Below are 72,089 nucleotides of genomic sequence, written 5' to 3' on the forward strand. Positions count from 1 at the left end.
TCTTGCACATGGTGCAGATAAAGCAATATCTTGGAATTCTTGGTGGCCCACTCTCCTTGTACCCGGTGCACAAGCAAATCTGAATCCCCGATCACCAGCAGCTCCTGAATATTCATGTCGATTGCCATGTTAAGCCCTAGTGTACAGGCTTCATACTCCGTCATATTGTTAGTATAGGGAAATCTAAGTTTAGCAGATACTGGATAATTTTGACCCGTTTCTGATACCAAAACTGCTCCAATACCCACTTCTTTGAAATTTGTAGCTCCGTCAAAGAACATCCTCCAACCATAGTATGCCTCGGTAATGTCCTCTCCTACGAATGATACTTTTTCATCAGGAAAATACGTTTTCAAGGGTTCGTATTCTCCTCCCACCGGATTTTCAGCAAGATGATCTGCCAATGCTTGCCTTTGACTACCTTTTGAGTCACGTAGATGATATCGAACTCACTCAACAGTATCTGCCATTTAGCCAACTTCCCAGTAGGCATAGGTTTCTGAAATATGTACTTCAAAAGGTCCATCCTGGATATGAGGTATATAGTATAGGCATAGAAGTAATGCCTCAATTTCTGAGCTGTCCAGGTCAAAGCACATCAAGTGCGTTCAAGTAGAGAATACCGTGCTTCATAAGGTGTGAACTTCTTACTCAAGTAATATATGGCTTGCTCCTTTCTTCCTGTCTCATCATGTTGTCCCAAAATACATCCGAAGGCTCCATATAATACAGATAGATAGAGTAGCAAAGGTCGTCCTGGTTCTGGCGGGACCAGAACTGGTGGTGTGGACAGGTACTCCTTGATCTTGTCACAAGCTTTCTGACAATCCTCTGTCCAGCTTGTTTCAGCATCTTTCCTCAACATCTTGAAGATGGGTTCACATATGACTGTGGACTGTGCTATGAAGCGACTGATATAGTTGAGACGTCCTAGGAAGCGCATCATGTCCTTTTTGCTCTTAGGTGGTGGTAACTCCTGAATAGCCTTGACTTTAGATGGATATAGCTCGATCCCTCGACGACTGACGATGAATCCAATTAATTTTCCTGCAAGAACCCCGAATGCACACTTTGCGAGGTTCAGTTTCAAATTGTACCCCCTTAGCCTGTCAAAGAACTTTCTTAGGTTCTCAATGTGATCTGCGACCCTCTTGGATTTGATAATGACGTCGTCCACATACACCTCTATTTCCTTGTGTATCATATCATGGAAGATGGTTGTCATGGCTCTCACGTAAGTGGCCCCAGCATTCTTCAGACCGAATGGCATCATCTTGTAACAGTATACACCCCACGGTATGATGAAAGCTGTCTTCTCTGCATCTTCTTCATCTATCCAAATCTGGTGATAACCTGCGAAGCAATCTACAAAGGATTGGAGTTCATGCTTGGCGCAATTATCAATCAGGATGTGTATATTTGGCAGTGGGAAGTCATCCTTGGGCCTTGCTCTGTTTAAATCCCGATAGTCAACACATACTCTGACCTTCCCATCCTTCTTCAGAATGGGCATAATATTAGCTAACCAGGTTGGGTACTCAACCACCCTGAGAACTTTGGCTTTGATATGCTTGGTAACTTCCTCCTTCATTTTCAGGCTCATGTCTGGTTTGAACTTTCAAAGTTTCTGCTTGACTAGCGGACACATGGGATTAGTAGGCAACTTGTGAGCCACTATAGATGTGCTCAAGCTGGTCATGTCATCGTATGACCATGTGAAAATATCCTCATACTCTTTTAGGAACCGAATGTACTCTTCCTTCTCTGTCGGTGACAAGTAAATGCTGATGCGAGTCTCCTTGATGGTCTCGTCGTCTCCCAAATTTACTGTCTCGGTCTCGTCCAGATTGGACTTAAACTTATTCTCAAAATTTTCACCTCCCTGATAATTTCCTCGGGTACCTCATCTTCTTCATCTGAATCACTATTCTCATGTTGCGTTGCCTCATTAGATGTCACAGTCACTGGTTCATCAGGAAAAGTAATAATAATGATGTAGAAAGGAAAAGTGTAAAGATAGTAGTGAATAATAAAGAGCAAATGCATTTGATTAAAACTGAAAAATCATCCAGACAAAGTACGGCTCGATGAATTGAGCATTTATTTTGAAACAAGTAAAACTTAAAACAAAATTACGGGAAATCGTAAATGCCTAGAATGGCTATAGAAGTAAATTCTGCCAAGCTACCTAGGGACTCGGCGGGCTCGGGATGGTGTGGCGGTCTAGTTCTTAAGAATGACTCCCTTCTTTACGGTCTAAATGGTGAGGCCTTCTTCCTTCCCCTCCTCAATTATGGCACTGCAGTCCATATCCTCATCCTCCAAGAACAAATTCTTCAACCCAGCTAGTGCTTCCTCTTCTGTAGTCCCCTATATTGTGTCAGCTTGGTGAAAAGCTTGTTCCAAACGTGGCACTGATTGCTCGAGAGGGTAGTAAGGTCCACACCATGGAGGTGACCAATTTCTATACTTTTTCCATGTGTACTGGTATCCAAGCCCAAAGGTGGTACCATGATTTGTCAACTGTATCGGTTTAGTGATACCTTGGAGGTTCTTTCCTAATACTTTGTCGGGTGCATATCCAGACCAAGCTAGTATACTTTCTATTTTACTGCTCCACCATTTATCTTTCTCGATGGCATTGACCCGTTCAATGTGATAATAGGTTTCCCCTCCTAGCCTCTTCTATGTCCAATAGTCGGGATAATTTGGCTAGTGTAAATGGGGTTACTCCCATCTCTGTAAATGATCACCTCCTGACGATTCCATTCAAATTTCATAGCTTGATGTAGTGTGGAAGGTACGGCCCCAGCTGCATGGATCCATGGTTGGCCCAATAGAAGGTTATATAAGGCTGGTATGTCGAGAACCTGAAATTCAACGTCAAACCAAGTTGGCCCCATTTGTAAGAAAAGGTTGATTTCCCTGATTGTGGCCCTCTAGGACCCATTGAAAGCCTTCACATTCATGCTTCCTACCCGTATCTCGTGGAAACCCTTGTCCAACCTTTTCAGAGTGTTCAATGGACAAATATTTAGGCTTGAACCTGCGTCAACTAGGACCCTGGCAATGAACTTGTTTTCAAATTGCACCGTAATATGCAATGCTCGATTGTGATTCAATCTCTCAGGCGGCAACTCATCTTCGTGGAAGATGATCTTATGACTTTCTAGTACTTGCCCAACCATGTTGGCCATTTCTCTGCCAGTGATTCTATTGGGTACGTAGGCCTCTCTCAGCACTTTCATTAAAGTGTTCTTGTATGCCTCTGAATTCTGCAACAGTGACAGGATAGATATCTGAGTAGGGATTTTGTTCAGATGGTCAACAACAGAATACTCCTTTGCCTGTACTTTCCTCCACAGGTCATCTGGCCCGGTCTCAATGATAGGCTGCCTAGTAGTGGCATCCTTACTTGATCCTCCCAAATGTTCCAGTGTATAGACTCTTCCAGTTCTAGTCATTTCTTGTACGACGTCAGATTCCTCTACCTTGGCCTTCCCTTTTCGTCGAGCCTCGGCAACATAATCCAAGGTATTACTTTTGAGTTGAATAGGGGTGTGGTTGATACTGTCACAGTGAAAGGTGTGACCACTTCTACTTCAAATGGAGTGGGGGTGGCTGCGGGCGGAGCCACCTCTACCTCAAATAGAATTGATGCAGTTACCTCAACCTCGATAGGTGACTGAGTCTGTACCACGATAGGGGTAAGTGTGACTGCAACTTTAACGTCATCGCCTTCTCGAATAAGCCCAATCAAACCCTCAGGGTCCCATTCTTCATTCGTCCCTATCACGTGTACACCATCACCTCTATTATCAGGGAGGGGATTGTTGCGAATATTAGGTGAGGCTTCCTTCGCCTATATGACCTTGTTGTCAATTAGCATCTGGATCTTATCTTTTAATGTTCACCACTCAGCAGTGGTGTGCACCTTCATACCGGAATGATACACACAAGTGTTGTTCATATTGACCCATTGGGATGGATTTTCTAATGCCACAGCAGGAACAGGAGTGATGTAACCCGCAGCTTTCAACCTTTCATACAACTGGTCGATGGGCTCAGCAATGGCGATGTATTATCTAGGTGGCTTGCGGTCGAAGTTGGGTCTTGGTCTTGGATAATTTTAGCGAGCTGGTGGTGATTGGAAGTAGGATGATTGGGAGTTATAGGTGTGATGGACAGTGGCTAGTTGGGAATATCTGGAAAATGAAGGTTGATATGTAGGCGGTGATGCTTGGTATGTGGGTGGAGGTGTTTGATATGTGGGTCGAGGGGTTTGGTAGATAAGTGGAGATTTTGGGCTCTAAGCCACCATTACTATTCCAACATCTTTCTTCTTTGATATGCTGCCTGACTGTAATGCCTTATTTGTGGCTTGTAGTGCCTCGAAGTTCGTTACCATCCCTCTCTTGATTCCTTCTTTGATTCTTTCTCCAAGTTTGATGATGTCAGAGAATTTGTAATTTTTGATAACCCTCAACATTTCATAATATTGCGGATCTTGTGCTCTGATGAAGAATTTATTCATCTGTTCTTCGTCCAAAGATGGCCTGACCTTGGCCTTTTCCGACCTCCAACGAGTAGCATACTCACGGAAAGTCTCAGCAGGTTTCTTCTTAAGATTCTGAATGTAGAAAATATCTGGTGCATTCTCTATGTTGAACCTAAACCTGTCCATGAAATCCGACGCCATACTTACCCAATTGGACCATTTCTTGGGATCTTGGCTAATATACCAAGACAAAGCATCCCCAGTAAGACTCCTCATAAAGTGCGTCATCCGAATCTTTACATTTTTCTTGACCCCGACAAGCTTGTCACAATATGTCCTTAGATGAGCCCTGGGATCACCTGTGCCGTCGAACATCTCGAACTTGGGAGGTTTGTACCCCTCAGGCAGTTCCACATCTGGCTGTATGCACAGGTCTTCATAGTTTAAACCTTCTATTCCTTTGTCATCTTCAACACCTTGAACTCAGCTTGTTAACTTCTTGAGTTCTTCAGCCATGTTTTTAATGAGCAGGTCCTTCTCGGAGGATTCCGGTGTATAGGAGATTGGTTGGGTAGAGTGAGGTACAGTTTCCACATATATAGGGTTGCTTTGATAGGTTCCAGAGACTTGGGTGTAATGATGGTCATTGGTGAAGTTTTGGGGATCGAGAATGGATTGTGGTGTGTTTTGGGGAGTGTTGTAAGTGGTGGTTGGTGGGTACTGAATTAGTTGATGGTGATGTTGTGGCGGAGTTGGTATTGGCAGTGGATTGAGATTTTGGGATGGAGTTGTGTATTGATTTGGCGCGGGAGGATTTTGGTTTGTGTGTTCTGAGGAGGTGCTGGGTTCTTTGTGTTTTGTTGGTGGATGTCGGGGACATTGAGGGTGAGTGACAAGTTTGCCAAGTTACAAACCTGCTCAAGTTCTCCTTGCAATTCCAGTAACTTTTGTTCCAATCTCAGGATTAGATCATTTGGGGCCGGAGTACTACATCCATCTGAGGTTTCTGCATTCTCAACATTCTCCTTTCGGATACCACTTAAGTCGTCCATTTTTGCTTTTTCTCTGCCTTTTGTGTTACTTGGAGGAGAAGGAGGTGGAGGACCTCTAGATCTGATATGATATGTTGATAAGGCCAATATGAGTGAACCAACCTAAGGGGATGAGATAAATAAAAATAAGGAAAAACAAAAAAAAAGTAACAAGTTAGTGAGGATCCTGAAATATTTACAATATTTAAACACATATTGCGGAAATGTAAATTCGTGTCCTACTTTGGGAATCTCGTTGTGCCCGAGGTAGGCCTAGCGACAAATAAATTTGGAAAACTTTAAATGCCAATAAATGCTTCATTTCATAATATAAAAAATAGACGAATCCCAAAATGACACTAAGATAAGAAAATAAGTCACTACTGGCACTTGGCCTTATTACATTTTAGGAAAAAGCAAGTAAATCTAGCCTATTTGGTCCCTGAAGGACCTTCCCCAGATTCAATCTTCTGGACTCCATCATATAGATCCCCCAGCTCGCGCAGCCCCAGTAGTAAGTAGGCTCTTGCCAGATGTCCTCATTCAGCTCCTTCAGCGTTCTGGCAATTTTCAATCCTCTTTATGACTTTACCTTCCAGCTCCACTATTCCTCGCTCCAGATATTCCAGTTTCCTGTTGGAACTAACTGCCATTTCTTTCCATTCCTCGATCAACCTAAATTCCTCCCATGTATTTCACGGTGCTCATTCTCAGAGTCGTGGACCCTCTTGCGCAGCCTGTTGTATTTGACTTGAGCTTCAGCTTCTTCATCTATGATTCTACTCCCTCGACCGGCCCTTGGTGTCACCATTCCTTTCAGATTGTCCTCTAACCATGCCGGGTAGAGAGGCTCGTACCCTGCATGATACCTGTCTGGCTCAATGGTGTTCTTCTCTACAATGATTTTGCAGTGCCACATGTGCTGAGCTTGGCACTTGTAAGGGATGTCGCCGTCTTGAAAGTCTGCTCTGAAATGACTTATCTTGACAACCCTTGGTACAACCTATTTCCTGCCTGCTTGCCTCGTAACTTGGATAGGGACATAGGGGTATATCCCTCTCAACCCGATCAGCACCAAGTGTAGAGCATCCCTAGATCTAATGATTGGTAACCATTCAAACATACAAAGCACATGTTCCTCGGTCAGATTGTCGAAGAACCCTACCCATTATTTAGCAGTTTCCGGCTGAGCAAACCTGTCTGGAATGTAAGTTATCCGCTTGGGGTGATGGAAGGCAACATGGTCGTTCCAAGCCCTTCACGGAAATTCTTGGCGATAGTGACCCTTTTGTAAATACTCCAACAACCACAACTGCATCAACAAGTTACAACCATCGAAATGCTTGACTCCTCTTTGACAGCGCTCTAGAGCCCTGTAGATGTCAGCTAAGGTCATGGGAACTATGGTATATGTTTGTCCATTAATCCCTTCCATCAAAGTCTTGGCGACCATGGCCAACCTAGTGTGGATTCTTCCCTTTTTCATTGGGAACACTATCAAGCCTAAGAAGCATACAATGAATACGAACACTCTGCGGTGGATGTGACCTAGAGAAGTGAGAGAGATCTCATCATGGTAGGTACGGAAAGACTTGCTATGGCCATGCCTCTCATACAGGTATGTAAGATTCCTTCAAGCACACTAGGTCGACATTCTTCTTCAGCCCCATCATCTTTAAAAATCCCTTGCCAATACGGTTTTTTGGTACCAATAACCTGGGACTATCCCAAACTAACCCCGCAAGCCCTCCAATTTCTTCTAGAAGTGGTGTCATTTCTATGTTGTTGAAACAAAACACAGCCCTTTCACTATCCCAGAATAAAGTGGCAGCCTCGATCAACTTGTTGTTTGGCCCAATATCTAGCAAGGAAAGCAAGTTACCCAGGTACTTTCTCACATGTTTCTTGTCACTTGTGGAAAGGTTCTCCCACCAATCTAGCAGCAATAGTGGGATATTGCTAACCATACCGAATCTGGGGACCTCGTGCCTTATTTTCTGCAAAACAAAAGGGTTAGGTCTTACCCCCACCAGACTCGACTATTTATAGATTTACGATCAGCATATCAACATTTAGTTCTCCAAATTAATGCACAAAACGTGGTTGTATCTGTTTGGATTATGGAAAACCCAATGGACTTTTGGATAAGGCTTATCTTAAAGGATCATTATGTGGACAACATATTGATCCGACTAGGTTTGACCATGATGCATGCATAATTTTGACCAGAGTAAGGCTACTATGGGGTTTTAGACTGGTACCCTCAAGCGGACAACTTGAGGGGGAAGGCACGGAACCATCGACTGCACCGCTAATCGACTGGTTTTATCGCAAATAAGCCTTTCCGAATTTAAGGGTTTTAGACTGGTACCCATTGTTTTAATTTAAGCGTTGCTATAGGATTTGATACGCACGAGTGGAATATGATGTGGAACATAATTTATGCAACAACTAATAACATGTAGTCAAGTATTTGCACGTAGGAAAAATAAATACTGTATTTAAATAATTGAAAGACAGTTACAGGAAAAAGAAATAAAAAGACAAGTCAGTTTCAGGGATAAAGAATCATAAATACTCAAAAGAAAACAGACAGTTAAATTAAAACAAGGGGAAAGGGTAGGGGATAAAGCATGCTTGGACTAATTCATAAGAATAAGTTCGTTATGGTAAGAGCCTAAAGGTATCCCCAGCAGAGTCGACATGCTGTCGTGCCCCCTTTTTTCCCTCCCTTTTTTACGGGGAAGAAAGTCCAGGTTTCGACATTCATGGGGATAATAACTCATTTCCTTTTGGGAATTGGGTATTTTGAAGAGTCGCCACCTAACAGATTATGGTGCGTTAGGGAACCTAGAGCGATTAAATCTTGGATTGGTTTGCATTACCAGAGATTTAGGGTAAGGGCTCGAAATAACCTCGAGGGGAAAGTGTTAGGCACCCCTCTCGGTCCATAACGGTGGGTCCTGACCGAACTTATACTTATGAACTAGTCCATTAACAAATAAATAGTTTTAAATGCATAATTACAAATAAGAGCATGTTGGACATTGTGTGACTCAGACAATAAGACAAAAAATTTGAACAAGTTATATAGAAAAGTAAAGTTTTAGGCAAAGGGATTTAGGGAAGGAGGGGTCCTAGTTTGGTTAGACTATAGTATCACCCCACGCAATGCCCGGTAAACACTCTTCAATGAGGGGCTACACGTGACATTAACGTATAGTCATCATATCCATATCTACCCTTTCCCACCCCTTAGCGGTCATTAAAGCGAGTGTTATTTAACAATCTCTATGCATGCTATTACCCGTCCCTTCTTAATGGTTCTGGAGGAAATTAGGACCTCCACCTATAGGTAGTTCTAGACAGACCCCTAAGGTTTAAAGGAGAAAATATTAAGGCGATAAGCAAGAACACATAGAACTCTTAGCAAATAAAAGCAGGAAGAGGCAAATAAGAGGCTCAGTTTTACCTCCACATATATGGCATGTAAAAAGCACGACTCAAACACAAATAAAGGCAGTATTGTTAAATAAGATCCTAAGACATGATGTCTAGGTGAGTATCAGAACATAAGAGACATGCAGATTTTTTTTTAAAAAACTTAGAAGTAGGGGCCTAATCAGTTTGCCTACTAATTTTAAGCCTGTTAATCATTAAGCAGTAAATAAAAAGAGACAGTTTCCAGTTTTATAGAGGTTGATTACCTAAGGCTTACCTAGGTGTAGGATAATGCACAACAGTTACCAGAATTATTAAAACAGTGTAGGAGATATTTTACCTAAAACATGTTGTTCTAAGTTTTACAAAATACATAATTATTACCAGTTTGTTTAAAGCAGGATGAGACTGTTAATACTCATTTTCATGCATCAGTAGTTTAATTAGGCGTAGCTGAGTGAGTATGAACGAGATCCTAAACATGGTATCTAATACGCACATATAAGGTTTAGAATGGTTTATATGCAAAATTCCTAAAGCATGATTTCTAAATGCACAGTAGGTTACAACATGATTTCAAAATATACATAAGTAACAATTTATTTTAATGTTGTCGTTTATCCTAGAAACAGGATTTCTGAGTGATAATAAGGATGTCAAAATGAGATGCTGAAAACAGTATACATGAAACCTAGGAGCATGGTATCTAATGCATGATATGCTTTGCATGTATTGGTCCTAAATATGAATTCTAATGCACATACAAAAATGTAAACCTAAAGCATGGTTCCTACCCTTGATATTTATAGCATGTATAACTGCCCCCATCTTTTCACTAGCCAACTCCAATATTCGTTTACAATAATTATTACAAACCAGTATTGCATGAATTACATAAGTAGATAAGAAAAAAATAAGAAGTTACACTATAGGGAGCCTGAAAGTAGGCTCAAATTTCCAGAATTTCCCATGCCAGATTGCCTCACAGCCTTTCACATAATCCGGGTGTGTCAGAGTTCCCTAAGGACCTCAAGGGATCCCGGGCAGTGCTCATACCCCGATTTTATAATCATAGTTGAGTAAGTGCAGTGTGGAAGGGCCAGCTCCAATGCATTAGAGTTCAGAGGGATCTTATAGGGATCCCTAAGCAGTCACACATTGGAGGGGCAGAACTTAAGGACCTAAGAGTAGAGTGAGAGTGTTTGGCATAGTTTGAAAAGGTTTAAACGGGAAAACAGTTTGAAAAAAGTCTTGTTTGAAATAGTTTTGTAAAAACAACAGAGAGAGTTATTCAACAAGACAGTTTTGAAAAGAGAGTGGAGTAATAAGCTACTGTCCAAACACAGCACCCAAAACAGGTTCATACATAACCAAAGAACATAGAACCAAGGTAGGTTCCGTAAACAGGGGTAATGGGATTTGGGGACACATAGGTCACATAGGTAAACATATAGTTGCAGGAGCACTTAAGTACATAATCAACAATATGCTAAGGGGTTAAGGAACTTTAGAATTAACACAGAATCAGGTAACTTAACGATAACCAACTACTTTGCACAAAAAGGTAAACATAATTAAGGAAGAGTCACATTGGGGTATGTTGAAGGGGATAATATTTCATAAACATGTTGAGTCTAAGGGAGGGGCACATTCAGAAGCATGCTAATAAAGTGATGAAGCAAACATATTAGTTGCAGTTGAACAACAAAACCATAAATGAAAACAGACTAGAAATAGGATGAGTTGAAGTAATAAAGGAAACATGTTGTTTTTGAAACTTTGAACTAAAATCAGGACATACCAGTAAAGAGGACAGTAAGTACAAATTGAAGGAGAGCACAATAGTTAGCCTTGGCTTGCCGCCGGCTAACTCAGAATAATAGCAAGTAACCAAAGAAAGAGAGTAGAAAAGTTTTGAGTGTGAGGGAGTTTGAGCTAATGTATTCGTGTGTGTCTGTGTGTGTTAATGAGAGAGCATATATATATATATATATATATATATATATATATATATATATATATATATATATATATATATATAGTTCGAAACTAGGTAGAATAATAAGGTAAGAACTAAAGTCAAGCAGTAATTATGGAACTAGGTATCAATTAGTATAAAATCAGTATAAGTACTCCCTTAATTAAGGGAGTTAACTTCAAACGATAAAGACAAATAAGGAAAGAGATCACATAAGACTGGAACATAGCACATAAGGAAATATTTTCAGGCATAGTAAGTATAGAACAAGTAATTAGGCTATGTTCAGAAAATCTAATTAAGGAAAGTACTTAAGAATCGATTGATAGCATAGCCGACCAAAAAATAAGGCAAGAAAATATCTTAGAGGTTGAAAATCAGTAAGGAAATCATCACAAGAGATTAGTGAAAGGTATCAATTACACGGAAATTAGGGATTCAAATATGAGTAGTAATGATTAAGGGAATTAACAGAAATTGCTGTAAAATAAACAAAATAATCACAGCATAGGCAAGAAGGAATAAAACAGAAACCCTAATAAGCATAGTAAAGTAAAAATCACATAAAACATAGAACATATTCATTAATAACAGACATGCGAGCAAATTAAACGAACAAATAAGCAAGGACAGTTCTCAGAACCCAGGATTAAGACCAAAATAATTAGGGTTTTAAACATAATGAATCAGATAAAAGAAAAGCTTAAATAAACCGTTTAAACATAGTTAAAATTATAGAATAATACTGAAAATCAGAGGAAAAGTCATTTTGAAAAAGGGGCTAAGAAACCCTAGTTTTGAAGACTAAGAGGCGTTTTGAAAAATCGGAGACGTTATCATGGAAAATGGCAAAAATAACTCAAAATATACTCAGATCTATGGTAGATCTGAAGATTCAAGAGATGAGTTAGGGTTTCAGAGAGAGATAACCCAGAGATAAAGAGATTCCAGCTCAGAAGCCATGGATCTAGCCGGAAAATATAAAGATCTTACTCGGACAGCCAAGGGTGGCCTGAGAACGGCATGAAAAGGCCATAGGTGTGATTTGAACAGCCTCTGATTCCCTTGAGGACCTCAAGGTAGCAAGGATCTGGCATGTGAGCGAGCCATGGAGGCTAGGGGCGGTGGTGGAACCACCATTGATACCGGCGAGGCAACGGCCGGCGAGTAGGAGCTTAGGTTTAGCAGAGAAAGTCTTGAGAGAGATGAGAGATGTAACGGCAGAGAGTGATGAGAGAATGAGGGTTTGGGGGAGGGTTAGACTACTAGGTTAATAATGAAAAGAGGGGGACATGGATCGTCGATTAGAATTGATCAACGGTCTAGATTGGACCAGGGATTGGGTCAGGCAATTTTGATGGATTAGGCCTGGGGTTTGGGCTATTTTAATTCGGTTGGGGTCTAATTCAATTAGGCTAGAATTGAAATGGAATTGGCTATTTGTTAAATACACAATTAAATTAAATAAAAAATATATAAAAATAGTTGATAATTGTACAAAAAAAAATTTATGCATAGAAATAGTTAAAAATGATTACTTAGTATTTTAAAAATACAAATGATTAATTTCCAGTCAAAAATAGTATAAAATCATATGTTTGGGCTATAATTGCAAAGTTATTGCAATTGTAGCCAAACGATGCCAATTTGGCTAATTATGGAATAATTTGGTTTAAATAGGACAATAAATAATAAATTAAATCAAGAAATACTTTTGAAATCACTTGTGATGCAATTCTGTAATTATTTATTGGAAATAAAATGCTGGATAAATTAATAAAAATATAGAAAAATTGCGGAAAATATCAATTGCTATTAATGCATGATTTTGAAGGTATATATGCAATTTTAAAATATTTTGGGGAAAAATTGGGTATCAACAGGCTCCACCCCGGCGCGATCGCAGAAATCGTTCTATTCTATCCCAGGAGAGGCAAGATCTCAACTACTCATGGGACCTCTTCATCTTCCACCACTTCTACTCCTCCGGTGACCAGAGCAACATTTTTCGGCACCGGAATTGTGACAGGGAGATCAGTGCGAGAAGAATCACCAGCCATTTTGTCAAAATGGTGTGACAAAAAGACAATCGAAAGGAAGGATGAAAGTTCTCAGTCAAATGGGGGTGAATGAAAATTCAGAGTATCAGGAAGAAAGTATATCCACAAAATTCTTTCAAGAACAAGGCAGAGAAGTGTGTCAATCGAATGATGTGTTCCTTCTATTTATAAGAGGCATAAATCTCCCCAAGCACGAAATCCAAGAGTCACCAATCGAATCTGATAGGGCACGAAACGTTTTGGTTCCCCAATAACGTGTGTCATAATGGCGGCAACCACGAAACAACGCTTTAATACCAAACGACGTTTCGGTTCCGAAACAGCCGCAACGGTCTATCGAAAGAACGTCGTCATCTCACTTGAAACCTAAGAAGCATAACCAAGGAACGAGAAGTCAGATTTCTCTCGAACTCGTAGCACTCATGATCCGCCTGCCTGGCCCGACAGAGGACGACCCCGACAGGCGGAGGGACTAACTGTATTGGTTAAAATCTTACCGCTACGGTCAAGCTGACCAACATCCCATTCAGGCGGCAAGGAAGCAAAAGACGACATGTCCTACTCCACATCCGGCACTCTCGATACCCGTCGAGTCAGAAGGAACAACGTCTAGAGGACGACCAAGGCAGACTTGGTGTGAGAGAGCGTCGGACCAAGTAAATAGCAAAGGTCCCTTGACTATATATAGTAGGGGAAAACCTTCGGTTAGGGAGGTTCTCCTCTCCATCCTCTCTCCTTAGTTCTCTCTTTTGTAATCTTCATAATGAAAAAGAAGAACGAAGTAATCTCCAGAAAAACATGTAAAACTACCTCCCCCCATTGATTAATGGGAGCCACAATGAAGAGTTTCAATAAGATCGATTACCTTTATTTCATCTCATACACTATTCTTTCAATTAACTCATTGATCTGGAATTTATTATGTTTAACTAAGATTTACCCCTTCATTTTTGTTAATTAATTTGTTCAAAAAGGTTCCAATATCTTTTGAGTCAAACAATAGGTCGGTGCTAATAATGAATTTTTATTTCTGTTAGGTGCAAAAAGCACATTATTCGGGCACACGTCATTAAGTTTATGTGAATTTCATTTAGATTACATAAATCGTGATCTCAAATGGTCAAAAAATTTTTGTCAGTTATATATGGGGTATTGTCACTTTTAGTCGGTGTCACAGACTATTTATATTCGTTAGACGAAAAAGTGTTAAAATATATATAATTTTTATATATAATATATAAAATATATATATACAAAAAATATACATTTTCCAGCTATTATTTTGATAACAGCTATACAATATTATTTTCTCATTAATTAATGTTCCTTAAAATTACTGTTATCACAACTTTCACTTATTTCGTTTTCAAGACACAGTTGATTGATTTTCATTAAAATCATTTTTATCATAGACTAAAGACATGGTTAATGATTCAAACATGCAAGGCAAATGATCCATTTCAACACGACAATTCTCACAATGATAGATAAAGATTCCTGCCATAACATGTAGGAGTAGTAAATCTTTTAATGTTACTCTACTTTTAACTTTTGGGTATAACAAAAATCAGTAAAATTCTCCTCTTTCTATTTCATTAACTTGCAAGCTCACTAATTGAAACATCATCATTTACTTTATTGATCACTTTTGTAATAAGGCGTTTAAGAAAAATCGAATTACAAAAGAATTAAGAGAATGACCTGGTGGAAATAAAATGGAAGTAAAAAAAACTAGAAAATCCATTGCTATACCAGATAGAACTTACTAGCTGAATTTAACTTCAATTTTTTACAGAAAAATTAAATACTATCATAACTTATTCGATTTGCACAAGCTTCCGTTCAGGTAATGTAAATGAACAAATTATCCTCTTTCTCTTCAAAATAACAGAAGAATTAAGAGAAATTTAGATATAAGATTAATTCACTTTCTTAAATATTTAATATATATATTTTTCTATGTTTAAATTTTCTGCAACTATATAATGAACAAAAATACTCCTAAGTCTTCATTTCAATGTTTTTTCTTGAGTCCATTACTCAAATGGTCACTCAATTATCCCAAATTATCTCCTAAAGTCACTTTATTTTCGTTTATAACAACAAAGTCACTGACCTATGCCTATTGCATTCAGAAGGTCACTCAACCAGATTTTTCAAATTTTGGATTGCCAAATACCTATTTTACCTTCTAAATTATAAACATTTATCTTCTTTTTTTTAAAAAAAAAACTTTTTAATATTATGATTTTCTCTTTTAATTTATATTATGGACTTACCTATAAAATAAATAAATATTATTTATAAATTAAAAAAATAGAAAGTATTTAAGCATATATAATGCCGGAATAATAAAATAATGAGCATAGTAAAAAAATAATTAGAATAATATGTTAGTAATAATAATTTTAGTATTAACAACAAAAATTCAAAATTTATTTACACAATTCAGAATGAATAAAAATAAAGATTGTAAAATATATATTCCATGCACGTAATATAAAAATAATTATTTAAATAAATGTATTTTTATAATATACATTATATATTCTTAAAAATTATGCTCAATTATATTATTATATTTCTACCAACTTTCCGACAACACAAAGTTATATCACTGGAAAGCAGAGGAACTATCTGTATATGGTAAAATATGCTATGTTAAGTCGTGCATGGAATATATATAATATAATTGAGCATAATTTTCAAGAATATAAAATATATATTATAAAAATATTTTTATTTAAATAATTATTTTTATATTACGTGCATGGAATATATATTTTACAATATTTATTTTCTTTCATTCTGAATTGTGCAAATAAATTTTTGAATTTTTGTTTTTAATATTAAAATTATTATTACTAACACATTATTCTAATTATTTTTTTCTATGCTCATTATTTTGTTATTCCAGCATTATATATGCTTAAATACTTTCTATTTTTTTAATTTATAAATAATATTTATTTATTCTATAGGTAAGTCTATAATATAAATTAAAAGAGAAAATCATAATTTTAAATTTTTTTTTTAAAAAGAAGATAAATATTTATAATTTAGAGGGTAAAATAGGTATTGACAATCAAAAATTTGAAAAATCTAGTTGAGTGACCTTCTTAGTGCAATAGGCATAGTTCAGAACTTTGTTGTTACAAACGAAAGTAAAATGACTTTAGGAGATAATTTGAGATAGTTGAGTAACCATTTGAGTAATTGACTCATTTTTTTTTTGTAAAAAAAAAAAGAGAGGGTAAAAATAGGGGTGCTTGTCGGACGATTTTGTTGGGTATTTACTTTTAATGATTTAGCTTATATGTTTCGAATTTTTAAATATACTAAATCACTAATCGAATCGGTTGGTTTTATATCAACGATTCGGTATTAATTTAGCAAATATCGACGATGATCAGTTATCAATCAGTATATCAATTAAATTTAAGTAAATTAAGCTCAAACGAACACATTAAATCCCAGTAGTTAGAAATGCATCGTCCAACACTGCCTAATGAAATCCTCAGCAAAGAACAATCAAGAAACAAGAGAAATTTAGGGGGGGAAATTTCAGTTAATAGATTGAGTACAGTACTTTTAAGTAATAAGGAAAAAAAGATGGAGTCAGTACTTTGGACTAATAAGGAAAATAAATTAAAATCGACTGTTGACCAAAATCAGGAGTGGAAGATATGATGACACTTCTTTTTGACACAGTGGGAGGTGCAGGGTACAATTATTACAGTTTGACACTCTGCACCTGCCAATACGTGGGGGCTTTTGTGTCATTTCTTCGTATATCTTTCTCCGTCCCAAGAATCCTAATCTCGCTCCTCATCACCAGCTACACTATCATCCCGCACATTTACACACACACACACTCTGAATTGAACCAACGCTCCAAAAAGTTGTAAATCATTCGCAACAGTTACCTGGTATCTTCTAAAGGCATGTCCTAAATCTCTCTCTCTCTCTCTCTCTCTCTCTCTTTGCTTTATTTCCTTATTCTGGTTGTTTGTTGGAGTAATTTTTTCAAGTTGGATCTTGATTCCAATAGTTGTTAAGCGTGTTAAAGTAATTCTGTGTACAACTTGTGGAATTTTTGTTCTGAATTTGAGCTTGTCTGAATTATTTTATTTGTTTTCTGCATTTCAATTAGTGTGGTATGATCAAATGCGGATCTTTTATTCTTAAAAGTTTTATATCTTCTTACGTGTTTTTTTTAAAATTTTTTGTTAACGTAACGATTTAATTCTTAAAGATTATATCTTCTTGTTCCCATAAAGATTCAAAACCAGGCTGCCAATTGAACTTTAGAGGCAAACATAAGTACATTTGATTTTCACGGCTAAGTTTTTTTCTAATCAGTGGTTTTCTAAGGTTTTTTTTTTTTTAAGAATGAAATTTTGTACACAGATTTAGTTTTGTATACAGTTCTTATAGGAAAGATACATATATTTTTGGGCTATCTTTTGTTTTTTGATATTTCAAATAAAGCAAAATGGGTTTCCAGTTCATTGGATAGAACTCCGCTTGAAATGGTTTTATGGAATGCAAGTGAAAGCGATACCTTGTGGAATTAGTCGAGGAACACACAAGCTGGCCTGAACATCATGCTTATGAAAAAGAATGCAAGTGAAAAAAAAGAGACTTTTATGTGCAGAGTGTTAGGTTCATTTCCATGTTTGCTTTGAATTTACTAATCTGCTTCTAGGTTTCTAGTTCTTTGTTTACATCTATAGAGCCAAGGGTATTTTGGTAAGACTGTGTCTAACAGCAATTCTTCAGAGTTTGCTTAATAGGTCTTTAGGGATGTCATTTACCAGATGTTTGGATCTTCAAAAATTTTGGGAAAAAGAAGGTTAAGAGAAAAGCGTAACTAAATCTCAAATTTCCTCACTTTATCTGGAAGGCAATTGAAAAATCTGCGGAAATTGGGTTGTATGGATATGCTGTATAAGGTAGGGGAAATGGCTCAGCTTGATATGGTGAATAAGCATACTTGGTGATCTGTCAATTAATCCCATTGTTGAATGAATACCACATTCTATTATAGGTATCAATTTTGCATGAGCATGCCACAGATTTGAATGTTGCTTTTCTTGAACCTATCTCTTCCAACATGATGAAAGAAAGAAGCCAGTGTTAGATTAGATATAAAGCTTTGGCCACTTTACCAGGAACTGCTGGTCCGTATTTCTGATTACAACTGCCACTTCCATTTTAATTACCACCATCAAACCCTCTCCATCACATATCTCTTGCCTTATTTGACTAAACAACTCCATATCTTGGAGGTCACTGATCTGTCCTTTTCTGAGAAACCGTTGGGATCACTGACCAAGTTGAGTAAGAGATTGCTTTAGTTGATTTTGAGGGAGGGAGGGAGATGGTGAATAACGATGCTGGGTTTAAGAGGACGGTAAGGTGAGTTCCAATATTCTCTATCATGTTTTCCCACTTTTGCTTCGGATCGATTTGCTATAATGTAGTTGAAAACTTCACTCACACTATTCAACTTTTTTCTTTTATGATTTTCCAGAGCATTCAAACACACACACAAATAATGTTTCCTAGAAACTTTCCCCCTTAAATGCATGCTCTATGGTACGCTTCAGCTTTTGTGTTCTTTTTGGAGTATTAGTGTCTCAGAAATCAAGAACTTGGTAGTCGAGATGTAAGATTTTATTTAGAAAAAGTATTTGTTGAAGCTTTTCTTGTTTCATTGGTGCATTTTGCAACTCACTAACTGGATTTCCTAGACCTTTTCTTCCTCTTAATATCTGTCAACGGGCTGGCAGAGAACCTTCTGTTTACTTGTTTCCTTCTTGATTCTGCAATTTATTGCTGATCCTTTGGCTACTTCAAAGCCTTTGTAGTCCATGGGGATTTGTTCCATAATTCAGCTAGATACCAGCACAAAATGAGTCCCACGTTTGCTGCATCTTTGCTGCCTATTGTAGTCCTGAGATCTCCTCTCTTGTCCTACATGAAACGCCTATAACCAAAGACTCTTATTGGCGCATAAGCTTGTGATTGAAGCCATTTGAGAAAGGCATTCTTACTGTTCACATCTTTGTAGGCCGTGGAACAGCTTTCTATCTTCTTCTTTATGCTTGGAGTTAGCACCCATCCTTTCCCTTCAATCACAAGTACTGTTGTATTTGGACATACAAGTGTGATAAATTACCATCATTGATCAAAGGCTCAATACAAGCTTGCGGCTGACATCAATGTAAGCTTTAAAAGGCCAGGGAGTGTAGAGATTTTGGCTATGACTTGTCAACTGGTATTTTCTTAAGTAATATCATTGTTCCTTAATTGATTGTTTATACTTCAATTGATACTGTGTTATTCATTTGAGCAACTTGAACTATGGTGAGAACTGTAGCTTGTTATGAGAAGTCACGAACTACAGAGAAATTCCGCTTCATTCAAGCTCCTTTCTTCTCCATTCTTTAAGCTCCTTCTGGGATGAATATTCTTGATCCTGATATATTTATACTCCTAATTTTCCAATTTATATAACCTCTTTCTATTTTAGGACATTTCAAGATGTTTGAAACCATTCTATTAAGATAAAATTATCACAAGTATTAAGAATTTAAATGTGTTAAATTATTCTCTCTTTAACATAAAAATACTAGTGTTTTTTCCAGCCCTATAATCTATATTTGTTTTCTTGGAATAGGATTGAAGATCCATCATGTTTAGTTGCTAGTTTAGCTTTCAATTTAGAACTTATTTGTAAATGGACACGGTGCCTCCTAGCAAACATCATTGGTTCTTTTATCGAGGACTTTTTATCAATATTTCCTTTGTTGCAATTTATTTGACACTCTTTGTTTCGGGATGTCACAAAATATTTGATACCATTTCTCTGCCTGTTATTGTTATTGTAAGGATCCATCATAAATTAACTAGTTTTACATTGATCATTAGCTCCTTATTTATTAAGGTTTGATATCAGCAAATTAGTTCATGTCTAGGCTCAATTTCCAGGAGAATAGAGACGTAACACAGAAAATTAAAATTGTATAGTTGAGATGAAGAAGTGTCACATGAGTGTTATGCAATAAGGAGATACCTACCAGAGTGAAAGGCTAGGTTATAACTTATAGGATAGTTGTGAGACCAACAATGATATACTGGATTGGGTGTTGGGTTTCTGAGGTTTAACATATTCATATGATGTGTGTCGAAGAAATACAAATGTTATGATAGATGTGCCATGTGCGGTTATACAAAATTATATAAGATAAGAAATTGTTATGTCTGACAAAAAGTACAAATAGCACTCATAGAGGATAAAACGAAAAAAGGTCCCACATGATGGTTCAGTCATGTCTTATGTTAGACGTTCAAATGAAACGGTTTGTAAGTGTGACGCTAGGATGGTTGAAGGTGTTAAAAGGACGAGGTAAATCTAAAATTACATGGACGGAAGTTGTCCCAAAGAACTTACAATCTCTCGAAATCCATGCAAAATTAGCAAATTCCAAAATAATGGAAGCGAAAGATCCATATAGGTAATTCTGACCAGTTAGGATTAAGGCTTAGTTATGTCGTGACACTTGCATTAGGTATGTTGTTTGCCAGGAGTCCTTTTTATTCAATAGTGGTTTGTTTTTCAGCAGAAAATGTAGAAAACCTTTATTTATAGAGAATCCTTAGTTTGTCTTGAGTATTAGAATGAAGTTGCTTCAACGGGAGCATAATGGATAGTGGATATTCATATAACTGACCTCAACTATAGGATTGAAGCATAGTTGTTGTTAATTAATATTGGAAATTGGAGTCCCGAGTAGAGTTGAATGGTTGCAGAAGAACCATATTGCTATCTCCATTTTTTTTAGATTTAAGGCATATTTGCTGTTGTTTTCTTACTAGTATTATCTTATATAACTTTGTCAAGTTTTGGGAGTTGATTTAACTAATAATATTCAAACATTTATATGGTTTTTTCCTTTCAACTAACTTTTAAACTATTACTTTTATATATTTTTTAGTTACCCCTTGTTAAATTTCTCTTCGGTCTTCTTAATATCTTGTTGTTGTTATTGCTTGTTGCTACTGCTTTTTTTCATCTTTTCTTCAGCCGAGAGTCTAACAGAAACAACCTCTCTGCCTTCCCAGGGTAGGGGTAAGGCCTTCATACACCCTACCCTCCACGGACCCCATTTGTGGGAATCCACTAGGTTTATTGTTGTTTTTGTACCCTTTGTTAAATACACAAATCAAATAAACATCTTTATTTCTGCCCCCAATCACATAGAATACATGGATGGAGTAAACATGTTTTGTTATCCCCTTCTATTTGATTCCTGGAAACTAGTAAGCCCTAATTGTCCCCAGTTCTATTCATTCTTATCTTGTTCTTCAAAACTTATAACAAATCTCCAGCTTTTCCATCCTAATGCTAATGGACATGGAAGTTTCCTCTCTAGGGAATTTTAAGTGCAAATTGATGTTACTGCATCTCCTTTTTCTCAAAAGAAATTGATGTTAGGTCTTTTATGTATCATTTTGCTTTCCGTAATAATTATCTTTATCTGAAATGTGATGCTCCAATCAGCTATGCCAGCATGAAATTAGAAATCTTTTGTTATCTATAACCAACTCAAGTTTCGGTTCAGATTTTCGTAGTTTCTTCAATTTCGGGAATCCCAGTACTCCCGTAGACATTTCTGTATATTCTTTTAACGCTCAACTTTTCTGCTTCATGGTCTGATTACTTTCACAAGAATACAGAGCGAACAATCAGCAACATCAAACTGACATCAGGAATTCAGATTTCATCATGGTTGATAATGACGCTTGAGAAGTAATGATTTTTTTTATTACAGGTGTTTCCATGCGACGTTGAAGCTTTTGTGATGGAAGAAGGAGATTCTGCTGTAAGGAGATGGGAGGACCTTGATAACGATATCTTGGTGAAGATATTGCAGTCCTTTGACCTGTTTGAGTTGACTTCTGGACTTGCTCAAGTTTGTAGTTCGTGGCGATTAGCTTGCTCTGATCAACTTCTCTGGAAAACGCTGGACTTGTCTGTAATAAAATCAAATTTCATCAAAATCCCGTTAGAGCCGTACGTATATGTGGACTGTCAGTCTGATAAAACATTAACCCGCCTCCTGAGGATTGCTTTGAACCTCAGTCGTGGAAACATACTAACGTTAATCTTCCATTACAATCTGTATGTCAGCGACGATCAGTTGACTTATACTGCCGAGAGGTATTCCCTGATAAACCTTCATCTTTCCTTAGCTCTATTATTTTAATTAAAAGACCATACATCAATCATTCCAGAGTTCAGGCAGCATCATATATCTTAGATGTCCAATGATTTGCCATTATTTTAATTCAGGAGCAGCAAAGTTTACAGTGAGGATGAAAAGGACAGTTAATCAAATCTACTCTTTTTCAGGTGTCCGCGGCTTAAACGTCTAGTTATGCCTGCTTGGAACAGAATAAAAAAGACAGGAATATGCAGGGCTATTCGTATTTGGGAAGATCTTGAATCACTGACAATGCCTAGCATAGCAAATCCACCATACGTCATGGAGGAAATTGCAAGGAATTGCAAAAATTTTGCTGAGCTCAAGATTATGGGGCCATGTGATATTCTCTTTGCATCTACACTGGTAGCATTTCTTCCAAACTTGAAAGTACTGAGTGTGCGGTGCACAGTGCTATCTAAAGGCGCCTTAGTTATTATCTTGGAGGGCTTAAAAAAGTTGGAAGTGCTCAACATATCCCATTGCCTAATCACTGAAGTCCCTCCATCTTCACCAAGAAAAGTTCTGACCAAGCTTGATGAATCAATTCTTGAAAAAGCCTCAAGGTTACGCAAATTCCTGACTTGCATGAGTGATTCGTGCATCATGTGTCAGCGCACTCGAAACGATGAAGGACTGATGAGGTGGTATAAATATGAAGAAGACCTCTGGAAAGTGGATGAGGTGAGATCTCTTGCAATTTGACAACTTTAAGGATATATTGCTTTTTCATAAGTTAGATACCTTGTTAAAGGTCCAGTTGTTGTAAAATTGTGTATATGAAGCAAAATAAAACCTTGTCATTGTTAATGGAAGTGAATCAGCTTCCGGTTGCTAGCCGCAGGTATTTTCCTTTGGTGGCCAAAGGGAGAGTAGCTTTGTAGTATAGGAGACATATAAAACTGTATCATCATCATGCACATGGGAGAGTAATGTTACTTTCATGTTGTAATTTTGTAACATTAGTGTATTTTCTTCGGCGGGATTGTTTTCCTGTTCTATCACATTTCTTTGTGTTCCTATAATTTTCTCTTTGTGGTACGTGGATGCGTTTTGTTTCTGCGTTTTCAAACAAGAAAAGAAGTCTATGATCCTCTCTAGGTTATGGCTGATCTTTAAGGAAGCTCATTAAAGGTGCAACATTTTTACGTAAAAATTAGAGATATATTTTGACAAACATTATAAAATATTTTTTTATCATATTAACACAGTGGCGGAGCCACCTTATAGCAAGTGGTGAACTGACACCCTTAGTGGGAATAATACAGTGTAGATAGGTAAAAAACAATTATGCATAATGTGTTGATTCTCTTTAATTTCTTTTGTATTTTTTACTTTTATATATTTTGACACCCCTTGATAAAATTTTAGCTCCGCTACTTATTAACACGAGAACAACTCGTAAGTTGTAATACTTTTTGTATATTATTTGAATATTTGAATTTTAGTTTTAATTTCATTGAATTGATCTAACCTAATTTAGTTTCGTAAGTTAGTTAAATTGACTTTCAAAAATGACATGACAACTAATTTTATAGCTTTACCTAGCTTTACCTATACTTTGGCGACTGTCCTCTCCCTCTTTATCGTAGATATATATACCTAAATGGACAAATAATAATAGCTGCAAATTACACGATAACTAATGGTTAGGCAATTCAGACACGCCCCATGACCCCTTGGCCGCGCCCCATGGCGGTCTAGCAAGTCTCACAATACCTAGCGCCATGGTCGGCCCCGTGGTCTTGGCTGCGCCAAGTGACAAGCGCGCATGCGCTTCTGTCGCCCCATCGATGCCTCTCGCCAGTGTCCAGCGGCTGGCCAAAGACAACAACGCCGCGCCACTGACAATGTCGCGCGCGCAGATCCTGATGCCTTGCCAGCGCCCAGCTGCAAGCCCATTCTAGCAGCGCCTCGTGCATAGACCCTGATGCCAAGCACCAGCGCCCAGCCTCGGGCCAACATAACAAGTGTTGCGCACGCCAACAGCACCGCACGCGCAGACCCTGACCCGCAAGACAAAGTTGCTGTCATCGGACTTGTTTCTACATTGTAATAAACCAAGTCCTTTTCATTGTAATTATAGGCTAGTTTATATTATTTTCATTCAGTGTGTTTCTACAGCTTTATTAGGGCAAGTCATGTAACTTTGGTTTATTTTTTTTAAGCATTATTAGGGGGATCAAGCAATCAAACATTTTCAAGCAATCAATTTTCTGTACTGGTGTTTCTCCCCCTCGACACCGCATCTTTTGTATTCAGCGTTCATTCATCAATAAAATCATCATCATCACTCGAAACTCAATTCTCTCTCAGCTTTCGCAATTGCTCGTGACATTGGTTTTTCCGCACGGCACTGACAATCTAGTCTAGCGTGCGAAGGGGACCTCATTGGCGGACAACAACCACACTGTCGTCGGTTGCTTAGTCTTACGTTGCCCTTCCAAGGAACATCAGGAAGGCGTTGCGTAACAGTTGGTATCAGAACCTAGGCTCGACATCGGGCGAGGGAACACATTTGCCATCATCACCATTTCTGACCATGGTGAATCATGGGGAGCGCCTAGCATCCCTAGAAGAAACGGTTGACCGATTACGACCCATCGTAGATACGGTGCCTGATCAACACAACAACCTAGTGCAAAGGTTGGACGACCTGGACCGCCGAATGCCGCAGGCGGAAAATGACATTGCAAACATCAGTCGTGACTCCGAGGAGGACCGGTAAACGGCAGCCATTGAAACTGCCAATATTCATGGCAAATTTGAGGACCTCCAACAGGAGCGTGCCGATGATTTAGCCCATCGGGAACAAGAGGCAGACAGACTAACTGCCATGCAGCAAACCATAGACGACTTGATAGGTAAGCTCAATATTGTCAATGCTGCCCTACAGAGCCTACTTCGAGGAGGCGACAACCACATCAGGGGTGCAACAAACCTCACCCCCACTCCACAAAAACTTAAGATACCGGAGCCAAAGCCATACGACGGATCCCGGGATGCTAATGAAATGGAAAACTTCATCTTCGACATTGAACAATACTTCGGTGTCGTGAGCCATTTGGAAGAATCCAAATAGCAACTGCTGCCATGTATCTTCAGGGCGATGCCAAACTTTGGTGGTGGGTCAAATACGAAGCCATTAGGGCCGGTGAAGATACTCTCCAAATATGGGACGAGTTGAAGGCGGCCATACGCCTGCAGTTCTTCCTCGAAAATGTGGAATACAATGCAAGGAAAAAGCTACGGGAGCTCCGCCACACCAGATCAGTGCGAGAGTACGTGCGCGAATTCTCCGCACTCATGCTAAACATACGCAACATGGGGGACAAAGACAAATTCTTCGCATTCATAGAAGGTTTGAAACCTCATTCCCGTATGGAACTACAAAGACAACGGGTAGACACCCTGCCCAAGGCCATTCAAGCTGCAGAATGCCTTAGCGATTATCACTTGGGAACTCAGAACGACAGGCCCCAGCTGCCTGTCCGAGGGGGATTCAACGGGAACCATCCCAGCAATGGTGGCCCAAGCAAAAGTGGGGAGATCGGAGTGCATCCAAAACTAAGACTCCTCCCTCCAGCAGCAATAGTGCTGCATCCATCAACAACAATCAGAGGAGAAAGCCTCCCTCAGAATGCCGTCATTGCGGCGGGGAACATTGGAACAATGAATGCCTAAACAAAAAGATCAATGCTCATCAAACTGCCGAGGATGAGTCAGATGAATCAGACACATCAGAAGAAGACCAGGTAGGCGCCTTCAATGCAATTGTTGGCTCTATCCCACATGCCTTAGCGGGGACCAGTGCATGTCCTCCTAAGAAAATCTCAGTCCCAATCACCAAGAAAGGGAAGGAAAAGATGGACGAGAGGCCTCCTAAACAAGCGAGGACCCTAATGTTCGTCGAATTGAAAGTGAACGGCAAAGCCCCTTCACGCATTGATAGACACGGGTGCTACCCACAACTACGTGTATTCAACTTAAGTAGAGCGTCTCGGTCTAGTTGTGCAAAAGAGCAAAGGCCGCGTTAAGGCTATCAACTCGCCACCCCAGACATTGGGTGGAATAACTACAAATGTCCCAGTGAAACTTGGCCCATACAAAGGAAGCATCGACCTGCGCATCGCAATCATAGATGAGTTCGACATGATAGTGGGGTTGGAGTTCATGAGGCAGACCAACACCATACCAGTACCATATGCCAACATACTCCTAGTTGGGAGAAAACGGGGCCAAGCCCTGCACCATACCATGCTTTCCCATAAAGATGGCCGCTGGAAACATCTCGGCCATGTAGTTGGAGAAGGTAGTCAACGTACATGAACCCCTGGTTTTGGCTACCCTTCGCAACAACAATCAGCCATCAGGTCATCAGCCTCAAAAGACTGGTGACGCTCCTCAGCGTGTGAAGACTTGTCAGCCATGCCACAAGGACAAGTCGGATCACTCATCACAGACGGGACCCTTACATCCATTACATGTCTCGCAGAGACCATGGGAAAGTGTTTCCCTCAGATTCATCACGGGATTGCCCCAAGTTGGTAATCTTGCATCATCTTGGTTGTCATAGATCAGTTTTCAAACTATGCAACCTTCGTAGCAGCCCCGCAAAACATCTCAGCAGAATATATAACTCGACTTTTCTTCTCGCACATTGTCAAACATTGGGGCCTGCCCAAAGACATTGTTAGTAGGCGCGACTCGTGCTTCACTAGCAACTTTTGGACCCATCTCTTCAGGTGCTTTGGGTCAATATTGAGTCACAACTTAGACATCCATCTACCATCGGATGGCCAGACAGACCAGTTCGATGACATGCTAAAGGAATATCTCCGCAACTTTGCAACCGGATCATAGAAGCATTGGGTGAAGCTCTTGGATGCTACTCAACTGTGTTTCAATTCTCAAAAGAGCCATCATACAAACAAAAGCCCTTTTGAAATTGTTACCGGACAGCAACCGCTTCTCCCGCAAACGGTGAATGCATCAACCATGCTGAAATCTCCTCGAGCTGCCAACTTCTTGAGTGAATGGGAGCGCAACCTGGGGATAGTGCGGAGCTATCTCATCAGGGCCCAAGAGCGGGCAAAAAGATTCGCCGAACAAAATCGTTGCTTTGTCCAACATCAAGCAGGGGACAAAGTAATGCTATGCACCCAAAGCGATACTTGTTTGCAGAGAGGACCCATGACCCTCGCCTGCAACAAAAATACATCGGTCCCCTGCCCATTGAAAAACGCATTGGGAAGTCACATACCAGGTGAAAACTCCATCCTGGTGGAAGATCCATCCAGTCTTCCATGTCAGCCGCATGAAATCATTGCATCGCTACCACAACAAGCTCAAAGAACAGAGGGGCGCAGACCTCCCAACCATCAACCACCAGAATAATCATCATCATAAGGCTCTGAGGACGGCGCCAGCTCAGGTGGGCGAGAATGTCATGGGTTGATTCCCAGACACGCCCCATGACCCTTTGGCCGACCCCATGACGGCCTAACAAGTCTCACAATGCCTAGCGCCATGGTCGGCCCTGTGGTCTTGGCTGCGCCAAGTGACAAGCGCGCATGTGCCTCTTTCGCCCCACCGATGCCTCTCTCCAGCGCCCAGCGGCTGGCCAATGACAACAGCGCCGCGCGCACTGACAATGTCGCGCGCGCAAATCCTGATGCCTTGCCAGCGCCCAGCTGCAGGCCCATTCCAGCAGCGCCTCGCGCACAGACCCTGATGCCAAGCACCAATGCCCAGCCTCAGGCCAACATAACAAGTGTCGCGCACGCCAATAGTACCTCACGCGCAGACCCTGACCCATAAGACAAAGTTGCTGTCATCGGACTTGTTTCTACATTGTAACAAACCAAGTCCTTTTCATTGTAATTATAGGCTAGTTTATATTACTTTCATTCAGTGTGCTTCTACAGCTTTATTAGGGCAAGTCGTGTAACTTTGGTTTATTTTTTTTAAGCATTATTAGGGGGGATCAAACAATCAAACATTTTCAAGCAATCAATTTTCTGTACTGGTGTCTCTCCCCCTTAACACCGCATCTTTTGTAATCAGCTTTCATTCATCAATAAAATCATCATCATTCAAAACTCAATTCTCTCTCAGCTTCCGCAATTGCTCGTGACATTGATTTTCCCGCACGGCACTGACAATCTAATCTAGCGTGGGGAGGGGACCTCATTGGGGGACAGCAACCGCACTGACGTCGATTGCTTAATCTTACGTTGCCCTTCCAAAAAATATCAAGAAGATGTTGCGTAACATGACTCATGGTTAGGCGACTATTTTGGTAAGCCCGACCAAATTTTCGACTTTCATGCCAGTTGCCACAATGGCGATATCGACGTTGTCACCAAAGTTTGGTATGAATTAAATGGCATTCTCTACCTAACGTCTACCAAATACCTTTGGAATGACCCTTCTCTCCTCAGGATAAATTATTTACCTGCACGTTTTGTTTTACCTTATTGTTATTTTCTTTCTAACACCCCTCCCCCAAAATTAGTAATTACTCCATCCGGTCCATAATAAGTAATTTTTTGACTATTTTTTTGTGGTCCAAAATTAGTAATTTTTTCATATTTCAAGAATAAATTAATTATTTTTTCTCTATATTGACCTTGGAGTAAATAGTGTTGGAGTATGTGTTAGGAATATTTATGCGAAGAGGTAGTGGAAGTTAATATGGTCAATTCATTACTAATTAATATTAAAAGGTGAATTTCTTAATATGTGTGAAAACGACCAAAAATCACTTATTTTGTACCGGAGGAAGTACCATCTTTTCCTAAGTTCTACAAAAGACATCAAACTGTCTGAGAAATAATTCAAAATTTTATTACGAATTTTAGAAAACGACTAAAAATACTTAAAGACTTCATGAAATTTAATTGTTTCTCCTATGTCATTTGTTTCTCAAATTTATCCATTTAAAAAGAAAAAAAATGATGCACAACCATGAAAAACAACATGTGCATCATTTTCGTGAAAACAGAAATACACTATATTTTTTTTAACACTTGGCTTTTTACATGATGGCATAATATAATTCCCTCAGGGATGACTTGACTATTATAACATCCACAAAGATGGAATCTTGTCATCTCCAAAAAAAAAAAAAAAAAAAAATACTGTAGTACTCAAATTTGTGCACTAACATCTTTCAGTTAAAACAAAACATTTTTCAATTCATCTACACTGCTACATATAAGTGTTTGACTCAAAAGATATCAGAACCTTTTTTGAAAAAATCAATCAAAGAAAATGAAGGGGTAGACCTTAGCTAAGTATAATAATCTCTAGAACAAAAGATAGACAAGGAGAATATGGAGAATATGGAGAATAAGAATTCTTTATCTCATCAAGAAAAAACCTTAAACAATAATCCTATCGGTCGTTTTTGTAAGCAAGTGTTACAACAAGTGTTATCGGTTAGGAAAAACCCCCCCCCCCCCACCCCGAGAGCTTACAAGTTTGTTTTACGCTCTATATATAAGGGACATAACCCTTCTAAGCCCTAGAAGACAAATTATAGGGAATATTCCAAAGAATATTCCCAATGTTCCCTACTGGGCCTGCACTATTGCAAGAGTCGTACAGTCTCTTGTTCGCTTGTAGGTCGTCCTTTGCAGGATGTCGAGCTACGAGGATCTCGTCGTTTGTCTTACTCATCAACAATCGTGGTTGTTCAAATTTGGACCCATACAGTTAGTCCCTCCGCTTGTTGAGGTTGCAACTTGGTGCGTCCACGATAAGCGGACACCACACGTTCTTACGGAAAAATTTGACCCTACGAGGCGTTACGACCTGGCCAATAGTGGGCGGTCAGCGTGCTTAGCAAGACACCAGGTAATGTATTTTACCGGGAAATGACGTCATCCCCACGTGCGTCATCATTATGCGTGTTTTTGAGACAGGAGTTGATGGCTTGTCGCTTCGATTTCGGTGCCACTCTGCGACCTTCCGCTTCGATTCTGGCGCCACCCAATCCTATAAATAGGTGGAGGGTTTGTTTTTTCAAAAATTCTTGGCCATTTCATTTCTGATTACACTTCCTGACATAATCCGCGACCTTTTTTTTCATGGTAGGCCAGTAGTATCCGGCGCGGATAAGGCATCAAACGAGGGCACGGTTTCCCGTATGGCACCGCAGTGCCCCTCGTGTACTTCTTCTAGTACTCGCCTTGTTTGGTTTGGCCCAAGACACTTGGCCAGAGGACCACCGAACGTTCTCTTGTAAAGATCACAGTTTACGAGGCTGTATCTGGATGCTTGTATTCGAAGCTTTTTGGCTTCTTTTTTATCTTGTGGGAGCGTTCCATCCTGCAAATATGTTACGATACGGTTGCGCCAGTCCCAAGTTAGGTTTACAGAATGTACCTCGACCTGGTCTATTGCGGAATGGAGAAGAGTGACCATATTTTCCTTGTTGATATTTCTAGTGGCTGTTGCTAGTTTGGCGAGATCGTCTGCTTCGATGTTCTACGCGTTGGGTATTTGGTCGAGGCGGCATTCATCGAATTCTGGCAGCAGTTTGTGAATTTCTGACTGGTACTTTTGTAGTCTCTATTCTTTGATTTGGAAAGTCCCAGTGACTTGGTTCACCACGAGTTGAGAATCGCAATGGAGGACGAGTCGTCCAGCTCCATATTTGAGGGCTAATTTTAATCCTACAATCACAGCTTCATACTCGGCCTCGTTGTTAGTCATCTCGAGGCATTGTATGGACTAGCAAATTACTTCGCCCGTAGGGACTTCGAGGACGAGTCCCAATCCCGATCCCGATGAATTAGATGCACCGTCGGTGTAGAGGACCCAGAGGTCAGAATGTGCAGAAGCGCAGAGCGCCTCCTGCTCTACTTTAGGTAATATTTTCGCGCTGAAATTGGCGAAAAAATCGGCGAGCACCTGCGACTTAATAGCAGTTCACGATTGATATGTTATATCGTGCTCGCTTAATTCTATGGCCCATTTGGCCAACCTACCCGATAGTTCGGGCTTGTGTAGGATGCCCCTAAGGGGGAATGTTGTCACCACTTTTATGGGGTGACATTGAAAATATGGTCTAAGCTTTCGTGAAGCTACGATTAATGCCAGAGCTAGTTTCTCAAGGTGAGGGTACCTCGTTTCGGCATCAATTAAGGTTTTGCTGATATAATAAATCGAGGATTGCGTACCTTTGTTTTCGCGGATCAAGACTGCAGTTACCACGACTTCAGAGACTGCTAGGTACACCAGTAGGCATTCTCCCGGGTTTGCCTTGACGAGTAGTGGAGGCAAGGACAAATACGCATTCAGCCTTCTTAGGGCATCGACACATTCTAAATTCCACTGCAGTCCGTGGTCTTTCCTTAGCACGTTGAAGAATTTATGGCATCTATCCGACGATCGTGAAATAAACCTCGATAGGGCGGCTATTCGTCCTGTTAATTTCTGCACCTGCTTCTTGCTGGTTAATGTCTCCGGTATTTCTTCGATGGCTCTGATCTGATCCGGGTTGACTTCGATACCCCTTTGTGACACCAAAAAACCAAGGAACTTTCTTGAGGTTATGCCAAAGGCGCATTTTTCGGGATTCACTTTCATTCTGTATTGCCTCAATATCTCGAATGCTTCCTTCAGATGACCAATGTGATCCTCTTTCTTTTTCGACTTCAATAACATGTCGTCGATGTAAACCCCCATGGTCTTACTGAGTTGTTCTTTGAACATCTTGGTAACTAACCTTTGATACGTTGCCCCTGCGTTATTGAGTACGAACGACATGACTTTGTAGCAGTACGTTCCTTGGTGGGTGATGAAACTGGTCTTTTCTTGGTTTTCTTCAGCCATTAGAATTTGGTTGTAACCAGAATAAGCATCTAAGAAGCTCAGTAGTTCATGTCCCACCGTTGCATCGATGAGCTGGTCGATATGTGGTAATGGAAAGGAATCTTTCGGGCATGCTTTTTTCAGGTGGGTAAAGTCGACACATATCCTCCATTTCCCGTTCTTCTTTTTTACCATGACCACATTGGCGACCAATTGGGGATATTTTGATTCTCGGATGGAACTACTAGCGAGTAAATTATCAACTTCTTCGTTGACCGCCTCATTGATGGTGGCATTGAACTTTCTCCTTATTTGCTGTACTGGCGGGTAAAGAGGGTCGACATTTAGCCTGTGTGTGGCGATGTCCCTTGGGATTCCTGGCATATCTGAATGGGAAAAGGTAAATAAATCAACATTGTCAGTTAAGAACTCATAGTACTTACCTGGTTCTGAGAGGTTGTGTCCGATATAAGCCTTTTTCGTGCTATCGGTGTTGTCCAATTGGACGGGGTCAAGGTCTTCTACGGTTTCCTTGCAAGCTTCTACGACATCCGGGTCTTTGATGGCCTCTATTTGTATGTCGGGTTTGGTTCCCGATATGGCTGATTGCTATGCTTCCGCACTTTACCCCTTTAGTTGTTTGGTGTGTGTGCAATCTTGGGCGATTCGGTAGCATTCTTGGGCGGTGCGCTGCTCATCTCGGATGCTGAATATCCCCCATGGGGTAGGAAATTTGATTACTTGATAAAAACTTGACGGGACGGCTCACATGGCGTGTATCCATGGACGCCCTATGATGGCGTTGTAGGTTGTTTCCTGGTTCATTACGTGGAACGTCGTCTCCAAGGTGACTCCTCCTGCTGCGGATGTTGAGGTTTCTCTCTCGTGCGAGACAGTCATGCCCTCGTGCGGGGAGGGGGGTGAGATCTCTCCCTCAGATGTAGCACTTGGCGTTGCATTTTTGTTGTCTTCCCTACCGGCTTCATTGAGGGAATTCAGGAGGTTGTTCGTGACACCTACTATTGCCTTTAACCTTGCTTCTCCCTTTCCTTCCATTGTTGGCTTTTGCGAGACTAGGAAGAGGTGATTATTTTTTTCAAGGATCTAGACGAAACTAAGATCTCAGCTATAGAAATCCCCACATACGGCGTCAAATTGTTTGATTCAAAAGATATCGGAACCTTTTTGAATAAATCAATCAAAGAAAATGAAGGGGTAAATCTTAGCTAAATATAATAATCTCTAGAACAAAAGATAGACAAGGAGAATATGGAGAATAAGAATTCTTTATCTCATCGAGACAAAACCTTAAACAATAATCCTATCAATCGTTTTTGTACAAGTGTTACAACAAGTGTTATCGGTTAGGAAGAATGCCCCCGAGAATTTACAGGGTTGTTTTACGCTCTATATATAAGGGACAAAATCCTTCTAAGCCCTAAAAGACAAGTTATAGGGAATATTCGAAAGAATATTCCCAATGTCCCCTACTGGGCTTGCACTACTGCAAGAGTCGTACAGTTTCTTGTTAACCTGTAAAGTCGTCCTCGTCCTCTGTCGAGCTACGAGGATCTCGTCGTTTGTCGTACTCATCAACGACCGTGGTTGTTCAAATTTGGATCCATACAATAAGTAGTTGGAAATTAAAAGGGGCAAGTAGTATATTTAGTCAAAGTCCAAAATGAACAACTCCACTGATCTTGGTCCGGCACAGCACAAGAAAATTATCATTAGACTAGATAAACAATCCTGATTGATTAGTCACAAATAAAGAAACCTCTTTGTTTCTCTCTCCCTACAGTAGAATCAGATAAATTCTTTTTCCTGTCCAAGAAAATGGCCCTAGAGTTATGGGAAAACTTGAAAGACTCCATCACAGCTTACACAGGTCTCTCACCTACAACATTTTTTACAGCGGTTGCTTTAGCACTTGCTTTTTACTATGTTGTCTCGGAATTGTTTGGTTCAACTGATCATGGTCACCAGCAGAGGTCTAGAAATTTTGAGGAACAGGTGCAGCCTCTGCCACCTCCAGTTCAGCTTGGAGAGATTAGTGAAAAGGAGTTGAAGGAGTATGATGGGTCTGATTCAAAGAAGCCTTTGTTGATGGCTATTAAGGGTCAGATCTATGATGTTTCTCAGAGCAGGTAATTTTATCTTGGTCTATAAGTTTTCTAAGCTATTCGATGTTATTTGGAGCTTTGACTTTTATTCTTAGAATTATTGGCTTTTTGTTTCGTGCTTGTTTGTTCTTTTTGCTGTTTTTTATTGGTGATTGTTGAAAGTTTTAAGCTTTATGTGAAAGTTGGGAAGTTTTTGGTTGAGAAAAGAAGAGTTAGTGATCCTAGAATCACTCTCTCTTTCTGTTTTCTTTGAACTGCTTTATGCCTTTTTATTTGCCGGGAAAAGTTCTAATTTGGCTGAAATTATCAGTCTCGGAAATTTGCTATTTACACGACGTAGTGTTTCGGCATGGGAATTATAGTGGAATACGGAACTAATAGGGAGTTAGTGTGTAGGTGACACGATCCTTAGCACCCATGGTGTGATATAGCTTCAATAAAATGGGTGAAGATAGGGTTCAAACCCAGTAAAGAATAGTAATATACTAGGCACTTTTTCCATATGCCTAAACAAATTGGTGGGCAAAGTTATCCAGTAACTATGCTGGGGCTATCGGTCTCTGGTGGAATAGTAGATACGCACAAGCTGGCCCCGGAACTACTGTTATTAAAAGAAAATATCAATATATTTTCTCTTTAGTGTATAGGTGCGACAATTGAACAAATACTCTAGTAAAAAGTTCCTTCTGCAAGGATTATCCAACGGCTGATTAAGTATGTCAGTCCGCCAGCCAGGTAGCCATTAGGTTCAAAGGCCTAATACAATGGCAAGGCTTAGACTGCGAGGATTTAAAGCAGTCTTGACTTGTTTGTGATTCTTTCATTCCTTGTTGGAACACTGTGACTTTTACTTGATTCTCAGTAGATTCACTTATATTTTCTAGTTTTAATTCAAGCAGTTAGAAAAATCATGGGTCATCTTTTGGATTGCAATCAAGCAGGCTTTTTTCTTTTTCTTTTGAACACGTATATTTACTTTGTTACGTATGGTGAGCTTGGTTCGTCTCCGTGAAGCATTTCATCGGTACTTCAATATATCTTGGATCTGGACATTTAATAATAACTTGTCCTTGTTTCAGCATAAACATGATATCTTTCAACTTTTAAGAATTCTAATATCAAATGATTTCATATGTGATCCTGTCAGTCTGAATGTGCATTCTATTGAACCAGGACAATGTTCTTAATTGATCAAATACCCTGAGTTGAGTTTGAATAAGTTCCTATTCTCACAAATGTATGTTTGAGTCTCTTGATAAACATTAAGCATTTTTAACTACTAAAGGTCTATCATTTGTTTCAGTATCTCTCTTAAATGCTGTAAGCTACTACTATATATTCGTATCCAAGTCTGTTCACTGTGTACTGCAGAATGTTCTATGGACCTGGAGGACCTTATGCACTTTTTGCTGGAAAGGATGCTAGTAGAGCTCTCGCCAAGATGTCCTTCGAGGAAAAAGATCTCACCGGTGATATCTCTGGCCTTGGTCCATTTGAGCTTGAGGCCTTGCAAGATTGGGAGTATAAATTCATGAGCAAGTATGTCAAAGTTGGGACTGTCAAGCAGACAGTGCCAGTAAGTGACGGTGCAGCTAATGGTGAATCAGTTGAGTCAACTGATCGTGAAGCTCAGCCAATCTTAGAAGGTGTTGCATCAGAGAGCGCAAAGCCATCAGAAGATGGTCCATCCGAAAGTGTTGCTGAAACTGTGGACAAGTCTGACGATGATGCTGAAAAGAAGGATTAATAAACATACCATTTTTAATCAAGTAACAAGCTGAGCCCTCTGGGAACCAGTTTTTTTGTGGAGATCCAAAAAAAAAGGCATTGAAAAGATGTGTGTATTATCTCGTGTTAGACGATTGTTGTTGATTCTAGAACATATACTCCTTAGTCTAGTTACTTTTAAGTCTATGATTTGATGTATGAAATAATGAAACAAGCATTTTACTGTATCAATGGAGCTCATACTAGACGACCACTCGCTAATGTTCACCTGTATGTCTGCAAGTGGTAGCAATTCCCTTTTATCTCGTGTCAAGTGAATCTCTTCTTGTGGTAGCCACTCCTGAAACCATCACACCCTTCCCTTTTTTGTTGTTTTTGAAGCATTCCCCTCATTTGGCAGTAATAAGAAGGGAATTTCGGCAGTAGTATCAGCATCAAGAATATTGATCTCTATGTCCAATTGAAGGAGACGTTAAATTTAGTAATGCAATTTCTACTGTGGTTGTCTGCGTAAGAAGCTTTCACCTTTTCTAAACGCAATACTGCTTATATGGCCGGTGGAAGTGCCAGTGTGGGTAGCTTTTGTTCACTTAGGATAAGACCACATCTTTGGGCTTCCTATGTAATAACACCACGACCATATTCCATTTCTAACTGTCTCCCTCACTGAATAGCCAGCTTCATTATATACTTTTGCACTTAAGGTGTCGCACACCTAGTCAATAAAATGGTGAAAACTATGGGAGAGCAAGGTTTAAATCCCAAGCGAGACAAAAAATGTGATTTTTTTCAATCTGCCTAAGTTTTGGTAGACAGAGTTATCGCGGTAGTGGGAGGGGGAGTACTAGTTAATAGCACGCGCAAATTGTGCCAAACATAGCAAGTAAGATGTATTTACTTAATATTTGCAAGTGGCCGTTCGGCAGTTCTTCCAAGCTGCAATGTTTGTCCGAGAGAGATCCTCGACCAAATTGGACAAGTGGAGCTAAAAAAGATTCTATATTTAAGCAGTACAATGGACTGTTTGTACACAATTATCCTCACGCTATTGGCCTCCAGATGAATATTATATCAAAATTAATGCAAGAAGGGGAAGATATATAACACGAGTAACTTTGTCATTCTGAAGTCTAAATCAAAGTTTCATTTGATTGATTCACTACTTTTGGCTGTATCTAGCTCTGTAAACGTGGCCTGATCTTTTATAAATAGACTTGAATCACCTTGGTACAAATACTTGCAAAACAGCCTGAATAGGCCTGTCTCCTCTCCTATATCTTCATAAAAAACATCTCACTTGTACTTAAAACATGAAACCTCCCACTTCATTATTTCTACTCCTGAATTTCATTTTGGTTCTAGTAGCATTCCATCACACAGATTTCAGGCTAATTAGCAGTGCTAGTATTGCCGAAGCAAATTAAAGAAAGGTCAAAGCTATGTCTTCTCTGTCTTTATTACGCCGTTTAAGTGCAGCTTATCAGTCTCAAAAACTAACCATTAGCAAGAAGTTTGCTCCATTTCATGGTGGTTCAGAACATGTTGTTCCTGGAGGACCAAATCCTCTTCACAACTCTATAGGGCGCAACACTTCTCTGAACCCTGCGTAAATGCGGGATACTTTGTACACCGAACTGCCTTTTTAAAAAGTCATTTTACAATACAAAGATTTTACTCCTATCAGGCCATTACAGAGAATATTACTCTTCTTTTTAGCATTGAATTACTATATATCCGTTTCTTATCATCTTATTCGAAGAAATGCGGGGAGTATTTGTATATGGTCAAAATCGTATGCCTCCGATTTATAGGCTTGAGGGTCCTCCTTAAGCCCGAGTTCAGGCGAGGTCGAGTTCGAGTCCGATGGATCAGACCTGAGCTCGAAGACAGAATGCAACGCCCGAAGACTGAAACGCGATGTATACCGAGGCCGAGTATACTCGACCCCAAAATAATACCGTTATGGATCTGTAACAAAATGAGCTAGATTCTTGCCACGTCCCCAAGATCATGGCGCGAATTCCGGAATAGGATTGTACGATTCCGTACTAGGCGGTTAGACAACTATACCAATAAGATTCTTTACTGTAAATGGAAATGTACCTTATTTAGAGTTCCCCTATTATATAAAGAGGACCCCAATCAATTGTAACATCATCTAGTCATTGGCAAAGAATATTCTATCCTGCTTTTCTCTCTTACTGTTCATCAGCATTGTCCTTTACAATTATTCATCTCGAGGTCACTAAACTCGAGGTCATAACTGCTGAGTAACATTGGTTTAATTCACTAATTTCCTTCATCTACACTTCATATTTCTTGAATATTAATTGGTATTGAAATAAATCACATATCTTTAAAACCGCAAATCAAATTTAATTGTTACTCGTATTTTCGAGGTAAACAGTTTGGCGCTCACAGTGAGGCTAAAGATAACAGTGATTATTTCTTTACTGATTCTCATTACACGCGTTGTTTTTACACTTTTTCTTGTCAAAATATTTTGATTCTCAGGTTAAAACATATCTAGCTCACAAAACGCACCTGTTCATGACAAGGAAGGTCTTGGAGAAAACAGTAATGCAGGGGTCGGTGTACCACCGATAAACCAAGGGGAAGTGCCAAATATGGAACCAGTTGATGTTAGTTCACACATTGCTCTAAACGCGGATTTAGGCATAGGCCCCGGAGGGAATGTACACAGGGAAGCCCGATCTGGTGGCCAAGGAACATAAGGAATGGGAAATGGGGGAATTAGGCTCTAAGTGATATTCGAGATGCTACAAGCTCAGCAGATCGCCATCGCTCAACTTCAAAGTCAGAATAAGACTCTGAGTGTAGCTGAACATGAAAACACTCGACGTGCTGAACCAGTGGCAGAGAGGTCGAATGGAAATGACTCGGGGACTGACCCCACCATAATGAGGATGCTCTAAGAGCTCACCAAAAGAATAGAGTCCGGGGAAAAGAAGATTGAGGACAATGATAAAAAGATGGAGACTTATAACTCCCATGTTGACCAAATACCGGGGCACCTCCAGTTTTGAAAGGTTTAGATGCTAAAACGTTCATACAAAAATCATTCCCTCATAGCGCGACTCCGATGCCATTCCCAAAAAGTTTCGCATGCCTGATATACCCAAGTATAATAGGACAACCGACCTTAACGAGCATATTACTTCATACACTTGTGGGATCAAAGGGAATGACTTGAACGACGATGCGATCAAATTAGTTTTGTTGAAAAGGTTTGGAGAAATACTATCTAAGGGAGCCATGATTTGATACCATAACTTGCCTCCAAACTCTATTGATTCGTTTGCTATATTAGCAGACGCCTTCGTTAAGGCACACACCGGGTCCATAAAGGAGGCCACGAGAAAATCAGACGTCTTCAAGATAAAATAGAGGAACGACGAGATATTGAGGGAGTTCGTGTCTAGGCTCCAGATGGAGCGAATGGAGTTACCACCGGTCTCGAATGACTGGGCAGTACAAGCTTTTATGCAGGGTTTGAATGAAAGGAGCTCGATTGCGTCTCGACAACTAAAGCAGAACTTGATCTAATATCAAGTTGTGACATATCAGATGTACACAACCGTTACCAATCAAAAATCAGGGTCGAGGACGACCAGTTGGTAGCCCCCTCGGGTTCAGTTCATCCTAACAGATTCGCAGCCAAGCCCCCGAGGGATGTCAATAGGGAATCGAGATTGAACAAGGAACGGTATAATCCGTACGTCGATCGGAGAAACAACAGCTTGGGTCGTAGCGCCCCTCGAAATGATCGGAGAAATGATCGAGGCCAAAGTTCTCGAGGACTCATGAGTAAGAGCGGGTTCGATAAGCATACCGACCCCGTAGAGGCACCTCGATTGTCAGAGTATAATTTCAGCGTAGATGCATCAGGGATTGTGTCAGCTATTGGAAGAATCAATGACACCAGGTGACCCAGGCCCATACAAACTGATCCTTCTAAAAGGAACCCAAACTTGATGTGCAAGTATCATGGCACACATGGTCATAAAACCAAAGATTGCAGGTAGCTCAGGGAGGATGTGGCTCGGTTGTTCAACGAAGGTCACCTTCGATAATTCCTTAGTGATCGAGCCAAAAACCACTTCAGGGAGAGAGATGCAAGGAAAAATAAGCAAGAAGAACCACAACATGTAATCCAAATGATCATTGGCGGAGTCGATGTCCCTCAACAACCTATATTCAAACACACCAAGGTATCAATCACCAGAGAAAAACGGACTCGGAGATATGTGCCCAAGGATGCCTTATCGTTCTATGATGAAGAAGCAGAAGGCATATCTCAGCCACACAATGACGCCCTGGTAATTTCTATTCTTTTAAATAAAATTCAAGTTAAACGTGTTTTAGTGGATCCAGGTAGCTCAGCAAACATAATTAGATCGAGGGTCGTAGAACAGCTCGGCCTGCAAGATCATATTGTACCTGCATCCTCGGTCCTAAATGGCTTCAACATGGCATGTGAAACAACAAAGGGTGAGATTATCCTGCCAGTAAACGTAGTCGGGACTGTACAAGATACAAAATTCCATGTCATCGAAGGTGACATGAGGTATACTGCACTCCTTGAGAGACCATGAATACACAATATAAAGGCAGTGCCTTCAACTCTTCACCAGATGATGAAGTTCCCAATAGAGAAATGAGTAAAAACAGTCTACGGAGAGCAACGTGCTGCAAATGAGATGTTTGAAATCGAGGAAGTGGTACCGATACCAGAGCCTTCGACCTCGGAGAAATAAATTATCGAAGGTAAATAGATGGCCAAATAGCAATCATCGTCTCCAGCCTCGACGGAATCGGAGCAACAGGTAATCGAAGACGAAGATGAGGATTTCCTTACTCCTCGAACCTTCGTCGTCCCCAAAGAGTCCGATGCAACTAAGTCAACGATCAAGGAACTGGAGCAGGTCATACTGATCGAATATATGCCCGAGAGAAAGATATACCTGGGAATGGGATTAACCCCCAAACTCAGGAAAAAACTCATTCAATTTCGTATTGATAATATGGATTGCTTTGCTTGGTCTTATTTAGATATGATAGGGATTCTACCGGAAATCACCACACATCGGTTAAGGATCGACCCCGGGTTCAAATTGATGAAGCAAAAAAAGAGGCCCCAGTCCAAGGTGAAACATGTGTTCATAAAGGACGAGGTAACCAAACTTCTTAAAATAGGGTCTATTCGGGAGGTGAAGTACCCCGAATGGTTAGCCAATATAGTTATAGTTCCTAAAAAAGGAAACAAACTCAGAATGTGTGTAGACTATAAGAACTTGAACAAAGCATGTCCAAAAGATTCTTTCCCACTGCCCAACATCGATCGTATGATCGATGCCACGACCAGGCACGAGATCCTAACTTTTCTCGATGCCTACTCTGGGTACAATCAAATTCAGATGAATTCGGAGGACCAGGAAAAGACTTCGTTTATTACTAAATTTAGAACTTATTGTTACAACGTAATGCCCTTCGGGCTAAAAAATGCGGGAGCTACATATCAACGCCTAGTTAACAAAATGTTCGAAGACCAAATAGGTAAAACAATGGAAGTTTACATTGATGATATGTTGGTTAAGCCCCTGCGCGCAGAGGACCATTTAGCTAATTTGCAGGAAACATTGAAAATCTTAAGGAAATACAACATGAAGCTTAACCCAGAGAAATGTGCCTTCGGAGTCGGCTCGGGTATGTTTCTCGGCTTCATGGTGTCGAATCGGGGCATCGAAATTAACCCCGATAAAATCAAGGCCATCGAGGATATCACGATCGTGGATAGTGTGAAGGTCATGCAAAGGCTAACAAGTCGGTAGCTGCTTTGGGTCGATTCATTTCGAGGTCATCAGATCGAAGTCACCGGTTCTTTTCCTTGCTCAAAAAGAAAAAGGATTTCGCATGGACCACAGAATGCCAACAAGCCATAGAAGAACTAAAGCGATACTTATCTAGCCCGCCTTTGCTTCACACCCCGAAGGTAGATGAGAAACTTTACCTATATTTGGCAGTATCTGAGATAGCGGTAAGTGGGGTACTAGTTCGTGAAGAGCAAGGTACGCAATTTCCTATTTATTATGTAAGTCGAACTCTAAGAGATGCTGAAACCAGATACTCTCACTTAGAAAAATTAGCACTTGCATTGATAAGCACATCTAGAAAACTAAAGCCATATTTTCAATGCCATCACATATGTGTGTTAACCACATATCCCATTCGAAATGTTTTGCATAAGCTCGAGCTATCGGGCCGGCTGGCCAAATGGGCCGTTGAACTTAGCGGATATGATATCGAATATCAACCCCGAGTGGCCATCAAATCTCAAATTCTAGCTGACTTCGTGGTTGATTTTACGCCGACCCTCGCACCGGAGGTGGAAAAAGAACTCCTGCTGAGTTCGGATACATCACCGAGGGTATGGACCCTTCTCACAAACGGTGCTTCGAATGTTAAGGGGTTCGGGCTTGGCATTGTCTTAAAACCACCTACGGGCAGTACCATTAGACAATCTATCAAAAATGTCTAGGTTGACTAATAATGAGGCCGAGTATGAGGCCATGATTGCAGGTCTCGAGCTAGCCAAGAGCTTAGGAGCAGAAGTCATTGAAGCCAAGTGCGATTCACTGTTGGTGGTAAACCAAGTAAACAAAAGTTTTGAAGTTCGAGAGGATGGATGCAATGATACTTAGATAAACTACAGGTAACATGACATCGCTTCAAGGAATGGACCCTAGATCATGTGCCTCGAGAGAAAAATAGTGAGGCCGATGCACTTGCTAATTTGGGATCCTCGGTTAAAGAAGATGATATCGTCCCGACGACTGTCTTCCAATTATCGAGGTTTGTGGATAAAGAGGGTCATGCTGAGATAAATTCAATAAGTTTGACTTGGGACTGGAGGAATAAGTACATTGATTATTTGAAAGATGGTAAACTCCCATCGGACCATAAAGAATCGAGGGCCTTACGAACCAAGGCTGCTAGGTTTGCATTAGACGAAGATGGAACATTGTACAGGATAATGTTCAATGGACCATTGGCGGTATGTTTAGGACCGGGGGACACCGATTATGTTCTACGAGAGGTCCACGAAGGTACTTGTGGAAATCACTCCGGCGCCGAGTCTTTGGTTCGCAAAATTATTAGAGCAGGTTATTATTGGGATAGCACGGATAAAGATACTAGTGAATTCGTCAAAAATAGTGATAAATGCCAATGATTTGTACCGATGATCTATCAGCCCGGAGAACAACTCCATTCGGTCCTATCCCGTGGCCTTTCATGAAATGGGGAATGGACATAGTCGTTCCTCTACCAACGGCCCCAGGTAAAGCTAAATTTATTTTGTTTCTGACTGATTATTTTTCTAAGTGGGTGGAAGCACAGGCCTTCGAGAAGGTCAGAGAAAAAGAAGTTATTAGCTTCATCTGGGATCACATCATATGCCGGTTCGAGATACCTGCCGAGATTGTATGTGACAATAGAAAACAATTCATTGGCAGCAAAGTGATGGATTTCCTCGAGATACATAAAATAAAGAGGATATTATCAACACCATACCATCCTACTGGAAATGGACAGGCCGAGTCAACAAACAAAACTATCATTCAAACCTAAAGAAAAGGTTAGACGATGCGAAGGGAAAATGGAGAGAAGTTCTACCCGAGGTCCTTTGGGCATATCGAACAACATCGAAGTCTAGCACATGGGCTACTCCGTTATCTTTAGTTTATGGCTCCGAGGCCCTTATGCCTATCTAGGTCAGAGAACCCAGCGCCAGGTTTCGACATGTATCGGAGGAGTCAAATCACGAGGTTATGAATACTAGCCTCGAACTGTTAGATGAAAAACGAGAGGCAACACTTGTTTGGATGGCCTCGCAAAAGCCAAGAATCAAGAGATACTACAATAGAAGGACCAACCTTCGGTACTTTGGAGTCGGGGACTTAGTTCTACGAAAGTCACCCTCAATACTCGAGACCCGAATAAAGGGAAACTAGGCCCGAATTGGGAAGGACCATACCAAGTCCTCGGAATTGTCGGTAAAGGATCCTACAAACTTAGCACAATGGAAGGTGAACAACTGCCAAACAATTGAAATGTATCGTTACTCAATGGTACTATTGCTAAGGTATGACTCTCTCTTTTTGTCTATTTGAATTTTAAACTAATCCATTACAGGCGTTCGATCAAAGCTATCGAAGGCACCCTTTTTACACGAAGGCCTTAGGTTTTAAAGCATGTGTTACACTCTTTTTCCCTTAGATCGGATTTTGTGCCAAATGGGTTTTACCGGAGAGGTTTTTAATGAGGCAACAACTATGTGCTACCTAAGGAGAACTCAACAGTATCCAAGGCTTCTTTTCAATCAACCTCGAATACTGGGGAGCATCACCCTCATAGATTTTGATTTCGAGGAAAATACTTCATGCCAAAGAGGGCCTCCATAGGAGAACTTTGTAATGGGCCAAACGGCCAGATGAACCGTGTCCATATAGAATAGTCGATCCCCGATGGCAAAACATGTACGCATGTATAATTATTCAAAGAAGCATTCTTTCTATATAAAAACACTTTGTCTCAAAGAAGTCTACTATTATATGAGCTCTACACTTATAATCCTACGGGAAACGGCTCAAGTGCCAAAATACAAATGCACCCCCGAATACTCGGGGACTGTCATCGACAGTCAACGCATCCGAGTCATCAAAAACTCGGACTCATAAGACCTCAAAGAGGCATCTCCTCGATATAAAGGCCAAGGCCAACATACTCGGGGACTAGCCCTCCGAACAAGTTCAAAAGGTTATCGGGAAAAAAGTCAAAGAGACATACCCGAAGGCTACAACCATATTAAAGGCTACGACCATATAAAAAGGCTATGGCCGAAATAATGCGGCTCGGAGAAGTCCGACTTCCGCCATAAATTAAAGGCCTTAATACACTTTGAAAAAACCGGTTAAATCATGCTACCCTTGGCAAAAGCAAAGATAAAGGGCTTCAATAAAATTAGCCCTCGAATAATTTAGAGGCTTCGATAACATCAGCCTTCGAAAAAAACTCAATAGAAATTCGATTATGTTTAAACAAACAAGTTATAAATGAGGTTCCAATCGATCGAACCTTCGAAAAACCCAAGGGAAAAAACACATGCTAAGGTATACAAAAAATTTCAGTATGTCCTTTAGCCGAAAAGAGGGAAAAATTATAGCTACTTTAGAGGCCGAATCGGCCCAACTTAAAGAGCCTAAGGGCCAACCCCAAAGAGACTAAGGGCCAACCTAAAAGAGCCTAAGGGCCAAAATATAAAGGGTTCGAGACCTTAATCTCACTCAACTCAGACTCAAAGGTCTAGATACCACGAGCTCACATCAAATCGATTTGAGCTTAGCTCGAGGATTAACTAAATCCCTAAGAGGAATTATGTTGATCAATAAAAAACCTAAGGGTTTATTATGTTCTGAGTCTAGTATTCGGACCGATCATTAGAGTTATACAATAAAATATTTCATAGATGAAGACGAAACGAAGTTCAACACAAACTGAAGATAAAGCAAAACGGTTCTTTATATCCACAAAATATGATTTACAAAGTATACTTACAACACCCGCAAGGGGACCTTACATAAATATAAAAAAGAGAACCTAATCTATTTCGGAGTCACATCCCCGGAAGCGACATCCTCAAAAACTGCACCCTCGACAGCTTTATCTTCGGGAACCCCCTCTTCCTCGGGGACACCTTCTTCACCTTATCCATCCCCGGAGCCACTCACAACATCCTCGTCATTAGAAGAAACAAGGAACCTGGCATCGGTTTCCCGTGCCTTTGCTTCAGCTATTTCTTCAGTAAGGTCAAATCCTCGGGCGTGGATTTCTTCGAGAGTCTCCCTCCGGGCTTGGCACTTGGCCAAATCATTACTCCGTTTTTCCTGATCAAGGCCTCCCTCAACTCCGCTTGAACAGCCTCGACATACCTTAAGTATACAACAATGGTCTTATCAGCCATAGCCTTCATCTTCTCAACTTCAGCCTTGGCCTGTGCAGCTTCGACCCAGGCTCTAGCAAGCTCTACCTCCAACTCCTCAATTTTCTTGGCCTGGGACAGACCCTTCACTTTAATGCCTCGGAGTTGAGTTCCATGCGAGGATAGTTGGGTTGTAACAGTTTCCTTGTCGATATAGAACTAATCCATGTTCTCTTTCCATCGATGGCAATCAGCCTTAACTTGATTAACCTCGCCCCGGAGCTTCCCAATCATCTCCAACTTCTGCTATAGCTGATACATCGAAGTGTTAGCCTCTGAAGTAGGGCCAAGAAGACCATACTCTGTTAAAATCATAGTTACCTGCTCATCTAGCTCAGTCTCTTTTTTTCGAGCTTTGGCCAATTCATCTCGGAGGTCCTTAAGCTCCTCCTTCTTTTGGCTACAGAGGAGCCTCAGGGCCTTCTCTTCACCCGAAACATTCTTGAGCTCGGCCTCACATTGGGTCAGCTTCGCTCTAAACTTGACGATGGCCTATACATAAAATGGAGATATGTCAGTCAAACGAAAGGAAAGGAAGAAAAAATTACAACAATGGAAGTTAGTATTTACCTGAGAGAGGAGATGTTGAGCCTCTTCAAAGAGGGTGGATGAATCATTAAGGTCGGTGGCATCATCAACCCCAGCAAAGCAACCCTAAAAGGGATCTTCTTCGAGGACCTTGCTCGGATCGAGCGTACACAGAGCATTAGCATTTTTGATTGCCTCCTCAAAATAAGATGGTAGAGAAATGGAGTGACCCATTGTCATAGCCCCGAGCTCCTTATTCAAGGCACTCTGATTAGCGTCAGCCCTCTCAGAACTTATCCCCTCCGACGTATTTGTTGAAAGAGGAGAACGATCTCAATCTCGGAGGACTCAAGGGTTTTACCCGAGTCTTCTTCGGAGGGTTTTGGCGGCCTCGACTGGTTTCCTAGCTCGGGGCACCAATGCCGATTCTTCGCCCTCATTCTCCTCATCCTCCAGGAATTTGATGGATGAATCCAACTCCACATGGGCAGGCTTCTTCCTCGACTTTCGAGTAGGGGCCGACTCGTCCTGGCTATCTTCGGGATTCGAAGCCCTTTTTCTTTTATTATCTTTCCCCGATTTAGGAATCAAAGATTTGGTCCTTTACCTAAGCGGGGCTGGCCTCATTTCGGAGACATCTCTAATACTTACATAAGTAAATATGAATGAGATGACACCACCAATAAAAGAAGAGTATCAAAAACCTGAGAAGAGAATTTACCATGATGTTTGGCCTCCTATTTGCCCCTCGTTAAACCACACCATTTGCGCTCATTATACGAGGAGGTCACAACCAACTTTCAGACCCAGTCCTCGAGGTCTGGGACAACGTGAGGTGTCCAAGTAATAGTTGCAGAAAAGATGAAAATATTATGGAACACAGAAGCAGAATATAAAGAAGTATTTGTTAAGGAACCCTACTTACGATTAAAATTCCACCTCTCCGAAAATGGCATTTTGTCCCCGGGGATGACATCCAAAGTCCTTACTCTAATGAACCAGCTCATCCAACCTCGATCTTTGTCTTTGTCGTTACTAGCATAGAAGGCCTTCTTTGTTCGACATTGCAGCTTAATAAGTCCTCAAAATAGCTGGGGCCGATACAGCCGAATAAGGTGGTTGAGGGTGAATTCCAACCCCTCGGCCTTTCCAAAAAAATAGCGCAGCATGATCACGATGCGCCAAAAGGAGGGATAAATCTGGCCGAAGGTGACCTCATATGTTTTACAGAAGTTAATCACTACTAGATCGATGGGACCCAGTGTGAATGGGTAAGTGTAAACACTTAAAAACCCCTCCACGTGGGTAGTAATGCTCTCCTCGAGGCCTAGGATCTGTACCACGACCTCGTCTTCCCAGCCGCAGTCCTTTTTTATGGCTTTGAGGTATTTCTCCGATATCAAACTGATGTATCGAGATACATGTTCGCATCGTCCTAGGATATCGGGAGGATTTCAATATTGAAGTCTTTTTTACTCACATAAGGGCCGGAGGTGATTTTGTGAAGAGCCGGTGGCACCATCGGTTTTGCCGACCAGGAAGTAGAAGAAGATGATGCTTTATCTTTTTTGGGAACTGTTTCAGAAGTTTTAGCCATAATTTTGGGCTAAGGCATTTTCCGGCGTATTGAAGAGGCGGTGAAAATAGATGATGAGAGGAAAAGATGAAGAAGAGAAGTAATCAGAGTAAATGGGAATGAAGGAGTAAAGTTTTCAATTCAAAGAAGTAGCCTCGTATTTATAGATGAGCAATGACAGTTCGGCGACGCTAATGGCCGACCATTACTGTCATGTATTTAATATTTTGGGAAAGCGAACCGATGGGACATTTCGGTCACTTCGAACGCCTATATTATGGGAATGACATCATCATCAGAAACTCCGTGAGATCGAGATTCAAGTCGTTTTTTATCATCTTATTCTAAGAAACGCGGGGACTATCTGTATACGGCCAAAATTGTATGCCTCCGATTTATAGGCTCGAGGGTCCTCCTTAAGCTTGAGTTCAGGAGAGGTCGAGTTCGAGTCCGATGGATCAAACCTGAGCTCGAAGACAGAATGCAATGCCTGAAGACTGAAACACGATGTATACCGAGGCCGAGTATGCTCGACCCCGAAATAGTATCGTTATTGATTTGTAACAAAATGAGCTAGATTCCTGCCACGTTCCCAAGATCATGGCGTGAATCCCGGAATAAGATTGTACGATTCCGTACTAGGCGGTTAAACAGCTGTACCGATAAGATTCTTTACTGTAAATGGAAATGTACCTTATTTAGGGTTTCCATATTATATAAAGGGGACCTCAATCATTTGTAACATCATCTAATTATTGGTAAAGAATATACTATCCTGCTTTTCTCTCTTATTGTTCATCATCATTGTCCTTTACAGTTATTGTTCTTATTTTATTGCTCTTAGTTCATCTCGAGGTCACTAAACTCGAGGTCATCACTGCTGAGTAACGTTGGTTTGATTCACTTATTTCCTTCATCTACACTTCATATTTCTTGATTATTAATTGGTATTGAACTAAATCACATATCTTTAAAACCACAAATCAAATTTAATTGTTACTCGTATTTTCGAGGTAAACAATATTTTTTTCTTTTCTTTGTCAGCCTTTTTTTCCGGTTGTTGTTGTGGTTCACTATTATGCATGCAATTCACTTACCAAACTAGTTATTGGTGATGCTTATCCTTAATATTGCAACAAAGTACCTAACCTCAATCTAATGTAGCTTGATGCATATCTACTGTATCATTAGTTAAATTAGCTTGTTTGCTAGCTATATCTTATTAGAACTAGTATACTAGGAATCTTGGAGTAGGATAAGGCCTACGGGTGGGTCACTATGGCAGTTGAAGTATTTCATATTTTTTTAGCCATTAAGTAATTTTAATTCAACAGTTGACTTCAATAAAAAAGATGATGTTATATATGGAGTTATAAGCATTAGCATAATCCCAAGTCATTATCTTGCCATTGTCATAGTTCATAACATTGGAATAATACAGATGAATGAGGATACAAGCTAGCCTTAGCTAGTGCCAACAAATGGTGGGATAATCCTAGAGTTGTTTGGTTTGTGAACAAATTATACTGGAATTATAATGTGAGAATTATAATAAGAGGATTAAATTATGACAACATTATTTAGATGTAATATTTTTATTAATAAATATTTGGTTCTTTGAAATAAAATGAAATAAGTGTTTTAGTAAATTCCCACTCGCGAATATATGGGGTATAATATAAAACTGACTACAATCAGACAAATAAGTAATCTCTAATTAAGATGTTTACACTTCGTAAATAGATAAGTATAGTTTTGGTCTGGTTTTTATTTCTGATACTTGTAAGTGTATGGGTCGAAATTTAACCAAACAAGAATCCGCGTGAAGAGGAATGACAAAAAGTTAGTTGGACCGAAGTTATATTCACATAACTCTATAGCAACAAGCACCTCGGCCACGGCCAAGGTCATGTACTCAGAATGCTTGTACGGTGAATTGGATGTTACGGCATTTCAGAGGGTCAATCTGTAATACAGTTAAATGACTTAGGTACCCTGGCTAATGATCGTTGTGTAAATGAAAATACCTAGTATATATACTAGGTGAGAGAACGAATAAAGGGGGGATTCATAAATCACACACTTCTTCACTAACAGGGGAGAGGAATTGGAGAATACATCTCGAAAACGAGAGAAGGTTCAGAACCTTACTATTCATTTTCTGTAGCCATCGTTATGGAATAAATAAAGACATACCCCGTGGTCATTAATGGTGAATTCTTTCTTTCTTCTTTATTTTACATTGTGGAGTAACCTATGTCGAGAATGAATGTAAGCTCATCATATACATTAGATTTTTTCCATTATCTTAATGAGTTCATGAACTTAACTTTACTCAACTTTTCTTACTTATCATTCATTAATCTAGAGCTAATTATCTTTGGCTAGGATTTACCCCTTATCTATTTATTAAATTGATTTAACTAAAAAGGGCTTAACACTTTTTGGTAAAACAATTTGGCACCGACTGTGGGAATTTTCAAGCCAAGGCCTTAGTTCCCTCTAGATCCAAACATGGTCTTAGCTTTATCTCTCATTCAGTGAAGTTTCACCCTTTTATTACGAATATCGACTTACGAAACTGGAGTTATGCCCGGTTTACACACGAAAATTGTGTTGCACCACATCAGCAACCGTGATGCATTATGAATATGAGCCATCGTAGTGGGACTACGACTACGCATAACAAACGTGTCCGTAATCCCATTTCCAAGTTAGCACCCAACACCTACTACATCCTGCGCATATCGCCTTCCCTCCTACCATATGAGCCGATGCTTGTTGTGTAATTTACTGACTGATATACTCTTCGCCTGTATGTTTGTGGTATAACTTACATTTATGCCATCTCCGCATGCCCGGGACTAAGACAAACTGGGACTCGAACTCGAGACCCTAATGGGGGGAGTGAATCGTCCACCCATGAGATGCCAAAGCTCAACCAGTGACGAGGTTGAGCGTAAAGCCGAAGCCAACATCAGGCCTGAAACTAGTACCACCATACAGAACAAGGCGAGCCGCTCTACGGAGCGATCCCTAGTTCATTGCTGAACGAAGGAACTTTCTCATTCATCAGCTAAACAGCCGACCAAGGTAACAAATGATTCCATGTACTCTTAACCCGCTATTCATTCTTAAAAAAAGAAGAAGAGAGAAGTGAAACAGAGAATAGGGATGTCCTCCCAAATATGCAAACGAAGGCTAGTTGACATACATGCTCTAAATTCCTTCCTACGACAAACGACAAATCGGGAAAAACCCCCACACCGTACCATACTACGAGTAATAGACAAACGGCTCAAAATAAGCCTACATCATTAAGAAACAATCTCCATAGCCTGGGACTAGGCGGTGAGCCCATGGAACGTACAGTTGTGAGCACGTGATTTTTGCACTATATGAAATACTCCTATAAAATCCCAAGAAAATAGATTTTTTGTTAATTATTTGACATTTTAGGAAATTTTTGTAGAATTTTCTTTAATTATTTGCATTTTGTGCATGTTTAAGTTTTATTTAAATCATAAACAATACCCAAAAAATATCACTCATGGCATTTAGGCTTTATTTTTATATTTTTAGGATTAATTGGTAGTTACTTGTTTTATAAAAAGTTGAAAATCACAAAATAGCTCATTTTTAGATTTTGTCTTTTAATTTTAATTTATTGATTTTCCTCTTTTAATTTAGAATTAAGTAATATTTATAATTTTTATAATTAGTTAATTAGTTTAATTTTACATTTTTTAGATAATCTAGGATTTTAATTTTAGGATTTTTTTAATTAAAGAAAAAAGAGAAATTGAAAAGAAAAGGCTGGTTTAAACTTGATTGGCCAAAATTAATGCTAAGCCCAAATCCCTACCCAAACCTACCAACCAGCCCAATTTCCCTACCCAAACCCACCAACCCAAACGGACCCCCCTCCACATTAAAATAACCTAGCAGCTAACATTAGACAGGGAGAGAAAAAAACAAGATCAGATCCCCTCCCAAGCAACAACGCTCCTTTCTTCTTCTTCAACAGAGATCCAAGCAAAATCATACCCCTCCCTTCCAAATTTCACAAAAACAGACCCCTCTTCTTCTTCTTCTTCTTCTTCTTCTTCTTCTTCTTCTTTCTTCATCTTCATTTTCTTGAAACATACACGTAAAAAATCGGAACCTCGATGTTGCTTCGCAACCTGCCAGCGTCAAAACAAAAAAGGAGAGAAATAATTCTTTCTTCTCCAACCATCATGCTCATGAGATCAGATTGGAAGTTGAGAGTAAATAATTGAAAACAAAAAAAAATTCAGTAGTAAAATTGGATTCGTGATCTGCAAGCACTGCTCTATTTTTCATTTTTGTTGGGTTTCATTTTCAAATCTGAGTGTTGCTTTGGTGGCCGTTTCGAATGTGCTGGGAATGTCTAAATGGGCAAGTTGATTTTCAAGGTTAAATCGAGATCTAAAAGGGCTGTTTGTTGCTGCGGCGTTGCAATTTCGCTGAACCATTCACATTTCTTCTTTAGCTTTTGTTTGGCACTTTTGCTGTAATGCTGCATTTTAGATATGCCTCAACCTTGTATGAATCCATTTGCACTTTCTGGGTGAATTTTTCTTTGGATGTTAATAGATTAGAATGTTTTGGCATAACTATTTTATCACGACATGACAAGAAATCATGTGTATTAAGATAAACATATTCATATATGGGTATATATTTTTGGCTTTCATTAGATATCTTTCGATTCAAGGAAACGGGTCAAATAGTTTATTTTTTTATATGCTTAGTTGGCATTATACTTAGACACTTGATGGTTCTTTTTTGTGAAGGATGTACACAGACATTTCGTATGCAAGAATTTCCCTTTCAATCAATAAGTTAATTACTTTTACATTTTGTATATATCATAATGCCATGTGGGAACTGAAGTTAATATCAATTTGAGGTAGATTTTTTTTGTGTGTGATTAATTCCATGGGCAGCTAATTGCCCTATAAACAATTCGGAGGTTGAGTTACCTAATATTGATCGATTCATCTACTGATTTTGTGTTACTATGCACGAAAATTCTGGTTCTAGTTTTCCTTCATGATTGTGTCCATAATTATTGATATTTTATTTCTCGGGTCAGTCGTCTTGTTTTGGTTAGACTGGTGTTCGCCCTTTTAAAATGATAGTATATGTTTTTGGCTCATTTGTTTGATTAAATTAATGAATATGGTGGTTGATCATTGAATTCACTTCATCTGCGCTCAAGCATAGTGTTCTGGTTGTTAATTACATCCCATTTTGCTAAGGCATTGTGAGTGAATGAGCAATTTTGATATAGACTAATTTGCGAAGTAATCCTAATAACTACATTTTACATTTTTCTTCCATAATACTTATCCATAATCAATGACTTACAATAATCTTGAAATAATTTGAGGCGTGCCATGTCAAATAAAATCCCAAAACTCATGGCCCTCACTTAATTAATTTTAACTCTTTAGAAATCGAGGTGTGCCATTAGTTGAATTTTCCATGGCCCTCACAAACTTGAAAGTGTGTAGTTGCTTTAGGCACGCTATTTAAATTAGTTTCCTTAAACACGCGTGTGCATTTCATGTGACCCAAATCCAAATCTCAACAACGTTAAATAAAATGTGTCGTGGACCGCGGGTGCATTTCATGTGGCGTGGTTCAAAGACGTATTTTAGATAACGTTGAATCTTTCTAAAATTAATTAAAAGTGATTAATAATTTAAAATTATACCATAGGCTAAAACATATTTTAAAATCAGATAATAGGCTAATTATGATAGTTTAAGAGACCGTGCTAGAACCATGGAATTCGAGGGTGCCTAACACCTTCCCTCGGATTAACAGAATTCCTTATTCAGAATTTCTAGTTCACAGACTTCGAAGGGAAAGTCGAATTTTCCTCGATTTGAGATTTTAAAAATAAACCGGTGACTTGGAACATCAGAAAATAAACTACCCCAAGTGGTGACTCTGAATAAAAATAAATAAATAATCCTATTTCGAATGATGTCACTTAAAGTGGAAAAACTCCCTTGTACTACCTTCGGGTGTGTAAAAGGGAGGTGTGACAACAGTCTCCCCAACATAGGCAGAACATGAACACGAAAAGCTTGCCCGTATGCTCGACAAGGAGATGCTATGCCAATTCAGCCGACTAAATATTACGAGTCATGTTCGAACTTCGTTCAAATTAATCGAGCCCCAGGGTTCCCAGATGTAAGGCCCCAAAAAATTTCACTAAGTAATCTAGGATTTCGTGGTGCCACGTAGGCTAATTATAATATTTTATGTGTTATTAACATGGTGGGCATCAATTGTATTTGGTAAATAAGTGTACAAATCTTATGGTAAGTAATTTGGGGCCCAAGGAAAGGCCTAAACCTAAGTCAAATTGGAAAATTTCATAATAGGTTAAAATTCCAAATGAGTTTGCACAAGTCCACACTTTGAACGAGCATATCTAAATATGTATAATGTTTTATGTAATGAACAACCTATCATATGAAAGGTCTCCGAGTCTAGTTTCCAACGCTTTAAATCGTTTGTCATTTGTACATTCCTACACAAAGTTATGATCAAATTACCAAAGGCTAGAAAAATGAGATCATGTGTCAGTTTTGCGATCGCAAAACCATTTTGTCGTCCGCATAATTGATCTGCGATCGCAAATCTGGTCGCAAATTGGACCAGTGTAGCCCAGTTATTGGCACCGGATTTTGGGACGCATCTGCGACCGGCATACCTATTCTGCGGTCCATTATGCGACCGCAGACCCGAATTCGGAGGGTTAATCTTCCTATTTTCATGACCCGACCCCACTTTAATATATAGGCTTTGGGGTTTCATTTGGGGCGATATTCTAATGATTTTAGAGAGAGTTAAGAGAATTTTAGAGAGAGAAGGAGGGAGCCTAACATTCTAACCATTCAATCTTCCATCAATCTTCAAGAATCAAGGAAACCAATCACAAGATCTTCATCTAAGAGGTAAAGTTCTATACACTAGACTTTAATTTCGAGTTTTGGGTATAAGATGGGATTATTGAGGTATAATTCTTGGGCGTAAAAGTATTATGTATACATGCATTTATAATTTAGGTTTGTGGGAAGATTGTTGAACATAAATAAGTAAAGATTGGGTTGGGGAATGAAGTAAACCTTGTAAAAGAGATTTGAAATCAAGATGCTCAACTAGTATTTGATAGAAATCTCAAATGAGCTGAAACCATGAATACCTTCCTAATTTGTGCTCAATTTTGTTATGTCTCAAAGTAGATTGTGATTGCTAGAATTTTTGGAACGTCGTAGTAACATAAGGAAAGCTTAAACAAGGTATGTATGGCTAAAACCCCGTCTCTTAGAAATTGAACTTCCATGGTGCATGTGTAAATGTTGTAAGTTCGAAACATGATTGATGCAGTACTTGTTATGTTAAGTGAATTATTGTTGTGAAAATTTATGTGGTAGGTACTTCTTCATGTGTTTAATATGTTATTCTTTGTAAATGGAGGATGTGTTGAGAACATGACCTATGTGCTAAATGCCCAAATGTCATGCCAAGGTTACTTTGGGACTAATATGCCAAACTTGACGAATTCCTCTCTATGCTTACGATTTAAATTGCCTTTGTATGCGCCTATGATCTTAAGTGGCAAAGAAAATGTTTAAAATGGAAACAATGTGAAACGTGAATTATGGAATGTGGAAATTGTAGCTCCAAGTGCCGGTAAACTAGTACATGTGTAACCAAAGATTGGAGTGAGATGAATAATGAAAAATGGTAACGTCTCGGGGAGGCAGCTTAGTTGATCGGGCCATGATCAAATGCCATGATATATACACATGGTGGTATTGTATTGATGATTGAAATTGGAAAGTGTGAATGAAATAATGATAATGTCTCTGGGAGACGTCTTAGCCGATCGGGCCATGATCGGACTCCACTCAAAGAAGCGGTGGCAAAGTGGATAATGATGCAACAGTGTGGGATGCTCCAATCTAAAATTTCAGAAACTATGTGAAAATCATGTGAACCTCTTTATATTGTTGACATGGTGCTTATTTGAAACTTTTTTGTCTTTATAATTTCCTCTTTATTCTTGTATAAAAGTTCTTTCTAACTAGATGATGTTTAGTTATACAAACTAGTGCTATTCGATGGCACTAACGTCCCTTTTACCGGGGGCGCTACGTCTTTAAATGGATGTAGGTATTTCTATAACAGGCAGTGTTGGTCGCAGCTGGTGCCGCATCATCCTTTCAGCTGACTTGGTGAGCCTCACTTCATTTCAGGGTCCTATTTCATCTATTCATCATGCACTTTGTATTTGAGGTATAGCCGGAGCTTTGTTACCAGCATTTCCATATTACATTACTCTTCAGTTGTTTTTAGAGGCTTCGTAGATAGGTTATGGGTAGTGTCAGGTATTGGAATTAAAGTAGAAATATTGATGTTTGGCAAAGATTTATAAAACTTGTAATATTTTGATAATTATGATTTAAGCTACTAATGGAAATGAAATGGAAGTTGTTAATGAAATACTTACGAAGTATGATTAATGGAGTCCATCTCCTATTTATTCATGAATTAGTTTGGGTAGAATGAAACCTAACAGGCTTGCTCAGTCGGGTTTACTCGGTTGAAGGCCGATCACGCTCCTTGGATTTTGGGGCATGACAAACTTGGTATCAGAGCCTAAGGTTTTAAAGTGTCCTATGATGTCTCAGAGCCGTGTCTAGTAGAGTCCTTCTTATCGGTGTGTAGTCGATCACATCTATAAGTTGGAGGCTATTCGGACATTTAGGAATTTCACCCTTCTTTGATACTCCAGATCGTGCAGTAGAACCCAAGATAGGGAGCTAATTTCCTCGCTATGTCTTATTCTCTAGATGAGTAATCTTGATACCTTAATCCATGAGTTGAAGCATTAAGGAGGGAATTACCCCACCATTGAATCTGAGGGAGATTGCCCAAGCGTTAGTTAGGAGAATGTATCGAGCCACGGAGGGATTTGTAGAACTTGTTGCTAAGGGGAGTACCCTTGTTCCTATTAATGTCTCTGCACCACCAGATCATGTAGTATATCAGTATGTTACCTACGTATGTTAGGGATGTGGTGTCGAGGGGTATCGATTAAGCTATTGCCCTACCAACCTAAAGTCATTAAGTGAGTCAAATTAAAATTTCTACTCGTTGTATATGTGCATCCATATTGAAGAATTCTCATAAATATGGTCCTAACAAGGTGTTGAATAACAAAACATTGCATATATCGACTTTTTGAATGAGATGCATCATTCGTGAATCCACTCTATTACAAATCCTCTTATTTACATTCTTGTGGAATTAAGTTCTATAATTGTGTCCTTGAATGGAGTTATGACTCTAGGATTAATACTTCCCACTTGTTTTTCCTAAATTCTTAACAAGGGACTATACATGATGAATTTCTTACAGAATAATTTATCTGAATGGACAACATCTGCCAACTTGTGCCTATGTATGCACCGTCATAAAATTTGCCTATGTGGTGTCAAGTTCCATGTAAAGCATCCCAGTGTTGCGATCCTTCTCGAGTCACTCTTTTACTCACTTGTGTATGTGGCTTATATGGTTTGAACAGTCACTCTACTCTTTTGCGAGTATCATTATGGAAGCTTCTCACTGTCTAATAACATAAGAGCATACCTTAACACCTATCACATGAGTGAATGTCAATCGAAATAGTCACCGTGTGCATAAAGTCCCTCTGAAAGTTGAGATCCTCACATCCCCGTCATAGGAAGATCTTGTGTCGCCATAATTTTTGTGTCCACTTGGGACATCCCGCAGTAAGTAGCTCACTTTGTCCTAGTATTGTGGTTGCTCGTGGCGTGGTCGTATATTGCAGTTGGGAGTTAATATAGCAGAAGCATGTCTAGATTATAACAAGTGTTTATTTTCTCTTTACACCTCCACAACATGTGTTAATTGTGTTTTTTAGTTAGTGAATTCATTGTGCTAGTTTCCCCAACACTTGTTCGATAACCATGAGGGAACATATCCTTCTATGTGTCATTGTAACACTTCTATTCTCGTAAGGAACCTTACTAGGCTCTCCGTCAAGACCAAGCACACCTTTGGGGGTTATCTTATCATAGCACAACGTCTGTTTCTCTTGTCTTTCTGTCTTTCATTAGCATGTAGGTATTTCTCAAGTCAAAATCCATGGAGAACTCATTATGAACATCTGCAAACCTTCCATGATTATTTTATACTATCTTATTTGGTTCCCACCTCACTTCAAGTTCATCAAGGGTTGATAGCCTGCTGCAATTGCTGAGATTGCATGATCTCCTTTCGATAATGGATTATCTACACATGTGCTGGTCCAACGATCTGCTTATCAGTCTAACTCTCGCCTTTTGGTTTTGGGTTAACCAAGGAGCAATACACCTAGTAACACATTCATATGCCAAAGCTTCTCTCTCAGTCAAGTCTTTTAGCGTCTCTCAATTTGGCTGTTAATAGTTGGTTGTGTAGAAGTGTGCTGTAGTGCTTCATTGTGAAGTAGAGTTGCTAAACATAATTGGATTTTTGAATTCTGGAGTTATACATCACGTGACTACATACAGAGATCTTCTTTCAAAAATGTAGCTTCTCGTAATCGCTTTATATTATCACCTTTCCTAGTAGTTACAATGTAAAGGTCACATCTATAAGCTCTCTCACTTTCTTTTCATTTGTCTTGCATCATATGTTGTTTTCCCATAATCTTCAATGCGATATTATCTCAATGTCTCAACTAGTTATCAAACTATATGATCTGATTTAATTAACCTCACTTTTATGTGCTTTACAAGCGCCCTGAGAGTGGGCAAATTTCCCCCTTTTTCTACAGACTTCTAATGTCTTCAACTCTGTTTAAGCTTGTCGATTCCAAGTGGTGCTCTTAGCTGTGCTGCCTTACTATCTATTTTCATCTGGTGACTCTCCTCGTGAATCTAATTTTATGCCTTATAGCATCAAGGGTCGGGGTATGTTCCTTTTGTTAGGATAAAAAGATATTGCTCACACTCCTTATGAGATTTCTCCTAAACAATTATCTACCTGCTCTACTTGTCCATGTGACTAGATAACTTAGGTTACTCTTCTCCGATAAGTGCATCAGGACTTCTCACCCTTTTATAATTATTCATATAGTCGCTTCGAGGCCTTATTCTATACTAGCTCGTAATGATTTTAAGTACTTTCTTGCCATTGTTGATGATTTTCTAGGACGACGAGGGCTTGTCTCATGGGTTTCAAAAGTAATGATTTGCCTTAAAGTTCTAGCTTAAATTGCCATGATTTCAGACCAGAGTGTGTCCCCTTTTCAAAAGTCTTAAATGGGTCGGATTGGATGGGTTACGTGGCCTTCTGCTCACTCCGCTTCTAGGATTAGTGACAACGTCATTGTCATGTGCGGGAAATTTTGCTACCCCTGGCACTCCACCTCCTTAAGGAGGATATGGGTTTTAATTGTCTTTCTTCTTGGAGAATTACGTCAACCATTGGAACTCCTCTAACCAATACATGATTTCACCCCTATGGTAGGATATCCTAGCTATGTAGTTTCACTCGTGAAAGGTTGAGATTAGATGCCTTTAGATTTTTGCACATATCATGAGCATATTGATTTGGAAGATAAGTTGTCGTATATTTAGTTCTCTCATATAGGATCAACTATCAGGAAGGGTTAAGCTGTTTGAAATATGATAATCTCATAAGTGTTCAACTTCTTTTCATCCTCATGGGCTTGTGGCATGGATTTCGTATGTCAGTTAATGTTAAGCGTGTAATTCAACATCATGTATTTTGAAACCCATATCGCATTCAAGGTGCCAGAGTATTCTCATTCTTGATAAACGGATTTTCCCTACACTTCAGAAGACGACTGGTTCACGTACTTGAATATTCCTCCTTAATGGTTCCTATTGCCAATGTACGAGTTAACCATATGCCTTATTTGTGTCTAATAATTGATGTCGTCACAATGATTAACCATGTTAGTATTGTTAGTAGTAATCTTTGCATCTCTTAGCATATAACCTCATGAAATACTCTGCTCAGCAGATTAATGGATTCCTGAATAATTCCAGCCCAATCTTGAATTACGTTGCTCCTTACTATATTAGATCTATTTGATATTAAAGGTTCAAATGTGTCAAAGTCACCCTGTGATCACATATATTCAGTAGGTAATTTTATGGTCAATTTATTATAGCACATCTTAGAGTAATCGTGAAGGTCACCACGAGTTTAGTTTGGGTGTTCGCATAGAGATTTAGAATTCAGGAGGGTGAACCAGTTATTCTCAAAATTTTCCCATGTAGACGTTATGTGAATTAATAATGAAGGGTATGTAAGCGCATATCCCATTAGGCCGCACTAGGAGTATAATGTTTCCCCATAATTTTTCTTCATGAATTTGTGTTTTCATATGTCTATGTCTAAGAAGGTAGGTGGAGATCATTTGTGTATCATCCTGGTGTAAATTATTGAAGGTGAATGTTAATGGATAGTTAGCTTATGTGAGGTATCTAGCTGTCATCCTTGTTAGATAAGTATAGGGGTTGGGATTGCTTCCGTGAATGTGTTATGGCAAAGCTTGGGAGTCGAGGAGGCCACCTTAAAGGCCGAAAGTGTCGTGGAAGGAAAATATTTTCGCTTGATTATATATCAATAAGTTTTGACTTGAAAGGTACCTTATAGGTGTGATGAGCTAAAAATGTGCAATCCATGTTCCGGTGTCATTATGATAATATGTAGTTTGTAATGGTAAGGTTCGTGTTATTGATATGTACATTGTGGTGCTTTGTCGAGTTGTGAATGTGTTTTTAGGATGGTTTTGGTGCTTCTCTAGCAGGTGGATAGGCCTAGTTACAAAAGAGACTCTGCCGAAAATTCTGAAAAATTTAGGAGATAGTCAAAATTTAGGGACTTGAGGTAGGTGAGAAAAGAGATATATTAATTTAAGCATTTAGGGCTGACTCTACTCCTCATTCGAGGACGAATGATCCTAAGAGGGGGAGAATGTAAGGCCCCGAAAAATTTCGCTAAGCAATCTAGGATTCTGTGGTGCCACGTAGGCTAATTATAATATTTTATGTGCTACTAATATGGTGGGCATCAATTGGATTTGGTAAATAAGTGTACAAGTCTTATGGTAAGTAATTTGGGGCTCAAGGAAAGGCCTAAGCCTAAGTCAAATTGGAAAATTTCATAATAGGCTAAGATTCCAAATGAGTTTGCACAAGTCCACACTTTGAACGAGTATATCTAAATATGTATAAGGTTTAATGTAATGACAACTGATCATATGAAATGTCTTCGAGTCTAGTTTCCAACGCTTCAAACTGTTCGTCATTTGGACATATCTACATAAAGTTATGATCAAATTACCAAAGGTTGGAAAAATGTGATCCTGTGTCAGTTCTACGATCGCAAAACCATTATGCGATCCGCATAGTTGATGTGCGGTCGAAAATTTGGTCGCAGATTGGACCAGTGTAGCCCAGTTTTGGGCACCGGGTTTTGCGATACGTCTGCGGCCAGCATACCCATTTTGCGGTCCATTATGCGACCGCAGACCTGAATTCGGAGGGTTAATCTTCCTATTTTCATGACCCGACCCCACTTTAATATATAGGCTTTGGGGTTTCATTTGGGGCGATATTCTGATGATTTTAGAGAGAGTTAAGAGAATTTTAGAGAGAGAAGGAGGGAGCCTAACATTCTAACTATTCAATCTTCTATCAATCTTCAAGAATCAAGGAAACCAATCACAAGATCTTCATCTAAGAGGTAAGGTTCTATACACTAGACTTTAATTTCGAGTTTTGGGTATAAGATGAGATTATTGAGGTATGATTCTTGGGCGTAAAAGTATTATGTATACATGAAATTACAAATTAGGTTTGTCGGAATATTGTTGAACATAAATAAGTAAAGATTGGGTTGGGAAATGAAGGAAACCTTGTAAAAGAGATTTGAAATCAAGATGCTCAACTAGTATTTGATAGAATACTCAAATGAGCTGAAACCATGAATACCTTCCTAATTTGTGCTCAATTTTGTTATGTCTCAAAGTAGATTGGGATTGCTAGAATTTTCGGAATGTCACAGTAACTTACGGAAAGCTTAAACAAGGTATGTATGGATAAAACCCCGTCTCTTAGAAATTGAGCTTCCATGGTGCCCGTGTAAATGTTGTAAGTTCGAAACGTGATTGATGTAGTACTTGTTATGTTAAGTGAATTATTGTTGTGAAAATGTATGTGGTAGGTACTTCTTCATGTGTTTAATGTTTTATTCTTTGTAAATGGAGGATGTGTGGAGAACATGATCTATGTGCTAAATGCCTAAATGTCATGCCAAGGTTACTTTGGAACTAATATGCCAAACTTGACGAATTCCTCTCTATGCTTATGATTTAAATTGCATTTGTATGCGCCTATGATCTTAAGTGGAAAGGTAAATGTTGAAAATGGGAACAATGTGAAACGTAAATTATGGAATGTGGAAATTGTGGCCCCAAGTGCCGGTAAACTAGTACATGTGTCACCAAAGATTGGAGTGAGATGAATAATGGAAAATGGTAACGTCTCGGGGAGGCGGCTTAGCCGATCAGGCCGTGATCGGCCGCCATGATATATACACATGGTGGTAATGTATTGATGATTGAAACTGGAAAGTATGAATGAAATAATGGTAACGTCTCCGAGAAATGGCTTAGCCGATTGGGCCGTGATCGGACTCCATTCAAAGAAGCGGTGGCAAAGTGGATAATGATGCAACAGTGTGGGATGCTCCAATTTAAAATTTTAGAAACTATGTGAAAATCATGTGAACCTCCTTATATTGTTGACATGGTGCTTATTTGAAACTTTGTTGTCTTTATGATTTCCTTTTTATTTTTGTATGAAAGTTCTTTCTAACTAGATGATGTTTAGTTATACATACTAGTGCTATTTGATGGCACTAACGTCACTTTTGACGGGGGCGCTACGTCTTTAAATGGATGTAGGTGTTTCTATAGCAGGCAGTGTTGGTCGCAGCTAGTGCCGCATCATCCTTTCAGTTGACTTGGTGAGGCCCACTTCGTTTTTGGGTCCTGTTTCATCTGTTCATCATGTACTTTGTATTTGAGGTATAGCCAGAGCCTTGTTACCGGCATTTCCATATTACATTACTCTTCAATTGTGTTTAGAGTCTCCATAGACAGTTTGTGGGTAGTGTTGGGTATTGGAATTAAAGTAGAAATATTGATGTTTGGCAAGGATTTATAAAACTTGTAATATTTTGATAATTATGATTTAAGCTGCTAATGGAAATGAAATGGAAGTTGTTAATGAAATACTTACGAAGTATGATTAATGGAGTCCATCTCCTATTTATTCATGAATTAGTTTAGATAGAATGAAACCTAACAGGCTTGCTCAGTCGAGTTTACTCGGTTGAGCGCCGGTCGCGCTCCTTGGATTTTGGGGCGTGACACCAGAAGCGCAAGCAATAAGTTCATCGCTCGTCCCATCAACGGTCTCTCCAGATCGAGCAATAAAGGGACTAGATAGACTGGGACTCACCCCAAAGCATACATAGACAATGCAACAACGGAGTAATATTCTCCTATAAAAGCAACGCAACATGCAACAATCCTACCATTCCACCGAGTTCGCACATCGCCAAGCGAAAGTAAAATTCTACCTCGTTCGAATTAACAAGCCAAAGTTTAACCTCGCTCGAACTCATAACGGTTTACAATTCGACCTCGCTCGAATTTACACCCTTACAGCCCCCGACCATCGCCAAGCGAAAGTAAAGTTCGACCTCGCTCAAACTCATAACGGGTTACAATTTGACCTCGCTTGAATTTACACTCTCACGGCCTCCAGCCATCGCTAAGCGAAAGTAAAATACCCCGTTCGAATCAACAAGCCAAAGTTTGACCTTGTTCGAACTCATAACGGGTTCAATTCAACCTCGCTCGAATTTACACCCATACAGTCCCTGGCTATCGCCAAATAAAAAGTAAAATTTGACTTTCATTGAAGTTAATAAAGTTCGACCTCACTCAAACTAATAAAGTAAGATTCGACCTCGCTTGAACTAACAATGTAAGATTCGACCTCGCTCAAACTAACAAAGTAAGGTTCGACCCCATTCGAACTAACGAGATGAGATTCGACCTCGCTCGAATGAGCAAGATAAATTCGACCTCATTCGAATTCCCAACTAAAAATCAGGGACTCATTACGGTAAAATCTGAAGATCTTTTTCAAAAAAAAAAGAAGTGAAAAAAAGTCAAAGATATGCAACCAAAGGCAAACCAACTATCTTATTCAGAAGATATACACACGCAACAACGTCTTACAAAAGACCAAAAGCGGGCCCCCGTAAAAAGAAAAACAAGCAACAACAAAAGAACAAAAAATTCTAAGTACAAAAAGCTACAAAAACTTCACTCGACCTCATCTCCACTACCGTCCTCTCCAGCGTTGTCATCATAAAAAAAAGCCCATCTTCGATCTCAGCACTCCCATCAACCTCTGGTGTCACCGGGTCATAACCGCAAGCGAGCCAAGCCTCACATGTCTTAACCCGAGCATCTTCGAAAACGACCTCAGTAACGCTCCCCGCCGCCCACAAATCCTTATAAATATCTCGTTGGGCCTCAACATGGACCCATATCTCGTACAAATAGTGGGGGACAACAATAGAGGCAGATTCTTAAGGGAAGGCCTGAGCCAACAGCTGCGCCTTCTCGGCCTCGAGAGCCACAACATTGTCTCCCAGGTTCGAGGCATCCCTCTCGAGCACACCGACCCGCTCCTCGAGCCTTGCCTCCCTCAGTGCAGCTTTCGCCCTCTCGACCTCCTGTTTGGACATGAGGGCGCGGATAGTGTCTTCCAGCGTCGCTGCCCTCGCCAAACCTGCCACTCAGGCTTCCTCATCCCTCTCTAACTCAGCCACATTCCTTTCTAGCTCGGCCACCTTCTCCGTCCACTCTAAACTTAGATTAGCAACTCTAGTGGCATTGTGCTCAAGCTTGGCTCGCAAAGACAACACCTTCGCCTGAAGATCCTCGCATTCCGCCACAACCCTTTTGTCCACCTCGAGATTCTCATTTTTGGCCCTAAGTAGCCCCTCGAGCTCGCTACATCTGCGGATAGACCGCACTAGATCCTCATCCTTCATCTCCAACTCCTCCTTGAGGGACTGAGTATTACTGCCCGCCCTAAGTTGCGCGTGCATCTCACGGCACCTGTTGTGATACCGGCAATACTTCATGGCCATTTTTAGAAAGACATCGGCCTGCATCTCAGCTCGACAAGCACTCTCGATCTCCAACATTTAAGTCCGAGGAGGAAAAAAGGAAGAATCAGCAAAAGAAAATGGCACAAAACAAAGAAAATAGCAAAAGGAAACTCACCCTCAAGGCCAACTCAGCCACCCCGCGTGCCAAATCGGCATCGCTGATCTCCCGAAGAGACCTGCTTTCGGTGGCGGAGCACAGAAAGTCAAATTGGGGCACCAAGTCCACCGTGTCCTCTAACAGGTTAAAGTCTGATAGAATTTTGAGCACATAGGAAGGACCTTCTGCCCTCACATCGACCCAGGTAAAACGTTCCTCGAATATCCTCATATCCTCAGGATCAATATCAAAATCAGATTCATAATCATCTACCACTACGCCCTTCAACCTCTTATTAGTCGAAGAGGGGTACAGGCCTACAGAGACGTTAATGGACCGCCCAGAACAATCGTGTCGGACTTCAAACTCTGTCTCCTACCACGACAACCTCTTCCACGCCCGAAATGGGCATCGCCTCCACACCCAAGCTCACCACCGGCTTCAAACACCGCCAAAATAGGGTAACCCTTCGAGGGCATTTCAATCAAAGACGCCCCCTCCGACATTAACCTTCGCCTCTTTGACGGGGCCTCTTCACTACCATTATGAGAAGGTTCATTCACTGAACGAACTGTGGGGTCTGATAAGTGGGATTTGAGCCTATTATTTGCTCTCTTTTACTTGTGTATTTGGCCAAAAATGCGTGAAGGTATTTTCGGAAACTAACTTAATATGCTTGATTGCAGGGATTTTTCAAAATGAGCCAAAGAAGCCATACTTATCTCATAAAGGAGTCAAAACTTGAACAAAAACCAAGACTGTGCCAATAGATGAGAAACGCAGACCGTGCAAAGATTGTGTGGCCGCGAAAGTATCAATGCGGCCAAGAACACTATTTTGAGGTCCGCAAAATGAAGAAACAGAGACATGGATTTTTGGGCTATAACTCGAACATGGACCACGTCAGTGCAATCGCGAAAGTACTTGCGCGACCGCGATTGGAATTCCATGGACCGCGGTTGCTGAGGTTCAGAGAGTTCACATTTCAAGCTAAAACAAAAAGTGCAGTCAGCATTATGATTACGTGGCCATGATTAAAATTATATGGTCCGCAAAACCATGCTCAACTCAGATCTAGAAGTTAAAAATGCAGACTGCAATCAGAATTATGCGGCCGCGAAAGCAAAAGTGCGGTCGCGGTCAAAATTATACGGCCGCGAAACCTCCGCAGGGGTATTTTTGTTCGAAAATTTTAGCTTAGTATAAATAGATCTTTTTGTCATTTTTAGGTCAAGTTATGTATTAGAGGAGCACCTGAGATGGCTGAATTTACTGCTTTTGGAAATTTTGTACTAGATTCATCTTTTAACATTAGATTTTCATCTTTTAATCTAGTAATATGAATTTCATCTTCTTTGTATCTTTGATTTCTGTTATTTCCATGAGTAGCTAAACCCATAGCTAGGGTTGTGACCCAACCCTAGTGTGGGTATTTGATGGGTATTGAATTTTAGGGCTTGAATGTGTATGGGTTAGTGATATTTAACCTAGTTCTTGCTAGAACTATAGAATTAGTGGTTGCAAACACTAATTCATGCCTTTATGACTTAGTCTCTACTTGAGAAAGAGGGACTAAGTCTAGGAAAGCTAGGCTAACAAGGAATTGGGGTGAACTCAAGAAACTGATAGCCCCAATTAAAGGGTTAAATCTAGAGATAACAATACCCGACTTCAGCTAAAATCACTTGAATTGCATGAATACCCATTTGGACTTGAGAAAGTCAAACTAGACAAAATCATTCAAACTACCGAGAGATATAGAGTAAGTACCCGGGTGTGATAACTTCATTACGACCCCAATTAATCACACGATTGACCTAGATTCTTGTTACCCGTTAGATATCCACCAAGGTGGAAGTCACTACCCTAGTCCCTTTAAACCCTTGAAAATCAACAACAAAAATATTGTACTTAGTTTCAAATATTGCATGCAATAGAATAGAAGTAGAAGTAGAAATCAAACCAAACATTTGTGGAAGTGTAATTAGATTCAAAACCCGCATATAGATTAGATATAAACCTAATTCCAATTATTAACTCCATATGGATTCGATCCCGACCTAGTTGGGTTAAAACTGCATCGACCATCCTCTCTACTCAATAGTAGTGTAGGCTTTGACCCGATTAAGTTTTGGCACCGTTGCCGGGGAGTTAGACTATTTTAGCTATATATTTGAGTATTTGTGTTTTGTTTTTCTTTCGTTCTATTTTTCTAATCTGTGTGTGTATTGATTTTAGGTTCCAAGTGGATCTTAACAATGAAGCCCTCAGAAATTTGCCATTGGGGGAGGAGGTAGATGATGATCACATGGATGCAATTCAACCCGAACCTCAAGTACAAAGGGGAGGTCGACCTCCTCATGATAATATTCCGAACCCTCCCCCACTTCCAGCAAGGGCAGCACACAGGGTGTTGCCTAACGAAGGCTATGCAAGTGCAATAGTCCCGCCCCGGATTAGGGCAGGCAACTTTCAAATAATCAATGTCATGCTTACATTTTTAGAACTTGATGCCATATTCTGTGTTCAAGACATTGAGATTGGGAAACTAAGACCCACCTCCATGAGGTTTCAAATGGCAGATTGGGTAATGAAGAGGCCATTGGGGATGTGCTAGTTTGGGTTGACAAGTTTATACTTCCCGTAGATTTTATAATACTTGACTGTGAGGTTGACTACGAGGTGCCGATCATATTAGGGAGACCTTCCTAGCTACAGGGAAGGCATTAGTTGATGTGGAAGTAGGCAGCCTAATAGCAACGAAGTGTGTTCGTTTGTGGATCTTGTGACCAAAGTGATTGTTGAAGACACAAGTGTTGTGATTAATGTGGAAGACCCATTTGAAGTTGTGTTGTTGAATCATGATGTGGATGAGAAAGAAGGCTTGGTGGAATATGTCAATGCCTTGCATGGAATGGGTTCATATACATATGAGCCCCAGAAAATTTCCTTGGACCTTGAGAACCGGAAGACTCCACCAACAAAGCCCTCAATCGAGGAACCTTCCATATTGGAGTTGAAGCCTTTGCCTTCACACCTCAGGTATGAGTTCTTAGGCCCTTGTTCCGCTTTACCTGTTATTCTTTCCTCGTGCTTAACTAACGTGCAGGTAGATGCCACCCTTGCGGTGCTCCAAAGGAGGAAGAAGGCAATAGGTTGGACATTGGCGGATATTCGGGGTATAAGCCCCGCCTTTTTCATACACAAAATAATATTAGAGGAGGATGCTAAACCCTCCATGGAACATCAAAGAAGGTTGAATGAGGCCATGCAAGAGGTTGTCAAGAAAGAGGTCATCAAATGGTTGGATGCTGGGGTGGTCTACCCCACTTCTAATAGTTCATAGACTTCACTGGTACAATATGTCCCAAAGAAGGGGGCATGACTGTGATTACAAATGACAATAATGAGTTGATCCCCACAAGAACTGTCACCGGTTGGAGGGTATGCATGGATTATAGGAAGCTCAACAAAGTGACTTGGAAAGACCATTTTCCGCTTCCATTTCTTGATCAAATGTTGGATAGGTTAGCCGGGCGTGCTTATTATTACTTCTTGGTTGGGTATTCTGGGTTTATCAGATTCTTATTGCACCTGAAGACCAAGAGAAGACCACCTTCACTTGTCTATATGGCACGTTTTCATTCTTAAGGATGCCTTTTGGTCTATGTAATGCACCGGCTACTTTTTAGCGATGTATGATGGCAATATTCACTGATGGTGGAGGATTTCTTCGAGGTTTTCATGGATGATTTCTCTGTTGTGGGGGACTCTTTTGATGAGTGTTTGGATAATCTTGATAAAGTCTTGGCACGTTGTGAAGAGACCAACTTGGTGCTTAATTGGGAGAAATGTCACTTTATGGTTGAGGAGGGCATTGTCCTCGGCCATAAGATCTCCAAGAATGGTATTGAAGTGGATAAAGCAAAAATTAAAGTGATATCAAAACTCCCTCATTCTACTTCTGTCAAAGAAGTTAGGAGTTTTCTAGGTCATGCGGGGTTTTACCGTCGGTTCATTAAGGATTTCTCAAAGGTGGTGAACCCCTTGTGCAAATTGTTGGAAAAAGATGCAAAATTTTTGTTCAATGATGATTGTATGAAAGCATTTGAGCTACTCAAGTATAGGTTGACTACCACTCCCATCATTACCGCACCAAATTGGAGTTTACCATTTGAGCTAATGTGTGATGCTAGTGATGTGGCAGTAGGAGCGGTATTGGGGCAAAGAATCAACAAGATATTCAATCTAGTATACTATGCTAGTAAGACCATGAACGACCCCCAAGTCAACTATACAGTGACCGAGAAAGAACTCTTAGCCATTGTTTTTGCTATGGAAAAGTTCTGCACGTACCTCATGGGTACCAAAGTGATTGTTCACACCGATCACGTGGCGCTTCGTTATTTGATGAGTAAGAAGGACTCAAATGATAGATTAATGAGGTGAGTACTTCTTCTACAAGAGTTTGATGTTGAAATCACAGACCGAAAAGGGAGTGAGAATCAAGTGGCAGACCACTTGTACCGTTTGGAAGAGGAGGGGCGGCCCCATGATGTCCTTGAGATCAATGATTCATTTTTGGATGAACAACTCCTTTCCATGTCCTTGACCGGGATGCCTTGGTTTGCCGATGTGGCTAACTATCTTGTGAGCGGAATTGTCCCAAATGAGTTCTCTTCAAACCAAAGAAAGAAGCTCAAATGGGACTGCTTGGATTATTATTGGGACGAGCCATATCTTTTCAAAATTTGCACCGATGGTGTTATTCGGAGATGTGTCCCAGAAGAAGAGCAATTGCGTATTCTTGAAGCTTGTCATTCCTCACCGTATGGTGGTCACCATGGTAGGGCAAGAACTTGTCATGCCCCAACATCGGGAGGCGTGACCGGCGCTTAATCGAGTGATCCCAACTGAGCAAGCCTTATCAAACACCACCTACCCAGCTCAATATGAATAAGGACACCATGCTTCCGTTTATTTAACCAAGGGAAGATAGTGCATCCCACATTACTAGTTCATTTTAAATCACCACATCAAATAATAAATGAGTTCTGAGGTTCCATACATTTATACTTTAGAGAAATGGGAATTAGAATTACAACATAGTTAGTACACCCATCCGACACCCGCACATGACCCACACATATGTCTACGAAGCCTCTAAGGATGTAAAAGACAAGTATGACAATGCCGGCAACAAGGCCCCGGCTATACCTCAAAAGTGAAAGTCCACAACACAAAGATATACAATATAGCCCCTCGAAGGAGAAAGGGGCTCACCAAGATCTTGAGAAGAGGGATGCTTCGCTACACACGACCGGCACTATCCGCTATGGAGCCACCTACATTCATTAAAAAAAATGTAGTGCCTCCGGCAAAAGGGACGTTAGTGTCATCGAATAGCACTAGTATGTATAACTAAACACCATCAAATTAGAAAGAACTTTCATACACAAATAAGGAAATCACAAGTATCACTCCAAAGCTTTAAACGATCACAACATTATCAACATGAAATAATTACACAACCTTCCCATTATGTTTCCATAGCCTTTAGTTGGGCGTTTCATACTACTCCACATCATTCAGTTTACCACCGCTATCTTGAGCGGAGTCCGATCTCAACCCAATCGGCTAGGTCGTCTCCCGGAGACGTTACCAATATTCTATTCACACTTTCCAGTTTCAATCATCAATGCATAACCGCCATGTGTATATGTCATGGCGTCCGATCATGGCCCGATCGGCTAGGCCGCCTTACCGAGGCGTTACCATTTTCCATTATTCATCTCACTCCAATCATTGATTACATATGTAATAGTTTACCGGCACTTGGGGCCACAATTTTCACATTCCACAATTCACGTTTCACATTGTTCTTATTTTCAATATTTGGTTTGTAATTCAAGAGAGTATAGCACACAAGAGCAAATAAGGTTGTAGGCGTAGATGAGACTTCATGTAAATGGCACAACAACACACTTCAATTTCAATCTAAGGTCTAAGCATTTCGATACATGATTCATAGTCCTTGCACCTTTTCAAATTATCAAGAATAGCACGTTGATCAATTTAAGACATAATTTCCATGCATATAAGGTTGCAACACCAAGTCAAGTGAAATAGCAATCAATACAACAATTCAATTTAGTCTTACCGTACTCACACAACCAACGATGAAGCTCAATTTCTAAAAGACGGGGCTTTAGCCATACATACCTCAATAAAGATTTCCTTGTTCCTTACAAAATTCCAAAACTTTTAGCACTTCGATCTATTGTGTAAGAATTACAAATTAAATCGAGAATTAGAGACGAGATTGAGATTCTAGCTTGTTTTGAGCATACTATCAAACACCAAAAGGGCATTGTGATCTTAGGCCCTTTTTAAGAGAAATTTCAATCATTCTATACCCCAATTGCTTTTCTTTTTAGTTCACTACCCCCCAACACTCTAAGGTTTGATATACATGCAAGAAATCCACTCTTATACCAATGAATTGCCTCACTAATGACCCCCTTTT

General features: G+C 39.9%; 2 protein-coding genes across 6 annotated transcripts; both read left to right on the top strand.

The window, feature by feature from the left end:
* Positions 1–16,784: 16,784 nt before the first annotated feature.
* Positions 16,785–23,281, top strand: LOC107770472 (F-box/LRR-repeat protein At3g48880-like). Of its 5 annotated transcripts, XM_016589786.2 has the most exons (6): positions 16,785–16,950; positions 17,791–17,963; positions 18,059–18,429; positions 19,085–19,237; positions 21,849–22,237; positions 22,430–23,281. In XM_016589786.2, the coding sequence occupies exons 5-6, from the start codon at positions 21,879–21,881 to the stop codon at positions 22,983–22,985; spliced, it is 915 nt and encodes a 304-aa protein (XP_016445272.2). In that variant the 5' UTR covers positions 16,785–16,950; positions 17,791–17,963; positions 18,059–18,429; positions 19,085–19,237; positions 21,849–21,878; the 3' UTR covers positions 22,986–23,281. The 5 variants fall into 5 exon arrangements, with proteins under 5 accessions (XP_016445272.2, XP_016445271.2, XP_075111455.1 ...); XM_075255354.1 differs by lacking the exon at positions 17,791–17,963 and having other exon boundaries at positions 16,816–16,950; XM_016589785.2 differs by lacking the exons at positions 17,791–17,963; positions 18,059–18,429; positions 19,085–19,237 and having other exon boundaries at positions 16,814–16,950.
* A 10,503-nt stretch (positions 23,282–33,784) lies between these two features.
* On the top strand, positions 33,785–36,253 carry LOC107770471 (membrane steroid-binding protein 1). Its single transcript, XM_016589783.2, has 2 exons — positions 33,785–34,249; positions 35,597–36,253. The coding sequence occupies exons 1-2, from the start codon at positions 33,939–33,941 to the stop codon at positions 35,970–35,972; spliced, it is 687 nt and encodes a 228-aa protein (XP_016445269.2). The 5' UTR covers positions 33,785–33,938; the 3' UTR covers positions 35,973–36,253.
* The last annotated feature ends 35,836 nt before the right edge of the window (positions 36,254–72,089 follow it).

The sequence above is a fragment of the Nicotiana tabacum genome, chromosome 6, assembly GCF_000715075.1.
Source record: "Nicotiana tabacum cultivar K326 chromosome 6, ASM71507v2, whole genome shotgun sequence".
Lineage (NCBI taxonomy): Eukaryota > Viridiplantae > Streptophyta > Magnoliopsida > Solanales > Solanaceae > Nicotiana > Nicotiana tabacum.

What these genes read in the sequence shown, in the direction of transcription:
- LOC107770472 (XM_075255353.1), top strand. An exon ending in TTGACTTATACTGCCGAGAG is followed by an intron (nt 22,238 to 22,429) that starts GTATTCCCTGAT and finishes ACTCTTTTTCAG; the next exon opens with GTGTCCGCGGCTTAAACGTC.
- LOC107770471 (XM_016589783.2), top strand. Translation starts at nt 33,939, where the DNA reads ATGGCCCTAGAGTTATGGGAAAACTTGAAAGACTCCATCACAGCTTAC. An exon ending in TATGATGTTTCTCAGAGCAG is followed by an intron (nt 34,250 to 35,596) that starts GTAATTTTATCT and finishes TGTGTACTGCAG; the next exon opens with AATGTTCTATGGACCTGGAG.